This window comes from Ranitomeya imitator, chromosome 1, assembly GCF_032444005.1.
Source record: "Ranitomeya imitator isolate aRanImi1 chromosome 1, aRanImi1.pri, whole genome shotgun sequence".
Lineage (NCBI taxonomy): Eukaryota > Metazoa > Chordata > Amphibia > Anura > Dendrobatidae > Ranitomeya > Ranitomeya imitator.
In genome coordinates, this window is record NC_091282.1 from 813,819,025 (window position 1) to 813,891,113 (window position 72,089).

The window sequence follows — 72,089 nt, forward strand, 5'->3', positions numbered from 1 at the left end:
TGTTCTAGGACCCCTACTCTTCTCCATCTACACTTTCGGCTTGGGACAGCTCATAGAATCCCACGGTATGCAGTACCATCTCTACGCTGATGACACGCAGATCTACCTATCCGGACCTGACCTCACCTACTTACTTACCAAAATCCCGCACTGTCTGTCTGCTATTTCAGCCTTCTTTTCTGCTCGCTTTCTACAACTGAACATGGACAAAACAGAATTCATCATCTTTCCCCCATCTCACTCTACCCTTCCACCAGACCTATCCATCAATGTCAATGGCTGCTCACTTTCCCCAGTCCCACACGCCCGGTGCCTCGGGGTGATCCTCGACTCTGCCCTCTCTTTCAAACCACATATCCAAGCCCTTGCCTCCTCCTGCCGTCTCAAACTCAAAAATATTTCCCGGATCCGTGCTTTCCTTGACCGCGACACCGCAAAAACGCTAGTGCATGCCCTTATCATCTCCCGCCTCGACTACTGCAACCTCCTACTCTCTGGACTCCCCTGTAGCACTCTGGCACCACTCCAATCCATCCTACACTCTGCTGCCCGACTAATCTACCTGTCTCCCCGCTATTCCCCAGCCTCTCCCCTATGTCAAGCCCTTCACTGGCTTCCTATCGCCCAGAGACTCCAGTTCAAAACCCTCACAATGACATACAAAGCCATCCACAACCTTTCTCCTCCATACATCTGTGACATGGTCTCCCGGTACCTACCTACACGCAACCTCCGATCCTCTCAAGACCTCCTTCTCTACTCCCCTCTCATCTCTTCTTCCCACAACCGCATCCAAGACTTCTCTTGCTTGCCCCATACTCTGGAACTCTCTACCCCAACACATCAGACTCTCGCCTACCATAGAAACCTTCAAAAAGAACCTGAAGACCCACCTCTTCCGACAAGCCTACAGCCTGCAGTGATCCTGAAGTTACTAAACCGCCGCGCAACCTGCCCTACCCTCTCCTAGTGTTTCATCACCCATCCCCTGCAGACTGTGAGCCCTCGCGGGCAGGGTCCTCCCTCCTTATGTACCCGTGTGCCTGTTATCTGCTCATGTTTAATGTATTTGTCTATATTTGCCTCGTATTCACATGTAAAGCGCCATGGAATAAATGGCGCTATAAAAATGAATAATAATAATAATAATAAAGAATAGGTAATCTTTTATTAATTATTTTTTTGATCGAATTAAATTGAGGGGAAAATTGTAGACATAGATGTAAATTATTGGCATGTTTTTTTATTTTTATTTTTATTGTCATTTGCGCAATTACCAGTTTTAATAGGGGCCAGTAAATCCTCTCTTTGTTTTTTGCCCACTATGTTAATAGCCCTATCTAATGTCCAATTCGGATAATTTCTGGCTTAAAATTTATTTTTCAATTCATGAAATTCTTTTAATTTATCCTCTTCTTTGCTGCAGTTTCGTTTCAACCTAGTGAACTCCCCTACTGGTATGGATTTTATAGTGTGGGCTGGGTGATTGCTATCAACGTGTAGGATTGTATTTCCGCTAATTGGTTTTATATGAGTTCGACTAATAATTTCTTCACCAGCAATGCCACTTAGTTCTAGATCTAAAAAAGAAAAAGTTCTTTGGTCCTGAACATGTGTAAATATTATGCCAAAATTATTAGAGTTAATGTATTCCACAAATCCTGGTATGGCAGACAGATCACCCCCCAAATAATGAGGGTATCGTCTATGTATCTGCTATACCAGGAGACGTGGTCAACAAATAAAATAAACTAAATATTGTATCACTACTGCTAATTGTTTAGTGTTATCATTTTAACTTGTATGTCAGAACTATATATATGCTTGCAGGACCTTCTGTATGAAATCATGTGATGTTAAGGGGGCGGAACCCTAATCTACGAACACTATATGTGTAGCTCTCATTTGTATTGTGATATAGGCATGAGTAAGACCGATATAGGTTGAAACGCATTGCCATAATTACTACAAACACTTGTCTGGTCCACCGACTGTAAGGATTATGTTTTAACCATTTTGGATAAATAACCCCTTCCCGACCTTTGACGCCACGTAGGCATCATGAAAGTCGGTGCCATTCCGACCCATGACGCCTATGCGGCGTCATGGAAAGATCGCGTCCCTGCAGATCGGGTGAAAGGGTTAACTCCCATTTCACCCGATCTGCAGGGACAGGGGGAGTGGTAGTTTAGCCCAGGGGGGGTGGCTTCACCCCCTCGTGGCTACGATCGCTCTGATTGGCTGTTGAAAGTGAAACTGCCAATCAGAGCGATTTGTAATATTTCACCCATTATAACGGGTGAAATATTACAATCCAGCCATGGCCGATGCTGAAATATCATCGGCCATGGCTGGAAATACTAGTGTGCCCCCACCCCACCCCTCCGATCGCCCCCCCACCCCCCCGATCTGGCCGGTACACTGCTCCGGCTCCCCTCCGTCCAGTGCTCCGCTCCCCCCCGTGCTCGTGTCCGCTCCCCCCGTGCTCCAATCACCCCCCCGTGCTCCAATCACCCCCCCTGCACTCCGATCCACCCCCCCCGTGCTCCGTTCCACCCCCCCGTGCTCCGTTCCAGCCCCCCCGTGCTCCGTTCCACGCTCCCCGCGCTCCGTTCCACCCCTCCCGCGCTCCGATTCCCCCCCCCGTGCTCCGATCCCCCCCCCCCCGTGGTCCCCCCCCACCCTATCATACTTACCGATCCAGCCGTGGTCCCGTCCGTCTTCTCCCGGGCGCCGCCATCTTCCAAAATGGCGGGCGCATGCGCAGTGCGCCCGCCGAATCTGCCGGCCGGCAGATTCGTTCCAAAGTGCATTTTGATCACTGAGATATAATCTATCTCAGTGATCAAAATAAAAAAAATAATAAATGACCCCCCCCCTTTGTCACCCCCATAGGTAGGGACAATAAAAAAATAAAGAATTTTTTTTTTTTCCACTAATGTTAGAATAGGGTTAGGGGTAGGGTTAGGGTTAGGGGTAGGGTTAGGGTTAGGGTTAGGGGTAGGGTTAGGGGTAGGGGTAGGGTTAGGGTTAGGGGTAGGGTTAGGGGTAGGGTTAGGGGTAGGGTTAGGGGTAGGGTTAGGGGTAGGGTTAGGGCTAGGGTTAGGAATGTGCACACGTATTCTGGTCCTCTGCGGATTTTTCCGCTGCGGATTTGATAAATCCGCAGTGCTAAACCGCTGCGGATTTATGGCGGATTTACCGCGTTTTTTTCTGCGCATTTCACTGCGGTTTTACAATTGCGATTTTCTATTGGAGCAGATGTAAAACCGCTGCGGAATCCGCACAAAGAAGTGACATGCTGCGGAATGTGAACCGCTGCGTTTCCGTGCAGTTTTTCCGCAGCATGTGTACAGCGATTTTTGTTTCCCATAGGTTTACATTGAACTGTACACTCATGGGAAACTGCTGCGGATCCGCAGCGTGTGCACATACCTTTAGAATTAGGCTATGTGCACACGGTGCGGATTTGGCTGCGGATCCGCAGCAGTGTTCCATCAGGTTTACAGTACCATGTAAACATATGAAAAACCAAATCCGCTGTGCCCATGGTGCGGAAAATACCGCGCGGGAACGCTGCGTTGTATTTTCCGCAGCATGTCAATTCTTTGTGCGGATTCCGCAGCGTTTTACACCTGTTCCTCAATAGGAATCCGCAGGTGAAATCCGCACAAAAAACACTGGAAATCCGCGGAAAATCCGCAGGTAAAACACAGTGCCTTTTACCCGCAGATTTTTCAAAAATGGTGCGGAAATATCTCACACGAATCCGCAACGTGGGCACATAGCCTTAGGGTTGTGGTTAGGGTTAGGGGTGTGTTGGGGTTAGTGTTGTGGTTAGGGGTGTGTTGGGGTTAGTGTTGTGGTTAGGGGTGTGTTGGGGTTAGGGTTGTGATTAGGATTATGGCTACAGTTGGGATTAGGGTTAGGGGTGTGTTGGGGTTAGTGTTGGAGGTAGAATTGAGGGGTTACCACTGTTTAGGCACATCAGGGGTCTCCAAACGCAACATGGCGCCACCATTGATTCCAGCCAATCTCGTATTCAAAAAGTCAAATGGTGCTCCCTCACTTCCGAGCCCTGACGTGTGCCCAAACAGTGGTTTACCCCCACATATGGGGTACCAGCATACTCAGGACAAACTGCGCAACAATTACTGGGGTCCAATTTCTCCTGTTACCCTTGTGAATCTAAAAAAATGCTTGCTAAAACATAATTTTTGAGGAAAGAAAAATGATTTTTTATTTTCACGGCTCTGCGTTGTAAACGTCTGTGAAGCACTTGGGGGTTCAAAGTGCTCACCACATATCTAGATAAGTTCCTTGGGGGGTCTAGTTTCTAAAATGGGGTCACTTGTGGGGGGTCTCTACTGTTTAGGCACACCAGGGGCTCTGCAAACGCAACGTGACACCCGCAGACCATTCCATCAAAGTCTGCATTTCAAAAGTCACTACTTCCCTTCTGAGCCCCGACGTGTGCCCAAACAGTGGTTTACCCCCACATATGGGGTATCAGCGTACTCAGGAGAAACTGGACAACAACTTTTGGGGTCCAATTTCTCCTGTAACCCTTGGGAAAATAAAAAATTCTGGGCTAAATAATTATTTTTGAGGAAAGAAAACGTATTTATTATTTTCACGGCTCTGCATTATAAACTTCTATGAAGCACTTGGGGGTTCAAAGTGCTCACCACACATCTAGATAAGTTCCTTTCAGGGTCTAGTTTCCAAAATGGGGTCACTTGTGGGGGGTTTCTACTGTTTAGGCACATCAGGGGCTCTGCAAACGCAACGTGACGCCCGCAGAGCATTCCATCAAAGTCTGCATTTCAAAACGTCACTACTTCAATTCCAAGCCCCGGCATGTGCCCAAACAGTAGTTTACCCCCACATATGGGGTATCACCGTACTCAGGAGAAACTGGACAACAACTTTTGGGGTCAAATTTCTCCTGTTACCCTTGGGAAAATTAAAAAATTCTGGGCTAAATAATTATTTTTGAGGAAAGAAAACGTATTTATTATTTTCACGGCTCTGCATTATAAACTTCTATGAAGCACTTGGGGGTTCAAAGTGCTCACCACACATCTAGATAAGTTCCTTTGGGGGTCTAGTTTCCAAAATGGGGTCACTTGTGGGGGGTTTCTACTGTTAAGCCACATCAGGGGCTCTGCAAACGCAACGTGACGCCCACAGAGCATTCCATCAAAGTCTGCATTTCAAAACGTCACTACTTCACTTCCGAGCCCCGGCATGTGCCCAAACAGTGATTTACCCCCACATATGGGGTATCAGCGTACTCAGGAGAAACTGGACAACAACTTTTGGGGTCAAATTTCTCCTGTTACCCTTGGGAAAATAAAAAATTGCAGGCTAAAAGATCATTTTTGAGAAAATAATTTTTTTTTTTATTTTCATGGCTCTGCGTTATAAACTTCTGTGAAGCACTTGGGGGTTCAAAGTCCTCACCACACATCTAGATTAGTTCCTTTGGGGGTCTAGTTTCCAAAATGGTGTCATTTCTGGGGGATCTCCAATGTTTAAGCACACAGGGGCTCTCCAAACGTGACATGGTGTCCGCTAATGATTGGAGCTAATTTTCCATTTAAAAAGCCAAATGGCGTGCCATCCCTTCCGAGCCCTGCCGTGCGCCCAAACAGTGGTTTACCCCCACATATGGGGTATCAGCGTACTCAGGACAAACTGGACAACAATATTTGGGGTCCAATTTCTCCCATTATCCTTGGCAAAATAGGAAATTCCAGGCTAAAAAATCATTTTTGAGGAAAGAAAAATTATTTTTTATTTTCATGGCTCTGCGTTATAAACTTCTGTGAAGCACCTGGGGGTTTAAAGTGCTCAATATGCATCTAGATAAGTTCCTTGGGGGGTCTAGTTTCCAAAATGGGGTCACTTGTGGGGGAGCTCCAATGTTTAGGCACACAGGGGGCTCTCCAAACGCGACATGGTGTCCGCTAACAATTGGAGCTAATTTTCCATTCAAAAAGTCAAATGGCGCGCCTTCCCTTCCGAGCCCTGCCGTGTGCCCAAACAGTGGTTTACCCCCACATATGAGGTATCGGCGTACTCGGGAGAAATTGCCCAACAAATTTTATGATCCATTTTATCCTACTGCCCATGTGAAAATGAAAAAATTGAGGCGAAAATAATTTTTTTGTGAAAAAAAAGTACTTTTTCATTTTTACAGATCAATTTGTGAAGCACCTGAGGGTTTAAAGTGCTCACTAGGCATCTAAATAAGTTCCTTGGGGGGTCTAGTTTCCAAAATGGGGTCACTTGTGGGGGAGCGCCAATGTTTAGGCACACAGGAGCTATCCAAACGCGACATGGTGTCCGCTAACGATGGAAATAATTTTTCATTCAAAAAGTCAAATGGCGCTCCTTCCCTTCCGAGCCTTACCATGTGCCCAAACAGTGGTTTACCCCCACATGTGAGGTATTGGTGTACTCAGGAGAAATTGCCCAACACATTTTAGGATCCATTTTATCCTGTTGCCCATGTGAAAATGAAAAAATTGAGGCTAAAAGAATTTTTTTGTGAAAAAAAAGTACTTTTTCATTTTTACGGATCAATTTGTGAAGCACCTGGGGGTTCAAAGTGCTCACTATGCATCTAGATAAGTTCCTTGGGGCGTCTAGTTTCCAAAATGGGGTCATTTATGGGGGAGCTCCAATTTTTAGGCACACGGGGGCTCTCCAAACGTGACATGGTGTCCGCTAAAGAGTGGAGCCAATTTTTGATTCAAAAAGTCAAATGGCGCTCCTTCCCTTCCAAGCCCTGCCGTGCGCCCAAACAGTGGTTTACCCCCACATATGAGGTATCAGCGTACTCAGGACAAATTGGACAACAACTTTCGTGGTTCAGTTTCTCCTTTTACCATTGGGAAAATAAAAAAATTGTTGCTAAAAGATAATTTTTGTGACTAAAAAGTTAAATGTTCATTTTTTCCTTCCATGTTGCTTCTGCTGCTGTGAAGCACCTGAAGGGTTAATAAACTTCTTGAATGTGGTTTTGAGTACCTTGAGGGGTGCAGTTTTTAGAATGGTGTCACTTTTGGGTATTTTCAGCCATATAGACCCCTCAAACTGACTTCAAATGTGAGGTGGTCCCTAAAAAAAATGGTTTTGTAAATTTCGTTGTAAAAATGACAAATCGCTGGTCAAATTTTAACCCTTATAACTTCCTAACAAAAAAAAATTTTGTTTCCAAAATTGTGCTGATGTAAAGTAAACATGTGGGAAATGTTATTTATTAACTATTTTGTGTCACATATCTCTCTGGTTTAACAGAATAAAAATTCAAAATGTGAAAATTGCGAAATTTTCAAAATTTTCGCCAAATTTCCGTGTTTATCACAAATAAATGCAGAATTTATTGACCTAAATTTACCACTAACATGAAGCCCAATATGTCACGAAAAAACAATCTCAGAACCGCTAGGATCCGTTGAAGCGTTCCTGAGTTATTACCTCATAAAGGGACACTGGTCAGAATTGCAAAAAACGGCAAGGTCTTTAAGGTCAAAATAGGCTGGGTCTTGAAGGGGTTAAAGACTTTACTTTTTTATCAGAGCTGGAGTACCTATTTTCTATTGGATTTGCTTACATTTTCACTCTTTGTTTCATTGCAACTATTTGGTCAATTCAAAAAAGTTCATTTTTTCGCATTAATGTACACTCTGCACCCCATCTTGACTGAAAAAACAGAAATGTAGAAATGTTTGCTAATTTAATATAACAAAGAAAAACTGAAATATCACTTACTTGCTTAGACACTCATATTTAAGTCACATGCTGTCAATTTCCTTGTGATCCTCCTTGAGATGGTTCTACTCCTTCTTTGGAGTCCAGCTATGTTTAATTAAACTGATAGGACTTGATTTGGAAGGGCACACACCTGTCTATATAAGACCTCACAGCTCACAGTGCATATCAGACCAAATGAGAATCATGAGGTCAAAGGAACTGGCTAAGGAGTTCAGAGACAGAATTGTGGCAAGGCACAGATCTGGCCAAAGTTGCAACAGAATTTCTGCAGTACTCAAGGTTTCTGAAAGCACAGGAGCCTCCATAATCCTTAAATGGAAGAAGTTTGTGACCACCAGAAGTCTTCCTAGACCTGGCCATCCAGCCAAACTGAGCAATCATGGGAGAAGAGCCTTGGTGAGAAAGGTAAAGAAGAACCCCAAGATCACTGTGGCTGAGCTCCAGAGATGCAGTAGGGAGATGGGAGAAAGTTCCACAAACTAAACTATCACTGCAGCCCTCCACCTGTCGGACCTTTATGGCAGAGTGGCCCAACGGAAGCCTCTCCTAAGTTCAAGACATATGAAAGCCCACATAGAGTTTGCTTAAAAATACATGAAGGACTCCCAGACTATGAGAAATAAGATTCTCTGGTCTGATGAGACAAAGATAGATCTTTTTTGGTGATAATTCTAAGTGTTATGTGTGGAGATAACCAGGAACTGCACATCGACTGCCCAATACAAACAGTGAAACATGGTTGTGGCAGCATTATGTTATGGAAGTGTTTTTCAGCTGCAGGGACAGGACGCCTTGTTGCCATTGAAGGAAACATGAATGTGGCCAAGTACAGAGATATACTGGATGAAAACCTCTTCCAGAGTTCTCTGGACCTCAGACTTGGCCGAAGGTTCACCTTCCAACAAGACAATGACCCTAAGCACACAGGTAAAATAACAAAGGTGTGGCTTCAGAACAACTCTGTGACCATTCTTGACTAGTGCAGCCAGAGCCCTGACCTAAACCCAATTGAGCATCTCTGGAGAGACCTGAAAACGATGGAACTGGAGAGGACCTGACAGAACTGGAGAGGATCTGCAAGGAAGAATAGCAGAGGATCCCCAAATTCAGGTGTGAAAAACTTGTTGCATCATTCCCAAGAAGACTCATGGCTGTAGTAGCTCAAAAGGATGTTTCTACTCAATACTGAGCAAAGGGTTTGAATACTTATGATTAGTGATGAGCGAGCATGCTCACCACTACTCAGTACTCACCCGAGCATCTTACTGCTCGAGATGCTCGCAGCTCGCCGAGTATTTCCGGGGTTGCTCGGCGAAAGCTCGGGTCCCCACCCTACATGTTTGTCACTCTTTAGAGAGCCAATGAACATGCAGGGATTGCCTGCCACACACTGTAATGCCGCCACCATGTTGGTTGTGGCATTACAGTGATTGGCTGGCTGCACAGCGTCATCAGGTCTATATAAGACCTGGTGCCTCCATGCTCACCAAAGTCTATTCTGGAATCAGGCAGTGTAGGGAGAGTTACTGCTGAGCTAGGAAGATATTTGCTTGGTTGTTACATAGTTTGGGTATACCATATATTCTACACATATCCATCTCAACCAACAGTCCTTCTAAGGACTAATAAAGCTGCATAGATATCAGTGCTAAGCAGGCAGGCAGTGTATGTGGCAGACTGCAGTGCATAAAGCAAGAGGGTCCATTACAGTTCTGTCTGCTGCTGCTAATACAGATATTTGTAGACATAGCCCCAGGTATCAGGGGCCAGTAGAGTTGAGCGACCTTGACCTTTTTAGAGTCGAGCCGGGTTTCGCGAAACCCGACTATCTCAAAAGTCGGGTCGAGTGAAATCGGCCGATTATGACGTAAAGTCGGGATCGACCGAAACACGAAACCCAATGCAAGTCAATGGGGCAGCACAGTCGGCAGTGAGTGGGGGCCAGGAAAACACCTAGAGTGCCCATTTTAATGTCAAAACCATCCATTGTTCTTAATGAAGCTTGTCAAGCGTAATTTACCTTATAATAATTGGAAGGCATTTGAAATTGGGGGTCATTTGGCTAAAGTTGTGGTGGGTAGGGCTGGTTCAAGTAATTAGTGGGCCCAGGAAATCTGGACCACGTCACGGCAGTGGAGCAGGGAGAGGTAAGTATTTCAACTTTGCAAGTGCTGTGAACCTGAGCAAGCAGGGGGGGCCCACTCGTTGGCATTGGCACTGGCACAGGGCCCCTCAAAGTACAGCGGTGTGTTTGCACGGCGGGGGCGCCTCCCACCGACAGCAACACTTTTGCGTACTATGAGAGGCCCTGTGCCAGTGACGTCGCCAACTAGTATTCCTCCCCCCACCTGATGAAGGAACCTGCACTTTCATCTGCACCTTCCTCTTTGTCCCCGTGTAAGGTGGTATGGTATGCGGGAAGAGCAACCTGACTTTCAGCATGGTCACAATGTTGTTGTGTAGCGTGCACGGGGAATGTTGCGTTATGGGTCAATGTACCAGCAGACTCATCTATCACTGGCTGGGCAATGGGCAGGATGAGGAGGAAACACAGATATAGGCCCAAAGAATAAAGTTGGCTAAATGCAGTTCAAAATTGGTAACACAGGAATAACCAGGGGGCATTGCAGTGGAGGACAACTGGAATAAGAGGCTGACACAGAGAGTAGGCCCAAATCAGTAAGTAGTCGAAATGCAGTTCAAAATTGGCAACAGTAGTAAACAGGCGGCACAGCTTTGTTCAGTGGAGGAGAACAGCAAGGAGTGGCAGACACCGATAGTAGGCCCCAACCCAACTAGTAGGCCAAATGCAGTCTATCATTAACAACTACTTAACGAGCGCCTGAAAACGGAATTTCAGGACAGGAAACCAGGAGAAGAGCAAGGAGCGGCAGACACCGATAGTAGGCCCCAAACCAACTAGTACGCCAAATGCAGTTGTTCCGTTTAACCACAATTTAATGAGAGCCTGAAGATAGAAGTTCAGGAAAGGCAACCTGGAGAACACCTTGGAGTGGAACACACCATCTCTCTACACCCCATACCCAATTTGTAGGTCTAATGCAGCGTAGTTTCCAACAACTACTAAACGAGAGCATGATGATCGAAGCATTGGCGAGGAAACCTGGGGAACACCTTGGAGTGGAACACACCATCTCTCTACACCCCATACCCAATTTGTAGGCCTAATGCAGCGTAGTTTCCAACAACTACTAAACGAGAGCATGATGATCGAAGCATTGGCGAGGAAACCTGGGGAACACCTTGGAGTGGAACACACCATCTCTCTACAGTGGAACACACCATCTCTCTACACCCCATACCCAATTTGTAGGCCTACTGCAGCGTAGTTTTCAACAACTACTAAACGAGAGCCGGAAGATCGAAGCTCAGGAAAGGCAACCTGGAGAACACCTTGGAGTGGAACACACCATCTCTCTACACCCCATACCCAATTTGTAGGCCCAATGCAGCGTAGTTTCCAACAACTACTAAACGAGAGCCGGAAGATCGAAGCAATGGAGAGGAAACCTGGGGAACACCTTGGAGTGTAACACACCATCTCTCTACACCCCATACCCAATTTGTAGGCCTAATGCAGCGTAGTTTCCAACAACTACTAAACGAAAGCCGGAAGATCGAAGCAATGGAGAGGAAACCTGGGGAACACCTTGGAGTGTAACACACAATCTCTCTACACCCCATACCCAATTTGTAGGCCTAATGCAGCGTAGTTTCCAACAACTACTAAACGAGAGCCGGAAGATCGAAGCAATGGAGAGGAAACCTGGGGAACACCTTGGAGTGTAACACACCATCTCTCTACACCCCATACCCAATTTGTAGGCCTAATGCAGCGTAGTTTCCAACAACTACTAAACGAGAGCATGAAGATCGAAGCAATGGAGAGGAAACCTGGGGAACACCTTGGAGTGGAACACACCATCTCTCTACACCCCATACCCAATTTGTAGGCCTAATGCAGCGTAGTTTCCAACAACTACTAAACGAGAGCATGATGATCGAAGCATTGGCGAGGAAACCTGGGGAACACCTTGGAGTGGAACACACCATCTCTCTACAGTGGAACACAACATCTCTCTACACCCCATACCCAATTTGTAGGCCTAATGCAGCGTAGTTTCCAACAACTACTAAACGAGAGCCGGAAGATCGAAGCTCAGGAAAGGCAACCTGGGGAACACCTTGGAGTGGAACACACCATCTCTCTACACCCCATACCCAATTTGTAGGCCTAATGCAGCGTAGTTTCCAACAACTACTAAACGAGAGCCGGAAGATCGAAGCAATGGAGAGGAAACCTGGGGAACACCTTGGAGTGTAACACACCATCTCTCTACACCCCATACCCAATTTGTAGGCCTAATGCAGCGTAGTTTCCAACAACTACTAAACGAAAGCCGGAAGATCGAAGCAATGGAGAGGAAACCTGGGAAACACCTTGGAGTGTAACACACAATCTCTCTACACCCCATACCCAATTTGTAGGCCTAATGCAGCGTAGTTTCCAACAACTACTAAACGAGAGCCGGAAGATCGAAGCAATGGAGAGGAAACCTGGGGAACACCTTGGAGTGTAACACACCATCTCTCTACACCCCATACCCAATTTGTAGGCCTAATGCAGCGTAGTTTCCAACAACTACTAAACGAGAGCATGAAGATCGAAGCAATGGAGAGGAAACCTGGGGAACACCTTGGAGTGGAACACACCATCTCTCTACACCCCATACCCAATTTGTAGGCCTAATGCAGCGTAGTTTCCAACAACTACTAAACGAGAGCATGATGATCGAAGCATTGGCGAGGAAACCTGGGGAACACCTTGGAGTGGAACACACCATCTCTCTACAGTGGAACACACCATCTCTCTACACCCCATACCCAATTTGTAGGCCTAATGCAGCGTAGTTTCCAACAACTACTAAACGAGAGCCGGAAGATCGAAGCTCAGGAAAGGCAACCTGGGGAACACCTTGGAGTGGAACACACCATCTCTCTACACCCCATACCCAATTTGTAGGCCTAATGCAGCGTAGTTTCCAACAACTACTAAACGAGAGCCGGAAGATCGAAGCAATGGAGAGGAAACCTGGGGAACACCTTGGAGTGTAACACACCATCTCTCTACACCCCATACCCAATTTGTAGGCCTAATGCAGCGTAGTTTCCAACAACTACTAAACGAGAGCAGGAAGATCGAAGCAATGGAGAGGAAACCTGGGGAACACCTTGGAGTGTAACACACCATCTCTCTACACCCCATACCCAATTTGTAGGCCTAATGCAGCGTAGTTTCCAACAACTACTAAACGAGAGCATGAAGATCGAAGCAATGGAGAGGAAACCTGGGGAACACCTTGGAGTGGAACACACCATCTCTCTACACCCCATACCCAATTTGTAGGCCTAATGCAGCGTAGTTTCCAACAACTACTAAACGAGAGCATGATGATCGAAGCATTGGCGAGGAAACCTGGGGAACACCTTGGAGTGGAACACACCATCTCTCTACAGTGGAACACACCATCTCTCTACCCCCATACCCAATTTGTAGGCCTAATGCAGCGTAGTTTCCAACAACTACTAAACGAGAGCCGGAAGATCGAAGCTCAGGAAAGGCAACCTGGGGAACACCTTGGAGTGGAACACACCATCTCTCTACACCCCATACCCAATTTGTAGGCCCAATGCAGCGTAGTTTCCAACAACTACTAAACGAGAGCCGGAAGATCGAAGCTCAGGAAAGGCAACCTGGGGAACACCTTGGAGTGTAACAAACCCTCTCTCTACACCACGGAAGGGCTGATTCTTAGGAAGGAAGGCTGTCGGAAAGAAGCAGGGCGCGTCCGAGGGTGATTATATTCTTATTAGGTATATACTCACCCTCGGACGCCCCCTGCTTCTTTATTTGTAATGAATGTTTATTTGCAATGTGGTTTTGACTTACTCTATTTTTTTGGTAAATAATGATTTTATTATTTTCATTGTTTTGCATCTTCTTGGCAATAATATAAAGAAGACGCGACAGGACAACACTCGGTGGATGCCATATCTGTGTTTAAAATTGAAAAAACCTTTCAGTTAACTACTTGCATGAGAAAGTTATTGTAGCTGGTGGCCATTTTTAGTACTGTACCAGATTTTTGTTGTATGTGTTTGTTTTTAATGTTAAAATGTCTGCATTTGATATCTCTCCAGTATTTTCTTTTTTATAAGCAAAATACTTATTTTTATATTTTCTGATGTTGGTTCCAGGGGTACACGGGCAGCAGTGGTGTGGTCAGTGGAGGCCTAGTGGAAGGAGTGACCGCAGACAGGCATCGAAGGCCTAAAATAATAACACATGGCTGTAGGCAATTTTAAATTGGTTCCAGGGGTACACGGGCAGCAGTGTTGTGGTCAGTAGAGGCCTAGTGGAAGGAGTCACCGCAGACAGGCATCGAAGGCCTAAAATAATAACACATGGCTGTAGGCAATTTTAAATTGGTTCCAGGGGTACACGGGCAGCAGTGGTGTGGTCAGTGGAGGCCTAGTGGAAGGAGTCACCGCAGACAGGCATCGAAGGCCTAAAATAATAACACATGGCTGTAGGCAATTTTAAATTGGTTCCAGGGGTACACGGGCAGCAGTGGTGTGGTCAGTGGAGGCCTAGTGGAAGGAGTGACCGCAGACAGGCATCGAAGGCCTAAAATAATAACACATGGCTGTAGGCAATTTTAAATTGGTTCCAGGGGTACACGGGCAGCAGTGGTGTGGTCAGTGGAGGCCTAGTGGAAGGAGTGACCGCAGACAGGCATCGAAGGCCTAAAATAATAACACATGGCTGTAGGCAATTTTAAATTGGTTCCAGGGGTACACGGGCAGCAGTGGTGTGGTCAGTGGAGGCCTAGTGGAAGGAGTGACCGCAGACAGGCATCGAAGGCCTAAAATAATAACACATGGCTGTAGGCCATTTTAAATTGGTTCCAGGGGTACACAGGCAGCAGTGGTGTGGTCAGTGGAGGCCTAGTGGAAGGAGTGACCGCAGACAGGCATCGAAGGCCTAAAATAATAACACATGGCTGTAGGCAATTTTAAATTGGTTCCAGGGGTACACGGGCAGCAGTGGTGTGGTCAGTGGAGGCCTAGTGGAAGGAGTGGCCGCAGACAGGCATCGAAGGCCTAAAATAATAACACATGGCTGTAGGCAATTTTAAATTGGTTCCAGGGGTACACGGGCAGCAGTGGTGTGGTCAGTGGAGGCCTAGTGGAAGGAGTGACCGCAGGCAGGCATCGAAGGCCTAAAATAATAACACATGGCTGTAGGCAATTTTAAATTGGTTCCAGGGGTACACGGGCAGCAGTGGTGTGGTCAGTGGAGGCCTAGTGGAAGGAGTGACCGCAGACAGGCATCGAAGGCCTAAAATAATAACACATGGCTGTAGGCAATTTTAAATTGGTTCCAGGGGTACACAGGCAGCAGTGGTGTGGTCAGTGGAGGCCTAGTGGAAGGAGTGACCGCAGACAGGCATCGAAGGCCTAAAATAATAACACATGGCTGTAGGCAATTTTAAATTGGTTCCAGGGGTACACGGGCAGCAGTGGTGTGGTCAGTGGAGGCCTAGTGGAAGGAGTGACCGCAGACAGGCATCGAAGGCCTAAAATAATAACACATGGCTGTAGGCAATTTTAAATTGGTTCCAGGGGTACACGGGCAGCAGTGGTGTGGTCAGTGGAGGCCTAGTGGAAGGAGTGACCGCAGACAGGCATCGAAGGTCTAAAATAATAACACATGGCTGTAGGCAATTTTAAATTGGTTCCAGGGGTACACGGGCAGCAGTGGTGTGGTCAGTGGAGGCCTAGTGGAAGGAGTCACCGCAGACAGGCATCGAAGGACTAAAATAATAACACATGGCTGTAGGCAATTTTAAATTGGTTACAGGGGTACACGGGCAGCAGTGGTGTGGTCAGTGGAGGCCTAGTGGAAGGAGTGACCACAGACAGGCATCGAAGGCCTAACATAACAAAAATGTCAATACAATGGTATTGTCAGTGGCAGGCATTGAAGGATGTCAGCGCATAGACTAAACATTGGTGGAGCTGTGAGATAATTTTGCAAGTGGTAGAGCACTGTTTGAGCTGGGGTGGGGGGAAACTGTCTTGTGGCCGGCGGTACAGGCCCAGGGCCCCTCATATTACAATGGTGTGTCTGACGTTGGGTGCGCACCACCACCGCCAGAGACACTTTATTGTACTAGGAGGGACCCAGTGGCAGTGCCGTCGACCAAAAGCGGGCTCACCCACCTCTTCAGACAAACTGCACTCTCACGGGTGCTGTCGCCAAGTGTCGATACCACGGCCCCGTGTGGGGAGTTTGGCCATTTAGTGAGGTGTAAACATGTCGTATGCTGGACAATCAGGTGCAGAAAATTACGAGATTGGAAAAGGCATTCAGAATAGTCCACAGGCAAGACCTTTTCATAGGAAAGCTAGATGTCAGCCGGGCAAGGTGGGGCAAAAGATTTCGAAATCCAGTTGTGGTTCATTTTAATGAAGGTTAAATCATCTACATTTTGGGTAGCCAGACGAGTCCTTTTTTCTGTTAGTATTGAACCTGCAGCACTGAATACTCTTTCTGATAGGACACTAGCTGCCGGGCAAGCAAGCTCCTGCAATGCATATTCTGCCAATTCTGGCCAGGTGTCTAATTTTGATGCCCAGTAATCAAATGGGAATGACGGTTGAGGGAGAACATCGATAAGGGATGAAAAATAGTTTGTAACCATACTGGACAAATGTTGTCTCCTGTCACTTTGAATTGATGCTGCAGTACCTGTCCTGTCTGCGGTCATAGCAAAATCACTCCACAACCTGGTCAGAAAACCCCTCTGGCCAACGCCACTTCTGATTTCTGCCCCTCTAACTCCTCTGGTCTGCTGGCCCCTGCAGCTCGTGTGAGAACGATCACGGGCGCTGTGTGCAGGGAATGCCAGAAGCAAACGGTCAACAAGAGTTGATTGTTTGGTTGCTAATATTAGTTCCAAGTTCTCATGTGGCATTATATTTTGCAATTTGCCTTTATAGCGAGGATCAAGGAGGCAGGCCAACCAGTAATCGTCATCATTCATCATTTTAGTTATGCGTGTGTCCCTTTTGAGGATACGTAAGGCATAATCCGCCATGTGGGCCAAAGTTCCAGTTCTCAAATCTGCGGTTGTGCTTGGTTGAGGGGCAGTTTCAGGCAAATCCACGTCACTTGTGTCCCTCAAAAAACCAGATCCCGGCCTTGCCGCGCCACCAATTTCCAGTGGCCCCGGAAAAGCTTCCTCATTAAAAATATAATCATCCCCATCATCCTCCTCGTCCTCCTCCTCCTCTTCGCCCGCTACCTCGTCCTGTACACTGCCCTGGCCAGACAATGGCTGACTGTCATCAAGGCTTTCCTCTTCCTCAGCTGCAGACGCCTGATCCTTTATGTGCGTCAAACTTTGCATCAGCAGACGCATTAGGGGGATGCTCATGCTTATTATGGCGTTGTCTGCACTAACCAGCCGTGTGCATTCCTCAAAACACTGAAGGACTTGACACATGTCTTGAATCTTCGACCACTGCACACCTGACAACTCCATGTCTGCCATCCTACTGCCTGCCCGTGTATGTGTATCCTCCCACAAAAACATAACAGCCCGCCTCTGTTCACACAGTCTCTGAAGCATGTGCAGTGTTGAGTTCCACCTTGTTGCAACGTCTATGATTAGGCGATGCTGGGGAAGGTTCAAAGAACGCTGATAGGTCTGCATACGGCTGGAGTGTACGGGCGAACGGCGGATATGTGAGCAAAGTCCACGCACTTTGAGGAGCAGGTCGGATAACCCCGGATAACTTTTCAGGAAGCACTGCACCACCAGGTTTAAGGTGTGAGCCAGGCAAGGAATGTGTTTCAGTTGGGAAAGGGAGATGGCAGCCATGAAATTCCTTCCGTTATCACTCACTACCTTGCCTGCCTCAAGATCTACAGTGCCCAGCCACGACTGCGTTTCTTTCTGCAAGAACTCGGACAGAACTTCCACGGTGTGTCTGTTGTCGCCCAAACACTTCATAGCCAATACAGCCTGCTGACGTTTGCCAGTAGCTGCCCCATAATGGGAGACCTGGTGTGCAACAGTGGCAGCTGCGGATGGAGTGGTTGTGCGACTGCGGTCTGTGGACGAGCTCTCGCTTCTGCAGGAGGACGAAGAGGAGGAGGAGGGGGTGCGAACGGCTACAGCCAATTGTTTCCTAGACCGTGGGCTAGGCAGAACTGTCCCAAACTTGCTGTCCCCTGTGGACCCTGCATCCACCACATTTACCCAGTGTGCCGTGATGGACACGTAACGTCCCTGGCCATGCCTACTGGTCCATGCATCTGTTGTCAGGTGCACCTTTGTGCTCACAGATTGCCTGAGTGCATGGACGATGCACTCTTTAACATGCTGGTGGAGGGCTGGGATGGCTTTTCTGGAAAAAAAGTGTCGACTGGGTAGCTCGTAGCGTGGTACAGCATAGTCCATCAGGGCTTTGAAAGCTTCGCTTTCAACTAACCGGTAGGGCATCATCTCTAACGAGATTAGTCTAGCTATGTGTGCGTTCAAACCCTGTGTACGCGGATGCGAGGCTAAGTACTTCCTTTTTCTAACCATAGTCTCATGTAGGGTGAGCTGGACTGGAGAGCTGGAGATCGTGGAACTAGCGGGGGTGCCGGTGGACATGGCAGACTGAGAGACGGTGGGAGATGGCATTGTTGCCACCGGTGCCCTAGATGCAGTGTTTCCTACTACGAAACTGGTGATTCCCTGACCCTGACTGCTTTGGCCTGGCAAAGAAACCTGCACAGATACTGCAGGTGGTGCGGAAAATGGTGGCCCTACACTGCTGGAAGGGATGTTGCGTTGCTGACTAGCTTCATTGGCCGAGGGTGCTACAACCTTAAGGGACGTTTGGTAGTTAGTCCAGGCTTGCAAATGCATGGTGGTTAAATGTCTATGCATGCAACTTGTATTGAGACTTTTCAGATTCTGTCCTCTGCTTAAGGTAGTTGAACATTTTTGACAGATGACTTTGCGCTGATCAATTGGATGTTGTTTAAAAAGATGCCAGACTGCACTCTTTCTAGCATCGGATACCTTTTCAGGCATTGCAGACTGAGCTTTAACCGGATGGCCACGCTGTCCTCCAACAGGTTTTGGCTTTGCCACGCGTTTTGGGCAAGATACGGGCCCGGCAGATGGAACCTGTTGCGATGTTGATGCCTGCTGCGGCCCCTCCTCCTCCGCTTCAGAACTGCTGCCGCCTGCACCCTGTTCCCCCAATGGCTGCCAATCGGGGTCAAGAACTGGGTCATCTATTACCTCTTCTTGTAGCTCGTGTGCAACTTCGTCTGTGTCACCGTGTCGGTCGGTGGTATAGCGTTCGTGATGGGGCAACATAGTCTCATCAGGGTCTGATTCTTGATCAGCACCCTGCGAGGGCAATGTTGTGGTCTGAGTCAAAGGACCAGCATAGTAGTCTGGCTGTGGCTGTGCATCAGTGCACTCCATGTCAGATTCAACTTGTAATGGGCATGGACTGTTAACTGCTTCACTTTCTAAGCCAGGGACGGTATGTGTAAAGAGCTCCATGGAGTAACCCGTTGTGTCGCCTGCTGCATTCTTCTCTGTTGTTGTTTTTGCTGAAGAGGACAAGGAAGCGACTTGTCCCTGACCGTGAACATCCACTAACGACGCGCTGCTTTGACATTTACCAGTTTCACGAGAGGAGGCAAAAGAGCTAGAGGCTGAGTCAGCAAGATAAGCCAAAACTTGCTCTTGCTGCTCCGGCTTTAAAAGCGGTTTTCCTACTCCCAGAAAAGGGAGCGTTCGAGGCCTTGTGTAGCCAGACGACGAACCTGGCTCCACAGCTCCAGACTTAGGTGCAATATTTTTTTTCCCACGACCAGCTGATGCTCCACCACTACCACTACCCTCATTACCAGCTGACAATGAACGCCCCCGGCCACGACCTCTTCCACCATACTTCCTCATTGTTTTAAAAACGTAAACAAACTAACGGTATTTGTTGCTGTCACACAAATTACACGGTGAGCTATAACTTCAGTATGATTTAGCTACCCCTTTACAGGTGAGTGAGACCACAACGAAAATCAGGCACAATGTTACACACTCTGTTGTTGGTGGCAACAAATGAGAGAGATGCCACACACGCAGGACTGTCACTGAAGCACAAATGTAAATATTAATCTCCCACTGATTTGATTTTTTTTTTTTTTTAAGGGAGACTTTAGGAAAAAAAAAAAATAAAATAAAATGATTTTTTCAGGAAGAATTTAGAAACCAAATAAAATAAAATGATTTTTTCAGGGAGAATTTAGAAAACAAATAAAACAAAAAAAGGCTTTCTATGGCCCACTGAGTGAGAGATGACGCACACAGGAGTCAGGAGTGGCACACAAGCCCAGAGGCCAATATTTATCTCCCACTGATTGATGTAGTGATTTTTTCAGGTAGATTTTGGAACCCAAATCAAGCTAAAAAAATAATATGCTTTCTATGGCCCACAATTGGAGAGAGAGAGAGAGATGGCACACCCAGGAGTCAAGACTGGCACACAAGCAGAAAGGGCAATATTAATCTCCCACTGATTTGTTTTTTTTTTGTTTGTTTTTTTCAGGGAGACTTTAGGAAAAAAAAAAATAGAATAAAATGATTTTTTCAGGAAGAATTTAGAAACCAAAGAAAATAAAATGATTTTTTCAGGGAGAATTTAGAAAACAAATAAAACAAAAAAAGGCTTTCTATGGCCCACTGAGTGAGAGATGACGCACACAGGAGTCAGGAGTGGCACACAAGCCCAGAGGCCAATATTTATCTCCCACTGATTGATGTAGTGATTTTTTCAGGTAGATTTTGGAACCCAAATCAAGCTAAAAAAATAATAGGCTTTCTATGGCCCACAATTGGAGAGAGAGAGAGATGGCACACCCAGGAGTCAAGACTGGCACACAAGCAGAAAGGGCAATATTAATCTCCCACTGATTTGTTTTTTTTTTTTGTTTTTTTTTCAGGGAGACTTTAGGAAAAAAAAAATAGAATAAAATGATTTTTTCAGGGAGAATTTAGAAAACAAATAAAACAAAAAAAGGCTTTCTATGGCCCACTGAGTGAGAGATGACGCACACAGGAGTCAGGAGTGGCACACAAGCCCAGAGGCCAATATTTATCTCCCACTGATTGATGTAGTGATTTTTTCAGGTAGATTTTGGAACCCAAATCAAGCTAAAAAAAATAATAGGCTTTCTATGGCCCACAATTGGAGAGAGAGAGAGAGATGGCACACCCAGGAGTCAAGACTGGCACACAAGCAGAAAGGGCAATATTAATCTCCCACTGATTTGTTTTTTTTATTTTTTTTTCAGGGAGACTTTAGGGAAAAAAAAATAGAATAAAATGATTTTTTCAGGAAGAATTTAGAAACCAAATAAAATAAAATGATTTTTTCAGGGAGAATTTAGAAAACAAATAAAACAAAAAAAGGCTTTCTATGGCCCACTGAGTGAGAGATGACGCACACAGGAGTCAGGAGTGGCACACAAGCCCAGAGGCCAATATTTATCTCCCACTGATTGATGTAGTGATTTTTTCAGGTAGATTTTGGAACCCAAATCAAGCTAAAAAAATAATAGGCTTTCTATGGCCCACAATTGGAGAGAGAGAGAGAGATGGCACACCCAGGAGTCAAGACTGGCACACAAGCAGAAAGGGCAATATTAATCTCCCACTGATTTGTTTTTTTTTTGTTTGTTTTCAGGGAGACTTTAGGAAAAAAAAATAGAATAAAATGATTTTTTCAGGAAGAATTTAGAAACCAAATAAAATAAAATGATTTTTTCAGGGAGAATTTAGAAAACAAATAAAAAAAAAAAGGCTTTCTATGGCCCACTGAGTGAGAGATGACGCACACAGGAGTCAGGAGTGGCACACAAGCCCAGAGGCCAATATTTATCTCCCACTGATTGATGTAGTGATTTTTTCAGGTAGATTTTGGAACCCAAATCAAGCTAAAAAAATAATAGGCTTTCTATGGCCCACAATTGGAGAGAGAGAGAGAGATGGCACACCCAGGAGTCAAGACTGGCACACAAGCAGAAAGGGCAATATTAATCTCCCACTGATTTGTTTTTTTTTTGTTTTTTTTCAGGGAGACTTTAGGAAAAAAAAAATAGAATAAAATGATTTTTTCAGGAAGAATTTAGAAACCAAAGAAAATAAAATGATTTTTTCAGGGAGAATTTAGAAAACAAATAAAACAAAAAAAGGCTTTCTATGGCCCACTGAGTGAGAGATGACGCACACAGGAGTCAGGAGTGGCACACAAGCCCAGAGGCCAATATTTATCTCCCACTTTTTTTTTTTTGCTCCAGGGAAAATTTATAAACCCAATAAAAAAAATAATAAATAGGCTTTCTATGGCCCACTATCTGAGAGACAGAGAGAGATGGCACGCTTAGGACTGGCACACAAGCCCAAAGGCCAATATTAATCTCCCTTTTTTTTTAAGGGAGAATTTATAAAACCAAAAAAAAATAAATAAATAGGCTTTCTATGGCCCACTATTTGTGAGAGAGATGGCACGCTCAGGACTGGCACACAAGCCCAGAGGCCAATATTAATCTCCCACTTTTTTTTTTTCCAGGGAAAATTTATAAACCCAATAAAAAAAAATAAAAAAAAATAGGCTTTCTATGGCCCACTATCTGAGAGAGAGAGATGGCACGCTTAGGACTGGCACACAAGCCCAAAGGCCAATATTAATCTCCCACTGATTGATTTATTGATTTTTTCAGGTAGAATTTAGAACCCAAATAAAGCAACAAAAAAAAAAAAAAGGGCTTTCTATGGCCCACTGAGTGAGTGATGATGCACACAGGAGTCAGGAGTGGCACACAAGCCCTGAGGCCAATATTTTTCTCCCACTGATTGACGTAGTGATTTTTTCAGGTAGATTTTAGAACCAAAATCAAGCAAAAAAATAAATAGGCTTTCTATGGCCCACTGAGTGAGTGATGATGCACACAGGAGTCAAGAGTGGCACACAAGCCCTGAGGCCAATATTTTTCTCCCACTGATTGATGTAGTGATTTTTTCAGGTAGATTTTATAACCCAAATCAAGCAAAAAAATAAATAGGCTTTCTATGGCCCACTGAGTGAGAGATGACACAGACAGGGATGGCACTCTAGCAGAAATGTCAATCTTAATCTCCCACAAAAAAAAAAAAAAAACAGGGAGTGTCCTTCAATTACTATCTCCCTGCAGTAATCTCAGCCAGGTATGGCAGGCAGCAATAAGGAGTGGACTGATGCACAAATTAAATAAAAAGTGTGTACAAACCAAAAAGATAGCTGTGCAGAAAGGAAGGAACAAGAGGATTTGTGCTTTGAAAAAAGCAGTTGGTTTGCACAGCGGCGTACACACAGCAATGCAGCTATCAGGGAGCCTTCTAGGGCAGCCCAATGAGCTACAGCGCTGAGGGGGAAAAAAAAAAAAATGTAGCTTCCACTGTCCCTGCACACCGAAGGTGGTGTTGGGCAGTGGAAATCGCTACAGCACAAGCGGTTTGGTGGTTAATGGACCCTGCCTAACGCTATCCCTGCTTCTGACGAAGCGGCAGCAACCTCTCCCTAAGCTCAGATCAGCAGCAGTAACATGGCGGTAGGCGGGAACTTCCCTTTATAGCCCCTGTGACGCCGCAGACAGCAAGCCAATCACTGCAATGCCCTTCTCTAAGATGGTGGGGACCAGGACCTATGTCATCACGCTGCCCACACTCTGCGTTTACCTTCATTGGCTGAGAAATGGCGCTTTTCGCGTCATTGAAACGCGACTTTGGCGCGAAAGTCGCGTACCGCATGGCCGACCCCGCACAGGGGTCGGATCGGGTTTCATGAAACCCGACTTTGCCAAAAGTCGGCGACTTTTGAAAATGAACGACCCATTTCGCTCAACCCTAGGGGCCAGGAATAATTTTTTTTGGATCTTAATCCTGATTTTTTGCTTAAAAAAATTACAGAGAGCACCATTTTTCTGCTTCATTTGCTTGTAGGCACTGCAGAATACAGGCAGATCCTTTACATATTACAGTGCTAAAAATCCAGCTATTTCAAACTGTGGTTTGTCCGTCACACGGATCACATAAACGTGCGTTCAAAAATTCCTTTAAATTTTGTTACAGTGTATTAGCTAAGTGATTGACAGCAGTTTGTTATTCAAAATAGTTACCTACAGGCCAGCTATTTCAAACTGAGGTTTGTCCGTCACACGGATCACATAAATGTGAGCACAAAATTCTGCCATTTCTGGCTTTTTTAAAAATTTTGGTGCAGTGTGTTAGGGAAGTGATTGAAACCAGTTTGCTGTTCAAGATAGTTACCTACAGGCCAGCTATTTGAAACTGTGGTTTGTCCATCACACAGAGCACATAAACATGTGCTCAAAATTCTGATATTTCTGGCCTCCCTTTAAATTTTGTTGCAGTGCGTTAGCAAAGTGATTTACACCAGTTTGCTGTTCAAAATAGTTACCTACAGGCAAGCTTTTTCAAACTGGTTTGTCCATCACACGGATCACATAAACATGCACTCAAAATTCTTCCATTTCTGGCTTCCATTTAAATTTTGTTGCAGTGTGTTAGCGAAGTGTTTGACACCAGTTTGCTGTTCAGAATAGTTACCTACAGGCCAGCTGATTCATACTGTGGTTTGTCAATCACACGGATCATATAAAAGTGAACTCAAAATTCTGCCATTTCTGGCCTCCCTTTAAATTCTGTTGCGGTGTGGTAATGAAGTGATTGGCACCAGTTTGCTGTTCAAAATAGTTATGTACAGGCCAGGTATTTCAAACTGTGTTTTGTCCGTCACACGGATCACAGAAACATGTGCTCAAAATTCTGGCACTTCTGGTCTCCCTTTAAATTTTTTTGCAGTGTATTAGGAAAGTGAATGGCAACAGTTTGCTGTTCAAAATAGTTACCTATTCTGCCATTTGTAGTGATCGTGGAAAATATTGTCCTAATTTAAAATGGGCAAGGCGCATGGCAAGGGACGGGGAACTGGATGTGATGGTGCATGCATAGGCCGAGGCCATGGGCAAGCTGAAATTATGCCACAACAAACACCCAATCTCCTCGCCTGACCTTCCTGTCCCAAAAATAGGGGACCACAGCACCCCACTATTGAAACCAGAGCAGTGTCAAAAGGTTGTTGGTTGGATAGCAAATAATGCTTCCAGTCACTTTGCCACCACCACCACCCTGTCTTCCACACGGTCAAGTCACATGAGTCGTGAGTCTGGACCACATGTTCCTCACCCTGATCATCCTTCCTCCCACCATGCCGAGTGCCCAGAGACAACTAATACCACACATGGACACTCCGAAGAGCTGTTACATTTACTGATTCAGGCCACTTGCCCAGTCCACTTGAATCACTGCAAGAGGAGATCGCATGTAGCGATGCCCAAATATTTGAGCAGCCACGGTCACACAAAGGTGATGGTGGGAAAGTGTCACAAGAGGTGGACAATGATGAGACACAATTATTAGGTTCTGTAGAAGGACGTAGATCTGGGGATTTATTATGATGGAATATAGGCTGAACTGGATGGACAAATGTCTTTTTTCGGCCTTACTAACTATGTTACTATGTTACTATGTAATTGCCAGAAAGTCAGGAGGAGGAACAGGGTGCAGAAGTGGAAGACGATGTGGTGCATGACATAGTAACTGACCCAAGCTGGCAGGAGGAAATGCAGAGTGAGGACAGCAGCACACAAGGGGAAGGAGATGAAGCACCCCAACCAGCAGGAAGAAGGAGTGTGGTGGCTGCAAACAGAAGGCAGGAAACCGTTCCCCGTAGCACCAACACGATGGAGGTTGCCAGCCCAACTGTTTATGTCTTCCCGAGTCTGGTTGTTTTTTAAAGACTCTTCTGATAACCCCCAAAAGGCCATTTGCACTACCTGCCAGGCCAGCATCAGCAGGGGTAGCAAAACCACCAGCGTGATCACCCCCAGCATGATCAGGCACATGGCAGAAAAGCACCCGACCTTGTGGGCCAAACCCCAGGGTCCAGGAACAGTGTCTGCAGGTGACACCACTGCTTCTTTGGCTGTTGTGTGTGCAAGTGAATCTCCTGTCCATGGTGCATGCAAAGATGCCTTTCCTGCCCTTTACTTGTCGTTGCACACACTCAACTAGCACCATCAGCAAGCACTTCCACGTCCTTGTCTCAGTGCTGCGTTCAGGTGTCCATACCCCAGTTCTTGGAATGCAAGCGCAAATATGCAGCCAACGCTCCACAGGCCATACTACTAAATTCCCACATTTCATGGCTTCTTGAGCTTGAAATGTTGCCTTTTAGGCTCGTGGAAATGGAAGCTTTCCACAACCTGATGGCGGTACTTAGTACTCGGTCCCCAGCTGCCACTCTTTCTCCTGGTGTGCCATACCGCATTACACAAGCACGTGTCCCACAACATTATTCATGCACTCAACAATGCAGTTACTGGGAAAGTCCACTTAACCACGGACACATGAACAAGTGTTTGTGGGCAGGAACAGTACATCTCACTGATGGCACATTGGGTGAACATAGTCGAAGCTGGGACCCAGTCGGACCTTGGAATGGAACACGTCCTCCCGACACCGAGGATTGTGGGCCCTAGGTCAATCAGAGTTGCCCCCACAGTCTACAGCTTCTGCACCTCCTCCTCTTCAGCTTCCATCTCCGAAATGACCACATCAGTCACGAGCTGGAAGCATTGCAGCACTGTCTCAGCCAAGCGGCAACAGTCTGTGCTGAAACTAATATGCTTAGGTGACAAACCTCACTATGCTGAAGAGTTGTGGACAGCTCTGAAAGAGCAGGCAGATCTGTAGCTGACACCGCTGAACCTACAGCCAGGCATGGTCGTGTGTGACAATGTCCAGAACCTGTTGGTGGCTCTAAGGCAAGGCGAGATCACACACATTGCTTGCCTGGCCCATGTGCTTAATTTCATGGTTCAGTGTTTTCTCAAAACCTGCCCGGAGCTACCGGATCTGCTTGTCAAAGTTCGCTTGCAGCCTCTGGCTCACCGACTGGTGTATGATGTCCCCACACGTTGGAATTCTACATTGCAGATGTTGGAAAGGATTTGTGAGCAGAAGAGGGCAGTTGTTGACTACCAGCATCAACAAGGCCATTGGTTGAGACACCACACATAAGACCTCAGGAGTGGACGTGGATGTCAGACATATGTACCATCCTCCAAAACTTTGAGGACTCCACCAAGATGGTGAACGGCGATGATGCCATAATTAGCATCACCATCCTGCTTCTCTGTGTTCTGAAGTGCTCTCTAGTCACAATCAAAGAGGATGCATTGCATGCGGATCACGAAGAGATGGAGCAAGGAACCATACAGCCCAGCCTCATCTCATCCCAACGTGGATTGGATGACAATGAGGAAGAGGAGGAGGAAGTGAAACAGGAGCTGGTTTCATATGCTATAGATGGTACTGCCTGCACAACTGTCATACCCTCTGTTCAGAGTGGATTCCCTGAGGACAGGCAGGAGGCGTCTTGCCTGTTAGCAGCCTGGCACGCATGGCTGAGTTTATGTTACGCTGTCTTTCCCGTGACCCTCGCGTTCTCCAAATTTTGCGTGACAGTCATTACTGGTTGGTGACACTTCTAGACCCACGCTACAAGGAAAACTTTCTATCTATTTCTACCTGCAGTGATCGCCTATCGACCAAACCGCTGTACGACCAGCTTTATCCTCACCTATTGTATCCTCACCCATCCCTTGTAGATTGTGAGCCCTCGCGGGCAGGGTCCTCTCTCGTCCTGTACCAGTTGTGACTTGTATTGTTTAAGATTATTGTACTTGTTTTTATTATGTATACCCCTCACATGTAAAGCGCCATGGAATAAATGGCGCTATAATAATAAATAATAATAATAATAATCTCTTATTCCCGAGGTGGACAAGTCTACTAAAATGGGGCAGTACCAGAAAGACATTGTTGCGGAATTATTAAAAAAATTCCAATCTGAAAACGTTGGCATCAGAGGTCATAGTTCGTTGGACAACCAAGGAGTACTGGCGAGAGAGACACAACTCCAATCCAGCAGAGGCAGGGGAACACTGGCAAAGATATGGGAGAGTTTACTCAGACCCTCCCATCGCACAGGTCCTGAGGCACAGGGTTTTCACACAAGGAGTGCAAAGTTTTGGAAGATGACCTTGCTGACCGTACCAATGTCTTCCGTGATTCCTCTGTGTCCTATAATTATTGGTTATCCAAGCTGGACATGTGGCATGAACTGGCTCTCTATGCCTTGGAGGTCCTGGCCTGCCCTGACGCTAGTGTTTTGTCAGAGCCGGTTTATAGAGCCGCTGGTGGAATTATAACTTTTAAGCACATCTGCCTGTCAACTGACTCTTATAAAAATGAACAAGGGCTGGATTGGGCCAGACTTCTCAACACCAGCGAATGATAGCAGCGTAACATAAACTCAAATCCAGTGTCTTTTTTTGGGAGGTCTATTCCCATGCACCTCTTCACACCCACACATGGGTATACGCTTCCTGATTTTGGCTATTTGTTGTTGTCCTCCTCCTTCTCCGCATCTTCATCCTCCACCACCATATCACCAGGGTGACCATGGTCTGTGATTCAACACCCACATAATTTTTTTAAAGGGTGTTTATGATGCCAGTAAAAATGTTTGACTGCCCATACACTGAGTGCATGGGCATTACAAGTATAGGAGACCATCTCCTTTCTAATGAGAACATTTTTTTATGAGGTCCTCCTCCACATCTCTTCGAAGGGGCATTGGAGTGCCTCCAAATTTTTAGCAGCCCTTGCATTCACTGCATAGGCAAACAGTATGGGATACCTACTTCCTAATAATGGGAACATTGTTTTTAGGAGGCCCTCCTGTACATCTTTTCAAAGGGGCATTGGAGTGCCTCCAAATTTTTGGCAGCCCTTGCATTCACTGCTTAGGCAAACACTATTGGAGACTCACTTCCTATTATTGGAAACATTTTTTTCATGAGGCCCTCCTCCACGTCTCTTCCAAGGGGCATTGGGGGTGCTTCCAAATTTTTGGCAGCCCTTGCATTCACTGCATAGGCAAACAGTATGGGAGACCCACTTCCTAACAATGGGAACATTTTTTTCATGAGGCCCTCCTCTATGTCTCTTCAAAGGGGCATTGGAGTGCTTCCAAATTTTTGTCAGCCCTTGCATTCACTGCATAGGCAGGCAAACAGTATGGGACACCCACTTCCTAAAAATGGAAACATTGTTTTCATGAGGCCCTCCTGTACATTTCTTCCAAGGAGCATTGGAGTGCCTCCAAATTTTTGGCCGCCCTTGCATTCACTGCACAGGCAAACACTATGGGAGACCCACTTGCTAATAATGGGAACATTGTTTTCGTGAGGCCCTCCTCTACGTCTCTTCAAAGGGGCATTGGAGTGCTTCCAAATTTTTGTCAGCCCTTGCATTCACTGCATAGGCAAACAGTATGGGATACCCACTTCCTAGTAATTGGAACAGGATGCCTCCTATACGTCTCTTCAAAGGGGTATTGAGGTGCATCCAAATTTTGGTCATCCCTGACACTCACTGCATACGCAATAACAGTATAGGAGACCCATTGTTTAATAATGAGAACAACAAAGCATAGCCGGCTGATGGCTCCCTAAGAATAGTAAGGGCAAACTGCTGGCCATCTGTAAATAGTAAAGGCAGCCTGATGGCCCTATAAAAATAGGCTATGTGACTTTCAGAGTTCTTCCTTCATAAATGAAGCAGGATGTGTCTGATGATGTGTCACACCACATGGCCAGATAAGGTTGAAAAATTGTAAAATGACATTTCTCAGAGAATGCATTTGTCTTGGTTGAAAGCAATGCTAATGTTCAAAAATGCATCAAAAACGCTACGTGTGAACATAGCCCAAAGTGTGGAGGAGCATTTCTGTTTTTGGTTATTTATTTTGCCTTATATACAAGTCATTACCCTGCAATTGATGTTCCTTTACATATTTCCCAGGAAAATCCTTTTTGGTTTTGTTTTTGTATGTTTTATTGTGAGATTGTAAAAGTGGCGTAAGACTCTGACAACATTGTTCACAGCAGTGACCTGGGAGTCAGAAATGCTTCCCGGGATCTTTCCCCATGCTGTCCCCATGTCATTTGAGCACTGTTCCCATCGATTTCCGCAATTTCTAGTCCTTCTACAGAACGTCGGGGTGGCCACTGCAAAAATGCTCGTTTCTCATAGAGTTACGTTGGTCTCGTTGCTCGGGTCGAGCACACGAGCATTCCAATTTGCTCAACCCGAGCAACGAGCACCCGAGCATTTTATTGCTCGCCCATCACTACTTATGACCATGTGATATTTCAGTTTTTCTTTTTTAATAAGTATGCAAAAATTACTACAGTTCTGTTTCTTTCAGTCAAGATGGGGTGCAGAGTGTACATTATTGAGAAAAAAAGTGAACTTTTTTGAATTTACCAAATGACTTCAATAAAACAAAGAGTGAAAAATGTAAAGGGGTCTGAATACTTTCTGTACCCACTGTAGCTTTCGGGTGTAAAAGTATTTTAGAAAATGTATAACAGAAAAATCCTATCAGAACATAGTATCACCTAATCTTCTTATCACCTCATATAGAAACTCATCAACTTAATGCTTACAGGTTGCCACTACTGCAGAAGTTCACTCCACAGGGAGCAGATACAAATAATTTTACCATGCACCAGTACTAATAAAATGTTTTAGACATTCAGAAGTTGCAGTAATATGTAATTATGTGTGTTTACTGCAAAGCTGGTAAAGGGAAAACATGGAAACAACTCTGCCCTCCCATACTGGCAGGATAGTGGCATAGCTTTGTGAAAACAAATAAAATGAAATATTGATCACTTACTTTCCAGATTCCAAGCCAGTACACAGTCAGATCAATACACGGTTCCCAATCTTTGCTATCCAGGCAAACACCCATACAGAAATGGAATAATTAAAACTAAGAAAATGAGAATGTTTCCATGCTTTGACAAAATGTCATAAAGGGGAACAAAATGCTTAGAAGAGGCAGAGTCAGGGCCCTATTATTTAATTGATTTATCTGAAACGTTTTATGTTTACTTGGTAGACGGTGCAGGTTCTCTAGTTCCTGTTCTACTACATCTCTTCATTTAAAAGCAAAGACTGCGTGTAATAATAATTTTATATATTCATCATGAAGCCATAATATTTATAAAAAAAATTTGTCTCTAAAGATGCAGAATATTTAGTAGGCTTCTATACTGCAGGTAAATGACCATCATTTAGATTTTTTAACCCCTCAACGACCGCCGATACACCTTTTAACGGCAACAGTTAAGGGTACTTGTTCCTCAGCGCTGCTTTTTAACGGTGCTGAGGAATAAGTGTATAGCACCCCCCAGCATCGGAAAATCTCTGGGGAACATGATTCGGCTCCGTTTTTACCAACCCAAGTGTTACGATCACCGCTGTTCACAGAATAATGGTGCCTGCAAAAAAAAAAAGTCAGATTTCCCATTTAATTTCTCTGTCCTCTGATGTGATCTAGCACATCAGAGGAGAGAGAAATGAGGTCCCGCTGAGACCTGCTGGCTGACACCCGGCAACAATAGGAAATGTATCCTATTTATTCATTTTGATCACTGTGATAGACCCTATCACAGAAATCAAAATAAAAAAATAGTAAATCAACCCCCTTTAATCACCCCCTTAGTTAGATAAAAACACTAAAGTAAAAAAATGTATTTCTTTTCATTTTTCCATTAGGGTTAGGGTTGGGGTAGGGTTAGGATTGGGGCTAGAGCAAGGGTTAGGGTTGGGCTAGGCTAGGGCTAGGGTTGAGTTTAGGGTTAGGTTTGGGCTAGGGATAGGGTTGTGCTAGGGTTAGGGTTGGGCTAGTGTTAGGATTGGAGCTAGGGTTAGGGTTGGTATTAGGGTTAGGGGTATGTTGGGGTTAGGGTTGGAGTTAGAATGGGGGGTCCACTGTTTAGGTACATCAGGGGGGTTCCAAACACGACATGGCACCCACGATTGATTCCAGTCAATTTTACGTTCAAAAAGTCAAATGGCGCTCCCTCCCTTCTGAGCCCTGCCATGCACCCAAGCTGTGGATTTCCCCCACATACGGAGTATCGGCATACTCAGGATCAATTGTACAACAAATTTTGTGGTCCATTTTCTCCTGATACCCTTGTGAAAATAAAAAAAATTAGTTCTAAAGTAAAAAATTTTGAAATAAGTAAAATGTGCATTTTTTCCTTCCACATTGCTTTAGTTCTTGTAAAGCACCTGAAGGGTTAATAAAGTTCTTGAATGTTGTTTTGCGCACCTTGAGGGGTACATTTTTCAGAATGGTGTCATTTTGGGGTATTTTATGTTATATAGACCCCCAAACTCACTTCAAATGTGAGGTGGTCCCTAAAAAAATGGTTTTGTAAATTTTGTTGGAAAAATTAGAAATCACTGGTCAACTTTAACCCTTATAGCGTCCTAACAAAAAAATTATGTTTCCAAAATTGTGCTGATGTAAAGTTGATGTGTGGGAAATGTTAATTATTAACTATTTTGTTTGACACCACTCTCTGATTTAAGGCACAAAAATTTAAATTTTTAACATTGCAAAATGTTCAAAAGTTTGACGAAATTTCCGTTTTTTTCATAAATAAACTCAAGTTATATTGAAGATATTTTACCACTACCATGAATTACAATATGTCACACAAAAAAGAATCCCAGAATCATTGGGATAGGTTGACCATTCCAGAGCTATAACCTCATAAAGTTACAGTGGTCAGAATTGTAAAAATTGGCTTGGTCATTAAGTATCATTAAGTATCAAATTGGCTCTGTCACTAAGGGGTTAAAAAGATCCCTCAGACTGCTGACTTGACAGATGTCCAGAAGGCAGTCATTGACACACTCCACAAGGAGGGTAAGCCACAAAAGGTCACTACTAAAGAAGCTGGCTGTTCACAGAGTGCTGTACCAAGTATATTAATGGAAAGTTGAGTGGAAGGAAAAAGTGTGGTAGAAAAAGGTGCACAAGCAACCGGGATAACCATAGCCTTGAAAGTATTGTTACGAAAAAGCCATTCAAAAATTTGAGAATTCACAAGCAGTGAACTGCTGCTGGAGTCATTGCTTCAAGAGCCACCACAGGCAGATGTATCCAGGACATGGGCTACAAGTGTCGCATTCTTTGTGTCAAGCCACTAATGACCAATAGACAACGCCAGAAGTTTCTTAACTGGTCCAAGGAGAAAAAGAACTGGACTGTTGCTCAGTGATCCAAGTTATTGTTTTCAGATGAAAGTAAATTTTGCATTTCATTTGGAAATCATTGTCCCAGAGTCTGGAGGAAGAGTGGAGAAGCACACAATCAAAGCTGCTTGAGGTCTAGTGTTAAGTTTCCACAATCAGTGATGGTTTGAGGAGCCATGTCATCTGCTGGTGTAGGTCCACAGTGTTTTATCAAGATTCAAGACTAAAGTCAGTGCAGCCGCCTACCAGAACATTTTAGAGCACTTCATGCTTCTCTCTGTCAACAAGCTTTTTGGAGATGTAAATTTCTCCAGCAAGACTTGGCATCTGTCCACACTGCCAAAAGTACTAATACCTAGTTTAAAATAAACAGCATCATTGTGCTTGATTGGCCAGCAAACTCATCTGTACGGTGTTCATTTTAGGACATGGTCACAAATCAAAGTCAAACATCAGAAATACTTTGTCTGATACCTCATTCTGATACTTGACTCTTATACCTGACTTTCACACATGGCCACAAATCAAAGTCAAACATCAGAAATAACATCAGAAATGCTCTGTCTGATACCTCATTCTGATACTTGATTCTGATACCTGACTTTCACATATCAAAGTCACAAATCAAAGTCAAACATCAGAAATACTCTGTCTGATACCTCATTCTGATACTTGACTCTGATACTTGACTCTGATACTTGACTTTGATACCTGACTCTGATACTTGACTCTGATACTTGACTTTGATACCTGATTCTGATACTTGACTCTGATACTTGACTCTGATACTTGACTTTGATACCTGACTCTGATACCTGACTCTGATACTTGACTTTGATACCTGACTCTGATACCTGACTCTGATACTTGACTTTGATACCTGACTCTGATACCTGACTCTGATACTTGACTTTGATACCTGACTCTGATACCTGAATCTGATACTTGATTCTGATACATGAAATTAGTAAAATTAGCTAAAATTAGTACCTGGGATCACTTGAGTTTGTGGTGCAATGGTAATGCCGACGGCTGTAGCCTCTAGACGCAGGATCCGGTTTTTTTCCGCCGATCCTTTTTTTCCCGCCAGATCGGTTTTATTTTTCTGCCGGATCCGTTTTTGTCGGTCGGATCCGTTTTTTTTCCGCCAGATCCGTTTTTTTCTGCAGGATCCGTTTTTTTTCCTCAGGATCAGTTTTTTTTTCCGGATCCGTTTATGTCCGCCGGATCCGTTTTTGTCTGCCGGCTCCGTTTTCTTTCTGCCTGATCCTTTTTTTTACGCCGGATCCATTTTTTTTACACCGGATCCGTTTTTTTTACACCGGATCCGGTTTTTTTTTGCCAGATCCTTTTTTTTTCTGCCAGATCTGTTTTTTTTTTTTTTGCCGGATCCGTTTTTTTTTACGCCAGATCCGTTTTTTTCTGCCGAATCCGTTTTTTTTTCGCCGGATCCATTTTTTTTTTACGCCAGATCCGTTTTTTTTTGCCGGATCCGTTTTTTTACGCCGGATCGGTTTTTCTTCCGCCGGATCCGTTTTTTTCACCGGATCCGTTTTTTTTTTACACCGAATCCATTTTTTTTTTCACCGGATCCGTTTTTTTTTCTGCTGGATCCGTTTTTTTTACGCCAAATCCGTTTTTTTTCGCCGGATCCGTTTTTTTACGCCAAATCCGTTTTTTTTCGCCGGATTCATTTTTTCTTCCGGATCCGTTTTTTTTTTACGCCTGATCCGTTTATTTTTACGCCGGATCCATTTTTTTTACGCCGGATCCGTTTTTTTTGCCGGATCCGTTTTTTTTGCCGGATCCGTTTCATTCTGCCGAATCTGTTTTTTTAAAATGCCATATCCATTTTTTTACGCCGGATCCGTTTTTTTTAACGCCAGACCCGTTTTTTTTTTTACACCAGATCCGTTTTTTTTTCGCCAGATCCGTTTTTTTTTTTTTTTTGCCGGATCCGTTTTTTTTTCGTCGGATCTGTTTTTTTACGCCAAATCCGTTTTTGTTCGCCGGATCCGTTTTTTTACGCCGAATCCGTTTTTTTCGCCGGATTCATTTTTTTTCTTCCGGATCCGTTTTTTTTTTACGCCTGATCTATTTATTTTTACGCCGGATCCGTTTTTTTACGCCGGATCCGTTTTTTTCCGCCGGATCCGTTTTTTTTCTGCCGCCGGAAAAAACGGATCCGGCGTAAAAAAAAACGTTTTTTACGCCGGGTCCGTTTTTTTTACGCCGGATCCGTTTTTCCGCCGGCAGAAGAAAAATGGATCGGCGTAAAAAAACGGATACGGCGCAAAAATAAACTGATCAGGCGTAAAAAAAAACGGATCTGGAAGAAAAAATGGATCAGGCGAAAAAAACGGATTCGGTGTAAAAAAAATGGATCAGGTGAAAAAAAACGGATCCGGCAAAAAAAAAAAAATCCGGTGTAAAAAAAAAACGGATCCGGCGTAAAAAAAAAAACGGATCCGGCATAAAAAATGGATATGGCGTAAAAAAACAGATCCGACAGAAAAAAACGGATCCGGCGAAAAAAAACGGATTCGGCGTAAAAAAAATTGATCAGGCGAAAAAAAAACGATCCGGCGAAAAAAAACGGATTCGGCGTAAAAAAACGGATCCGGTGAAGAAAACAGATCCGACGGAAGAAAAAAGGATCTGGCGGGAAAAAAAACGGATCAGGCAAAAAAAAAAACGGATCCGGCGTAAAAAAAACCAGATCCGACGTAAAAAAAAATCGGATCCGGCGTGAAAAAACGGAGCCGGCAGAAAAATAAAACCGAACCGGCGGAAAAAAAACGGATCCTGCGTCTAGACACTACAGCCGTTGGCCTTACCATTGCACCACAAGCTCGAGTGATCCCAGGTACTAATTTTAGCTAATTTTACTAATTTTACTAATTTCATGTATCAGACTCAAGTATCAGAGTCAAGTATCAGAGTCAGGTATCAGAGTCAGGTATCAGAGTCAGGTATCAGAGTCAGGTATCAGAGTCAGGTATCAGAGTCAGGTATCAGAGTCAAGTATCAGAGTCAGGTATCAGAGTCAGGTATCAGAGTCAGGTATCAGAGTCAGGTATCAGAGTCAAGTATCAGAGTCAGGTATCAAAGTCAGGTATCAGAGTCAGCTATCAGAGTCAGGTATCAGAGTCAGGTATCAGAGTCAGGTATCAGAGTCAGGTATCAGAGTCAAGTATCAGACTCAGGTATCAGACTCAGGTATCAGACTCAAGTATCAGAATGAGGTATCAGACAGAGTATTTCTGATGTTTGACTTTGATTTGTGACCATGTCCTAAAATGAACACCGTACATCTGACTTTAACCCAATAGGCATTGTCAAGATGTAGATGAGAGACACCAGACCTAACAATGCAGATGAGCTGAAGGCTGCAATCAAAGAAACCTGGGTGTCTATAACACCTTAGCAGTGCCTCAGTCTGATCACCTAATTGATGCAAAAGGAGCTCCAACCAAGTATTGAGTGCATTTACTGAACATACAGTACATTTCAGCAGTCTAACATTTTGGATTTTAAAATCATTTTTAAAGCTGGTGTTATAAAGTATTCTAATTTACTCAGATAATGACTTTTGGATTTTCATTGGCTGTAAATCATAATCATCAACATTAACATAAATAAACATTTGAAATAGATCACTCTGTTTGTAATGACTCTATATAAGATAAGAGCTTCACTTTTTTTATTGAAGAACTGAAATAAATTAACTTTTTGATGATATTCCAATTTTGTGAAAAACACTTGTATAAACCCCTTCCCGACATGCGCAGTACTGTACTGCTCTGCGGGAGGTGCGTTCCCGCAAACTGAAGTACTAGTAGAGCGGCACTATCGCGCGACCTCACTTTGAGCTCCACGATGATCGCATGCAGGTGTCAGCTGTATGTGACAGCTGACACCCCGCAGCAATGCCCACAATCGGTGCCAGCACCAATCGTGGGCATTTAACTCTTCTGCTGCCGCTGTCAGTTGTGTGTTATGAACAGGTGATTCAGAACCACAATGGACATAGTGGTTAAGAGCACACAAAGTGACCTGATAGTTACTAACATAGGACGAGCTCTGAGACGTGGGAACTCTGCTGACCGCAATCCCTAATCCTATCATACCACACTAGAGGTAGCCGTGGATTGCGCCTAACGCTCCCTATGCAACTCAGCACAGCCTGAGAAACTAGCTAGCCCTGAAGATAGAAAAATAAGCCTACCTTGCCTCAGAGAAATTCCCCAAAGGAAAAGGCAGCCCCCCACATATAATGACTGTGAGTTAAGATGAAAATACAAACACAGAGATGAAATAGACTTTAGCAAAGCGAGGCCCGACTTACTGAATAGACCGAGGATAGGAAAGATAGCTTTGCGGTCAGCACAAAAACCTACAAACAACCACGCAGAGGGGGCAAAAAGACCCTCCGCACCGACTAATGGTACGGAGGTGCTCCCTCTGCGTCTCAGAGCTTCCAGCAAGCAAGAGAAACCAATATAGCAAGCTGGACAGAAAATATAGCAAACAAAAGTAACACAAGCAAAACTTAGCTTATGCAGGGCAGACAGGCCACAAGAACGATCCAGGAGAAAGCAAGACCAATACTGGAACATTGACTGGAGGCCAGGAATAAAGAACTAGGTGGAGTTAAATAGAGCAGCACCTAACGACTTAACCTCGTCACCTGAGGAAGGAAACTCAGAAGCCGCAGCCCCACTCACATCCACCAGAGGAAGCTCATAGACAGAACCAGCCGAAGTACCACTCATGACCACAGGAGGGAGCTTGACCACAGAATTCACAACAGTTGTGACAGCGACATAGAGGGGCATGGTGCAGGGAAGGGGCTCCCTGTGCGCTTCCATCAGTACAACTATACTATATTCTGGTTTTTATAAAAAGAAATAGCTCTAGGTTGGGGCCATCATCATGTTTACCTTTGTTGCTATGGGCAGTTGGAGCGTGGTTTTTCATTTGTTTTTCTCCCCATTTCCTTCCTCTCTCTTTTTTTAGTTACATAGCCACAGGAGAGACTCTTTGGGTCAATGAAGTTTTAGAGCCAGCATCTACAAAAACACTAAAAATCAGGATTTCCATTCATGGACCTTGGACATATACTTCTTCAACACAAGTGGAACGGGGCATCTAAATATTAATTGTAACAATTTTATCTTTCTTTGGGATCCCTTGTGGGATTGTACTCTTTGATACAAATTGGTTCTCGTTTGGGAAACATAGTTCAAAATTTGTAAACACCATATGGAACTATGTTCCCTAGTGTTGAGAGTTATATCCATTTTTGCATAGTTGTTGTCCAATACTGCCCATATACTCACCAATAGGGTTTCTATTGGTGGTTATACAACACACAAGTGTATGTTGGTCTGGGACGGATTCCAAAGATTTTTCATGGAACCCCGCCCACTAGTGTCAGAATATTCATACTATTAAAGAAATTACAAACATTGCCCATATATTTACCAATTGGCTTGCCCCTTTTTTTGATACTCAAATATGGGTTTCCTCTTGAGGACTATATTTTAGAATCTGCATAGGCATATATGGACCTTAGCGAACACTGGTGTTGAGACATGCTAATTCTCGCGACGCCTTTACATCTACCCAATGGGCATTCTTTCTCCATAATAGATAACGCGCAAGCGCATATTTTTCGTTCATTTTTTTCATTTTTTATTTTTTATTTATTTCACAATTTTTTTCATTTTTTAAAAAAAAAGCAGCATTTACAAATCTATAAGCGTAAAAAATGAGCATTTGTTGCTGGATTATAATCTCTATCTAATACTGCTGCTATAGGCATCTAAATGGGCTGTATTTTTTATATATAGCACATAATCGTACTTTTGCCTGTGGGATATGTTTCAAACAATTGTAAATATTAATGCGCAAACACTCTGTCTAATATTAACGCTATAGGCATTTAAATGGGCTGTTTTTCTGATATATAGCGCATAAGCGTACTTTTGCCTGCGGGATATGTTCTAAACAGCTGTAAATATCAATGCGCAAACACCTGTAATTTCAAGTGGGAACACCAGTATTTCTCGTTTCATCTATATACTGCCGTATTCTGGATAAAATTTCCCATAACAGACAATGCGCAAGCGCAGTTCTCCGTATTGTGTACTGCAAACAGCAACACTTACAAATGGGTGAAGAGTCAATAGTTGCTGCGCAAGCGCACATAGGAATTAAGGATTATGTGACACATGCGCAGGCGCAGTACAGCCTGCGACCGTAGGCTTTCATTTCCGGGTCGCCTAAACATGCCAGTGACGCCGGCCACAACCGCTTCCTTCAGCTGCGTAATGGCTGATCGGATCTAATTAAGGTATCTATAAAATGCCAGTAGCACTCTCTTTTGACATTACCACCTTGAGAAAGACACCCTAGTGTGTCGGAACGCATGGGTCTTGCAATCCAACTTATTCCCGGACTACACCGCTGCATTTAGGACCAAGGGGTGACGTTAGTGGACTTTAGGACTGATCAGGGTGAAGTATGGGACGCATATCATTGTATATTTCCAGCTCTACATCATGTCAATGATATAACATGCTTCATTTTAGGCATATGCATCTCTGTAGATCTCTGCATAGAGTGCACAACTAGTTATACTGTTTGTATCGCTGTGAATTTTGCTCACCCTGCTTAATAATAATAATAATCTTTATTTTTTATATAGCGCTAACATATTCCGCAGCGCTTTACAATTTACACACATTATCTTCGCTGTCCCTGTTGGGGCTCACAATCTAAATTCCCTATCTGTATGTCTTTGGAATGTGGGAGGAAACCAGAGTGCCCGGAGGAAACCCACGCAAACACGGAGAGAACATACAAACTCTTTGCAGATGTTGTCCTGAGTGGGATTAGAACACAGGACTCCAGCGCTGCAGGGCTGCTGTGCTAACCACTGCGCCACCGTGCTGCCCCTGCTTCTACTATATGGGCCCTATATACTGAATGTATTGCATTGTGATTAGTTTGCAGCATACTATTTTTGATACTATTACTATCTGTAGCTGGGAACCTTATATATTTATGTATCAGTTTGGATACTATTTATATGTTTTTGATATTGGAGTTGACATGCATGTTCCAATGTGGAACGTTTTTAAATGCTTTTAACTTGTGTGTAATGTCCTTTTTGGTGTGTGAAATAAACTTTTTGTGATTTTGCTTAAATATTGAGTGGTGATCCTATATTCATTTGCATGTACTTTTTCTCTCTACAATTTGTGGTCCATCAGTACAACGTGATGTGATCGCATTGTCCTGATGGTCTCCAAGATGGCCGCGGGGTACTTCCGGCCTGCATGGAAGGTGGCTTGTGAGCTCCTGCTGAGAGCAGGTGCTGGCATGCCTCCTTCCCTGCCTGTCAGATCGCTGATCTGATACTCTGCAGTGCAGAGTTTCAGATCAGAGATCTGATATCATACAGTGATGTCCCATCCTGGGACAATGTAAAAAGTAAAAAAAAAATTCACAAAGTGTAAAAATAATTTTTTAAAAATCCCTAAATAAAGAAAAATGTATAAAGAAATATTTTTCCAATAAATACATTTATTTATGTAAATAAAAAAACAATAAAAGTACACATATTTGGTATTGCCGTGTCTGTAACAACCCAGTCTATAAAACTGTCCTACCAGCTGTCTTCATTAAACACTGTAAAAAAAAAAACGAGGCAGAAAACAATGCTTTATCATCATACTGCCAAACAAAAAATGCAATAAAATGCCATCAAGACAGATGTAAATAGGAATGGTACCGCTGAAAACGTCATCTTGTCCCACAAAAAACACCTCCCTCAGCAGAAATATGAAAAAGTTATAGTTCTCAGAATAAAGCAATTAAAAAAAAAATTATTTTTTTCTATAAAAATTTTTTGTGTAAAAACGCCAAAACATTAAAAAAGATATAAATAAAGTATCACAGTAATCCTACTAACCCAAAGAATAAAGCGGCCTTACCAATTTTACCACACGCGGAACGGTATAAAAAAACTAAACAAAAATCAATTCCTGAATTGCTGGTTTTTGTTCATTCTGTCTCCCAAAAATCAGAATAGAAAGCGATCAAAAAATGTCATGTGCCTGAAAATTGTACCAATAAAAAAAAAATAATAATAGCTCTCAAAATATGGTGGTGCAAAAATGCAAAAGTTTTCGCAATAAAAAGCGTCCTTTAGTGTGTAATAGCAGCCAAACATAAAAACCCGATATAAATCTGATATTGCTGTAATCACGCCGACCCGAAGAATAAAGTCACCTAATCACTTATACCGAAAGAGGAATGGAGTAAAAAATAAATGAAACCAATTGTTCACATACTGTGAATTTTTTCATTCTGCCTCCCAAAGATCGCAGTTAGGCCGGCGTCACACTAGAGAGAAATACAGACGAGCGAGAGGCGCAAAAACAACTCACTGCACACGGACCAATATTTCTCTATGGGGCAGCTCCCATCAGCCGTATATTTCTCTGCCGTATTTTACGGGCTGAGAAAATCGCAGCATGCTGCGCTTGTCAGAGTATTGCGCAAAAAATCCACCAATGAAAGTCTATGGGGGCGACAAAAATACGGTTTACACACGGACCATGCATGTGACTTGCAAGAAATACGCACCCGTGTTCTATAGAAAAGACAGTAATTTAGTGCGGTGTACAGTAAAATCACACTGACAGGTTAGAATAGAATAGCTAAAATAAATGTCTACACATAGAATAGATATATATATATACAGTGGGGCAAAAAAGAATTTAGTCAGTCAGCAATAGTGCAAGTTCCACCACTTAAAAAGATGAGAGGCGTCTGTAATTTACATCATAGGTAGACCTCAACTATGGGAGACAAACTGAGAAAAAAAATCCAGAAAATCACATTGTCTGTTTTTTTAACATTTTATTTGCATATTATGGTGGAAAATAAGTATTTGGTCAGAAACAAAATTTCATCTCAATACTTTGTAATATATCCTTTGTTGGCAATGACAGAGGTCAAACGTTTTCTGTAAGTCTTCACAAGGTTGCCACACACTGTTGTTGGTATGTTGGCCCATTCCTCCATGCAGATCTCCTCTAGAGCAGTGATGTTTTTGGCTTTTCGCTTGGCAACACGGACTTTCAACTCCCTCCAAAGGTTTTCTATAGGGTTGAGATCTGGAGGCTGGCTAGGCCACTCCAGGACCTTGAAATGCTTCTTACGAAGCCACCCCTTCGTTGCCCTGGCGGTGTGCTTTGGATCATTGTCATGTTGAAAGACCCAGCCACTTTTCATCTTCAATGCCCTTGCTGATGGAAGGAGGTTTGCACTCAAAATCTCACGATACATGGCCCCATTCATTCTTTCATGTACCCGGATCAGTCGTCCTGGCCCCTTTGCAGAGAAACAGCCCCAAAGCATGATGTTTCCACCACCATGCTTTACAGTAGGTATGGTGTTTGATGGATGCAACTCAGTATTCTTTTTCCTCCAAACACGACAAGTTGTGTTTCTACCAAACAGTTCCAGTTTGGTTACATCAGACCATAGGACATTCTCCCAAAACTCCTCTGGATCATCCAAATGCTCTCTAGCAAACTTCAGACGGGCCCGGACATGTACTGGCTTAAGCAGTGGGACACGTCTAGCACTGCAGGATCTGAGTCCATGGTGGCGTAGTGTGTTACTTATGGTAGGCCTTGTTACATTGGTCCCAGCTCTCTGCAGTTCATTCACTAGGTCCCCCGCGTGGTTTTGGGATTTTTGCTCATCGTTCTTGTGATCATTCTGACCCCACGGGGTGGGATTTTGCGTGGAGCCCCAGATCGAGGGAGATTATCAGTGGTCTTGTATGTCTTCCATTTTCTAATTATTGCTCCCACTGTTGATTTCTTCACTCCAAGCTGGTTGGCTATTGCAGATTCAGTCTTCCCAGCCTGGTGCAGGGCTACAATTTTGTTTCTGGTGTCCTTTGACAGCTCTTTGGTCTTCACCATAGTGGAGTTTGGAGTCAGACTGTTTGAGGGTGTGCACAGGTGTCTTTTTATACTGATAACAAGTTTAAACAGGTGCCATTACTACAGGTAATGAGTGGAGGAAAGAGGAGACTCTTAAAGAAGAAGTTACAGGTCTGTGAGAGCCAGAAATCTTGATTGTTTGTTTCTGACCAAATACTTATTTTCCACCATAATATGCAAAAAAAATGATAAAAAAACAGACAATGTGATTTTCTGGATTTTTTTTTCTCAGTTTGTCTCCCATAGTTGAGGTCTACCTATGATGTAAATTACAGACGCCTCTCATCTTTTTAAGTGGTGGAACTTGCACTATTGCTGACTGACTAAATACTTTTTTGCCCCACTGTATATGTCCTTGACACACATATATATATATATATATATATATATATATATATATATATATATTTAATGCAGAGCTAGATAGCTTAAAAGTCGGTAATTCAATTGCCGGCTTTTGCTATCTCCTCAAACCCGACAGGATATGAGACATGGTTTACATACAGTAAACCATTTCATATCCCTTATATTTTTACATATTCCTCACTAATAATGTTAGAAGTGTCTGTTTTGTAAAATTTGGGAGCTCTAGGTGATAAAATAAAGGGTTAAATCACGGAAAAAAACTGGCGTGGGCTCCCGCGCAATTTTTTCCGCCAGAGTGGGAAAGCCAGTGACTGAGGGCAGATATTAATAGCCTGGAGAGGGTCCACAGTTATTGGTCCCCCCTGGCTAAAAACATCTGCCCCCGGCCACCCCAGAAAAGGCACATCTGTAAGATGCGCCTATTCTGCCACTTGGCCACTCTCTTCCCACTCCTGAGTAGCAGTGGGATATAGGCTAATAAAGGGTTAATGTCACCTTGCTAATGTAAGGTGACATTAAGCCAGGTTAATAATGGAGAGATGTCAATAAGACACCTATTCATTATTAATCTAATAGTAATAAAGGGTTAAATAAACACACATATTATGAATAAAGTATTTTAATGAAATAAATACACATGGGTTTTACTATCTTTATTGTACTCTCAATCCATCCAACGACCCTCGATCTTTCTCAAAATGGAAAAATAAAAAAACACCAATATCCCGTACCTGTCCGCCATACAGTCATGTCCCACGATGTAAATCCATGTGAAGGGGTTAAATAATTTTACAACCAGGAGCCTGCCAATGCAGCTGCCCCTGGCTGTAAAAACTGGGGAATGAATGGAATGCATCTTCGTTGACTTGCGGTGCTGCGCCCTCAGGTGGCATAAACTCATTTGAACTCTAGCGCGAGAATTTTTCTGAATATTTTCTCACGCTAGAGTTCATATGAGTTTATGCCACCAGAGGCCTGTATAATATTGACTACATGTTCCAAACAATTTGTTTTTGATATATACCCTAATGTATTACGTTAGTAGCAGAATAATGTTTGGGGTCTGTCAATGAGGCTCAAAGCAATTTCAAACTGAGGTCTCCCCTTCTGAATCACATTAGTAACGTGAAAAAAAAAAATATTTTTAGTGTGGATGAGACCTGTATAATCTAGAAGATTGTCCATGGCATTGAAACTCCTTCTTTACTCCATTTGCTGCTGGTAAGGTGCAGGTTTGCCACAGAAATATGGCTGACGTGTCGTTACATGAACTGATCAGGAAGAGGCCCATGATGGCAGCGGTAATGGGATCGGACAACAGGATCAATAACAGGGTGGCTACGGGAGGTATGAGATCCAGGATCCAGCCTACAACGATTACTCATTTACCCAACACCAATTACCAAAGAGTAGTGTTGAGCGATACCTTCCGATATCGGAAAGTATCGGTATCGGTTGGGATCGGCCGATATTCAAAAAATATCGGATATCGCCGATACCGATACCCGATCCCAATGCAAGTCAATGGGACCAAAATATCGGAATTAAAATAAACCCTTTCTTTCCTTGTAGGTTCATTCTACATCAAGGAAAACAACTAAGAATAATGTAGGATGTATTGTGGGAGGTGGCGGAGACATTAAAGGCAATGAGGTTTAGCCCAATCAAATAGAATAGCATGTTTTTTTTTTTTTTTAAAGACGTTCGGAGTGAAAAAGATATTGAGTATGTAAATTTTTTTTTATTTTGTCAGATATTGATGTTTCACTATTCCACGCCCTTCCCCTTCTTTTTTTTCTTTTTTTTTTTTACTTTTCCCACACTTTCATCTTCATCATCATCAGCATCTTTGACATCAACTTCTTCTTCACCTTATTCATCTTCTTCTTCATCTTCTACCTATTTTTTTTTTATTACATTCTTCATATTCATTTTATTCAACTATTATTATTCTTCCTATTCTACATATTCTTTTTATTCCACTGTTATTATTCTTCCTATTCTACTTCTTCATCATATTCTCATTTGTGACAGGCATTCCCGTAGTTGTTATCTATAAAAGTTGGAAGATTACACCTTCCGTTCTGCCAGTCACAAAAGTTACATTTGTCCGCGTTCAGTTTGGCCTGCAGCATCAGGCTTTATCCAGGGGCACCACGAGGAGGAACGAACTCACCCCCATACACTGCTTAGTCTTCTTCTGCATATAATTTAGATAATATCTTTTGCTCTGATATTAAGTCTTATGCTTAATGTTCTTCTGCTCTTTGTTCTGCAGCCTCTTGTTCTTCTGCTTCTCGGTCTTCCATGTCGTCGTCTCCAGGGTCGTCGTCTCCAGTGTCGTCATCTCCGCCGTCGTCGTCTCAGCCGTCGTCGTCTCCGCCGTCGTCGTCTCCGCCGTCGTCATCAGGGTGGTCTTCCGGGTCGTCGTCGTCGTCGTCATCGGGGTGGTCTTCCGGGTCGTCGTCATCGGGGTGGTCTTCCGGGTTGTCGACTTTAGGGTCTTAAACTTGGAAATGTAGCAGAAGGTACAAGAAGGCTGAGAAAATGCCAAGAACCAGCTGATGGAACTGGAACTCGGATGGCTACCCGAAGGTTCAAGAGCCTATGGAACTACCGAGGACCAGCTGACGTTACTGGAACCCGGTTACTAAGCAGGAGGTACCCGTGCTAAAAAGCACTACCAAGGACCGCCTGGCGTTGGCGGAACTCGGATACCCAGAAGGAGGCACCTAAGCCAAAGGCTCTGCCCGGAACCAGCTGACGTTACTGGAACCAGGATGGGGAGCAGAAGGTACAAGAGCAAAAGACACTGCCGAGAACCAGCTGACGGTACTGGAACCCGGATGGGTAGCCGAAGGTCCAAGAGCCAATGGAACTACCGAGGACCAGCTGACGTTACTGGAACCCGGTTACTAAGCAGGAGGTACCCGTGCCTGAAAGCACTACCAAGGACCACCTGACGTTGGTGGAACTTGGATACCCAGAAGGAGGCACCTAAGCCAAAGGCTCTGCCCGGAACCAGCTGACGGTACTGGAACCAGGATGGGGAGCAGAAGGTACAAGAGCAAAAGACACTGCCGATAACCAGCTGACGGTGCAGGAACCAGGTGGTGGACCCGAAGGCCCACAGGAGAGGAGAGAACAGCTAGGCCGCGAGGCAGCCGCAGTTACCGAACCCCAACAGTCCTACAGGGGGAGCTGGGCCTACTGGCACTACAGAACCAGCCTTGACTACCAGTTCACGCAGCCCACATAGGAAGCTCCTAAACTGGAGGCACCCTGGAGTTGGCTAACCCGACTGCAACACGACGGGGCAAACATAGGCGTCTCAGCGAGTTTGACACACCCCGGAAACAGCTGACGGTGCTGAAACCAGGTTTGGCACGAGGGAGTACCTGTGACAAAAACACTGCCGAGAACCAGCTGGCGGTGCTGGAACCCAGATGCGTTGCCCCAGTGTGCAAGAGCCAATGGCACGACCGAGGACCAGCTGACGGTGCTGGAACCCGGTTACTAAGCTGTAGGTGCCCGCGCTTAAAAGCACTACCAAGGACTGCCTGACGTTGGCGGAACTCGGATACCCAGGAGGAGGCACCTAAGCCAAAGGCTCGGCCCGGAACCAGCTGATGGTGCTGGAACCAGGTGGTGGACCCCAAGGCCCACAGGAGAGGAGAGAACAGCTAGGCCGCGAGGCAGTCGCAGTTACCGAACCCCAACAGTCGTACAGGGGGAGCTGGGCCTACTGGCACTACAGAACCAGCCTTGACTACCAGTTCACGCAGCCCACATAGGAAGCTCCTAAACTGGAGGCACCCTGGAGTTGGCTAACCCGACCGCACCACGACGGGGCAAGCATAGGCGTCTCAGTGAGCTTGACACAACCCGGAAACAGCTGACGGTGCTGAAACCAGGCTTGGCATGAGGGAGTACCTGTGACAAGAACACTGCCGAGAACCAGCTGGCGTTGCTGGAACCCAGATGCGTTGCCCCAGTGTGCAAGAGCCAATGGCACGACCGAGGACCAGCTGGCGGTGCTGGAACCCGGTTACTAAGCTGTAGGTGCCTGCGCTTAAAAGCACTACCAAGGACCGCCTGACGTTGGCGGAACTCGGATACCCAGGAGGAGGCACCTAAGCCAAAGGCTCGGCCCGGAACCAGCTGACGGTGCTGGAACCAGGTGGTGGACCCCAAGGCCCACAGGAGAGGAGAGAACAGCTAGGCCGCGAGGCAGCCGCAGTTACCGAACCCCAACAGTCCCACAGGGGGAGCTGGGCCTACTGGCACTACAGAACCAGCCTTGACTACCAGTTCACGCAGCCCACATAGGAAGCTCCTAAACTGGAGGCACCCTGGAGTTGGCTAACCCGACTGCAACACGACGGGGCAAACATAGGCGTCTCAGCGAGTTTGACACACCCCGGAAACAGCTGACGGTGCTGAAACCAGGTTTGGCACGAGGGAGTACCTGTGACAAAAACACTGCCGAGAACCAGCTGGCGGTGCTGGAACCCAGATGCGTTGCCCCAGTGTGCAAGAGCCAATGGCACGACCGAGGACCAGCTGACGGTGCTGGAACCCGGTTACTAAGCTGTAGGTGCCCGCGCTTAAAAGCACTACCAAGGACTGCCTGACGTTGGCGGAACTCGGATACCCAGGAGGAGGCACCTAAGCCAAAGGCTCGGCCCGGAACCAGCTGACGGTGCTGGAACCAGGTGGTGGACCCCAAGGCCCACAGGAGAGGAGAGAACAGCTAGGCCGCGAGGCAGTCGCAGTTACCGAACCCCAACAGTCCTACAGGGGGAGCTGGGCCTACTGGCACTACAGAACCAGCCTTGACTACCAGTTCACGCAGCCCACATAGGAAGCTCCTAAACTGGAAGCACCCTGGAGTTGGCTAACCCGACCGCACCACGACGGGGCAAGCATAGGCGTCTCAGTGAGCTTGACACAACCCGGAAACAGCTGACGGTGCTGAAACCAGGCTTGGCATGAGGGAGTACCTGTGACAAGAACACTGCCGAGAACCAGCTGGCGTTGCTGGAACCCAGATGCGTTGCCCCAGTGTGCAAGAGCCAATGGCACGACCGAGGACCAGCTGGCGGTGCTGGAACCCGGTTACTAAGCTGTAGGTGCCTGCGCTTAAAAGCACTACCAAGGACCGCCTGACGTTGGCGGAACTCGGATACCCAGGAGGAGGCACCTAAGCCAAAGGCTCGGCCCGGAACCAGCTGACGGTGCTGGAACCAGGTGGTGGACCCCAAGGCCCACAGGAGAGGAGAGAACAGCTAGGCCGCGAGGCAGCCGCAGTTACCGAACCCCAACAGTCCCACAGGGGGAGCTGGGCCTACTGGCACTACAGAACCAGCCTTGACTACCAGTTCACGCAGCCCACATAGGAAGCTCCTAAACTGGAGGCACCCTGGAGTTGGCTAACCCGACCGCACCACGACGGGGCAAGCATAGGCGTCTCAGTGAGCTTGACACAACCCGGAAACAGCTGACGGTGCTGAAACCAGGCTTGGCACGAGGGAGTACCTGTGACAAGAACACTGCCGAGAACCAGCTGGCGGTGCTGGAACCCAGATGCGTTGCCCCAGTGTGCAAGAGCCAATGGCACGACCGAGGACCAGCTGGCGGTGCTGGAACCCGGTTACTAAGCTGTAGGTGCCCGCGCTTAAAAGCACTACCAAGGACCTCCTGACGTTGGCGGAACTCGGATACCCAGGAGGAGGCACCTAAGCCAAAGGCTCGGCCTGGAACCAGCTGACGGTGCTGGAACCAGGTGGTGGACCCCAAGGCCCACAGGAGAGGAGAGAACAGCTAGGCCGCGAGGCAGCCGCAGTTACCGAACCCCAACAGTCCTACAGGGGGAGCTGGGCCTACTGGCACTACAGAACCAGCCTTGACTACCAGTTCACGCAGCCCACATAGGAAGCTCCTAAACTGGAGGCACCCTGGAGTTGGCTAACCCGACCGCACCACGACGGGGCAAGCATAGGCGTCTCAGTGAGCTTGACACAACCCGGAAACAGCTGACGGTGCTGAAACCAGGCTTGGCACGAGGGAGTACCTGTGACAAGAACACTGCCGAGAACCAGCTGGCGGTGCTGGAACCCAGATGCGTTGCCCCAGTGTGCAAGAGCCAATGGCACGACCGAGGACTAGCTGGCGGTGTTGGAACCCGGTTACTAAGCTGTAGGTGCCCGCGCTTAAAAGCACTACCAAGGAACGCCTGACGTTGGCGGAACTCGGATACCCAGGAGGAGGCACCTAAGCCAAAGGCTCGGCCCGGAACACTGCCGAGAACCAGCTGGCGGTGCTGAAACCCAGATGCGTTGCCTATTAAAGATTGTCTTCCTAGAGCCCCAACTAGTGGTGTTGGAGCTAAGGGTAAGCAGGGGGAGCAGAGTGTAGGCCGAAGCCTGCACTGGAGGCAGCTTTGTGTCTGCGTTGCGTTTGCAGGACACTTTGCCGGCTACACAGTGGGGGAACAGCTGGCGTTGCTGAACCCCACTAACACAATGGCGTGTGTTTTTCTCTGTGCAGCTAGCACTTGCGGTCAAAAACTAGCGATGTTAGAGCCCGTGTTGAAGCAGGAGGAGGAGGAGAGGAGCAGAGTGTAGGCCGAAGCCTATTTGAACCAATTTCAAAGGAAACCTTTAACCCCCCCTCAGGTGTTACAAAGTACAAGAGACACACCTTGTGCAGTATTAATGCTGCACAAGTGAAAGGTTGCTCTATTAATTTGTCTACTTGCACACGCTGAATGAAAGACGTACACAATTTAGCCCATTCTACAGTCAAACTGTAGTGGATGCGTGACTTGGCTTTTTAAGGAGACGCAGCACAGGTGTCCCAAATAACGCCTTGGTGCTTGGCGCAGCTTCCTGAGCGTTGTTATTTGCTGTACAGGAGTCTGCGCTCTTGTGTTATCCCTTGGCAATGCCCTGTTAGAGCTGCCCGTCTTATGACCTCATTTCATGTTGGCCGGTGCGGTTAACGATGGCCATAAATCCCAGACCCACAGTGCCTTTTCATAAAGTCACACTGCGGTGCTGTGATTCATGGCCTTGAGCAGTAAATATTTTGGCCGCTCACACACGTCCTTACACCTGCTTCAGACTGGGCGGCCTCTGCTGATCCCTTCTCGCATGCCGCGGCCATGAGGCTGCACAGTCTGAAGAAGGCGGAAGGAGAAGAGTTAAGACAGGTGAAGATATGCACTGCTCGTGCCCATCAATCACACCCTCGCAGTCAAAATAAGACAACGAGGAGCATTGTTTCAGGCAGGGCGGACGCACAGGCGCAACAAGCCAACCAATGATGTCAGAAGACGGGAAGCGCTACCAAGGGGGGTGCTGCGTATCATTAGAAAGGAAAGTCACACCTCAGGGACAGTGGAATGGTCTCAATGAGACACATTTTGTACGTTTTGAGTTCCACGTGGGCAAGGACAAAAAGTCAGCCACCTTGTACAAATGCAGCAGTACTGCTGTACAAGGTGGCTGTTTTACATAGAAACACCTGGGGGTGGGGGGCAGGCTCCCTTCAATTTCAGTTCATGTGCCTGCGTGGCATTTGCAGGACACGTTGCCAGCTACACAGCAGGGGCGGTTAACGATGGCCATAAATTCCAGACCCACAGTGGCTTTTCCTAAAGTCACACTGCGGTGCTGGGATTCGTGGCCTTGTGCAGTAAATATGTTCGCCGCTCACACATGTCCTTACACCTGCTTCAGACTGGGCGGCCTCAGCTGATCCCTTATCGCATGCCGCGGCCATGAGGCCGCACAGTCAGAAGAAGGCGGAAGGAGGGGAGTGAAGACAGGGGAACATATGCACTGCTCGTGCCCATCAATCACACCCTCGCAGTCAAAATATATGAGACAACGGGGGGCGTTGTGTCGGGCAGGTGGGACGCACAGGCACAGCCAGCCAACCAATGATGTCAGGAGACGGGCAGCGCTAACAATGGGGGTGCTGCGTGTCATTAAAAAGGAAAGTCACACCTCAGGGACATTGTAATGGTCTGTAATGAGACACATTTTGTACTTGTTGAGTTCCACGTGTGCAAGGAGAAAAAGTCAGCCACCTTGTACAAATGCAGCAGTACTGCTGTACAAGGTGGCTGTTATACATAGAAACACCTGTGGGGGTGGGGGGCAGGCTCCCTTCAATTTCAGTTCATGTGCCTGCGTGGCGTTTGCAGGACACGTTGCCAGCTACACAGCAGGGGAACAGCTGGCGGTGCTGAACCCCACTAACACATTGGCTGGTGTTTTTCTCTGTGCAGCTAGCATGTCCGGGCAGAAACTGGCGTTGTTTGAGCCCAGGGTCAGCAGGAGGAGGAGAGGAGCAAAGTGTAGGCCGAAGCCTGCACTGGTGGCAGCTTTTGGTCAGTTGTGCCAGCGTGGCTTGTGCTGGACACGATGCCGACTACACAGCAGGGGAACAGCTGGCGGTGCTGAACCCCACTAACACATTGGCTGGTGTTTTTCTCTGTGCAGCTAGCATGTCCGGGCAGAAACTGGCGTTGTTTGAGCCCAGGGTCAGCAGGAGGAGGAGAGGAGCAAAGTGTAGGCCGAAGCCTGCACTGGTGGCAGCTTTTGTTCTGTTGTGCCAGCGTGGCTTGTGCTGGACACGTTGCCGACTACACAGCAGGGGAACAGCTGGCGTTGCTGAACCCCACTAACACATTGACTGGTGTTTTTCTCTGTGCAGCTAGCAGTTCCGGGCAAAAACTAGCGGTGTTTGAGCCCAGGGTCAGCAGGAGGAGGAGAGGAGCAGAGTGTAGGCCGAAGCCTAGTTGAACCAATTTCAAAGGTTACCTTTAACCCCCCCCTCAGGTGTTGCAAGGTACAAGAGCCACACCTTGAACAGCATTAATGATGCACAAGTCAAAGGTTGCTCTATTTAATTTTGCTCCTTGCACACGCTGAATTAAACACGTACACTATTTAGCCCATTATACTGTCAAACAGTAGTGGAGGCGTGACTACTAGTCTTTTTAAGGAGACGCAGCACAGGTGTACAAATTTACACCTAGGTGCTGGGCGCAGATTCCTTACCGTTGTTATTTGCAGTACAGGAAACTGCGCTCTTGTGTTATCCCTTGGCAATACCCTGTTAGTGCAGGCCGTCTCATGACCTCATTTCATGTTGGCCGGTGCGGTTAACGATGGCCATAAATCCCAGACCCACAGTGGCATTTCCTAAAGTCACACTGTGGTGCTGGGATTCGTGGCCTTGTGCAGTAAATATGTTCGCCGCTCACACATGTCCTTACACCTGCTTCAGACTGGGCGGCCTCAGCTGATCCCTTATCGCATGCCGCGGCCATGAGGCCGCACAGTCAGAAGAAGGCGGAAGGAGGGGAGTGAAGACAGGGGAACATATGCACTGCTCGTGCCCATCAATCACACCCTCGCAGTCAAAATATATGAGACAACGGGGGGCGTTGTGTCGGGCAGGGGGGACGCACAGGCACAGCCTGCCAACCAATGATGTCAGGAGACGGGCAGCGCTAACAATGGGGGTGCTGCATGTCATTAAAAAGGAAAGTCACACCTCAGGGACATTGTAATGGTCTGTAATGAGACACATTTTGTACTTGTTGAGTTCCACGTGTGCAAGGAGAAAAAGTCAGCCACCTTGTACAAATGCAGCAGTACTGCTGTACAAGGTGGCTGTTATACATAGAAACACCTGGGGGGGTGGGGGGCAGGCTCCCTTCAATTTCAGTTCATGTGCCTGCGTGGCGTTTGCAGGACACGTTGCCAGCTACACAGCAGGGGAACAGCTGGCGGTGCTGAACCCCACTAACACATTGGCTGGTGTTTTTCTCTGTGCAGCTAGCATGTCCGGGCAGAAACTGGCGGTGTTTGAGCCCGGGGTCAGCAGGAGGAGGAGAGGAGCAGAGTGTAGGCCGAAGCCTGCACTGGTGTCAGCTTTTGGTCGGTTGTGCCAGCGTGGCTTGTGCTGGACACGATGCCAACTACACAGCAGGGGAACAGCTGGCGGTGCTGAACCCCACGAACACATTGACTGGTGTTTTTCTCTGTGCAGCTAGCAGTTCCGGGCAGAAACTAGCGGTGTTTGAGCCCAGGGTCAGCAGGAGGAGTAGAGGAGCAGAGTGTAGGCCGAAGCCTAGTTGAACCAATTTCAAAGGTTACCTTTAACCCCCCCCTCAGGTGTTGCAAGGTACAAGAGCCACACCTTGAACAGCATTAATGATGCACAAGTCAAAGGTTGCTCTATTTAATTTTGCTCCTTGCACACGCTGAATAAAACACGTACACTATTTAGCCCATTATACTGTCAAACAGTAGTGGAGGCGTGACTTGTCTTTTTAAGGAGATGCAGCACAGGTGTACAAATTTACACCTAGCTGCTGTGCGCAGATTCCTGAGCGTTGTTATTTGCTGTACAGGAGTCTGCGCTATTGTGATCCCTTGGCCATGCGCTGTGAGCGCTTCCTGTCTTCTGACCTCATTTAATGTCGGCCGTTACGGTTAGCGATGGACATGAATCCCAGACCCACAGTGTGTTTTCAAAAAATCACACTGCGTGGCTGGGATTCGTGGCCTTGTTCAGTAAATATGTTTGACGCTCACACATGTCCTTACACCTGCTTCAGACTGGGCGGCCTCATCTGATCCCTTATCGCCTGCCGCGGCCATGAGGACACCCAGTCTGAAGAAGGCGGAAGGAGATGAGTGAACACAGGCAAACATATGCACTGCACATGCCCATCAATCACACCCTCGCTGTCCAAAAAAATAAGACACCGAGGGGCGTTGTTTCGAGCAGGGCAGACGCACAGGCGCAGCCAGCTAACCAATGATGTCAAAAGACGGGCAGCGCTAACAAGGGTGGTGCTGCGTATCATTAGAAAGGAAAGTCACACCTCAGGGACAGTGGAATGGTCTCAATGAGACACATTTTGTACGTGTTGAGTTCCACGTGGGCAAGGAGAAAAAGTCAGCCACCTTGTACAAATGCAGCAGTACTGCTGTACTAGGTGGCTGTTATACATAGAAACACCTGGGGGGGTGGGGCCAGGTTCCCTTTAATTTCAGTTCATGTGCCTGCGTGGCGTTTGCAGGTCATGTTGCCGGCTACACAGCAGGGGAACAGCTGGCGTTGCTGAACCCCACTAACACATTGGCTGGTGTTTTTCTCTGTGCAGCTAGCACTTCCGGGCAAAAACTAGCGGTGTTTGAGCCCAGGGTCAGCAGGAGGAGGAGAGGAGCAGAGTGTAGGCCGAAGCCTGCACTGGTGGCAGCTTTTGTTCTGTTGTGCCAGCGTGGCTTGTGCTGGACACGTTGCCGACTACACAGCAGGGGAACAGCTGGCGGTGCTGAACCCCACTGACACATCACCTAGTGTTTTTTCTGTGTAGACAACACTTCCAGGTGGCAACTGACAGTGTTGAAACCCAGGGAATCAAAGAGGAGCAGAGTGTAGGCCGAAGCCTGCAGTGGAGCAAGTTGAAAGGGAACCTTTAACCCCCCCCCCCCCAGGCATTTGTTGCTGAAAGAGCCATCTTGTACAGCAGTAATACTGCACATGGAAAATGGTGGCTCCGAAAATTATGCTCCTTGCAAACGCTGAAGTACACACTCATATAATGTGTCCCCTCACACCGTCAAACCATCCCGGAAGTGGGACTTTCCTTTGTAATGTGACACAGCACAGCCGTCATTTCAACCCCCTTGGTGCCGGGCGCCACCTCCTCAACGTTGTTTGGTTCTGTCACGGAGCCCGCGCTGTAATGTTATCCCTTGGCCATGCACAGTTAGCGGTGCCCGTCTTCTGACATCATGTAGGTGTCAGGCTGGCAGTGCCTGTGCGTCCAAGCTGCCCGAGATCCAACCTTGCAGTGTCATCTAATGTAGTCCCACTGCGGGCCAGGGATCCATGGGCATGCGCAGTGCATATCATCGCCTCTCACTCACCTCCTTCCTGCTTCTTCAGACTGTGCGGCGTCACGGCCGTGGCATGCTATTAGGGATCAGCTGACGCCGCCTAGTCTGAAGAAGCGTGAAGAAGGGGAGTGAGAGGCTAGTATATGCACTGCGCATGGCCATGGATACCAGGCCCACTGTGGGATCACATTAGACGACACTGCGAGGTGTGATTTCGGGCAGCGTGGACGCACAGGCGCAGCCAGGACGACAACAAATGATGTCAGAGGACGGGCAGCGCAAACTGTGCATGGCCAAGGGATAACATAACAGCGCAGGGTCCATGACGGAATCAAACAACGCTAAGGAGGCAGCGCACGGTGCCAAGGGGGTAGCAATGACGGCTGTGCTGCGTCACATTACAAAGGAAAGTCCCACCTCCGGGACGGTTGGACGGTGTGAGGGGACACATTACATGAGTGTGTAGTTCAGTGTTTGCAAGGAGCATAATTTCAAGAGTGACCTTTCCCTTGTGCAGTATTAGTGCTGCACATGGTGGCTCTTTTAGTAACAAACGCCTAGGGGGGGGGGGGGGACAGGTCCCCTTACATTTTAGTTGTGCCAGCGTGGCGGTCGCATGACACGTTGCCGGATACACAGCTGGGGATCAGCTGACGTTACTGAACCCCAATAACAGAGGAGCGACTGTTGACTGTGCACACAGCACTTCCAGGCACCAACTGGCGGTGTTAGAGCCCAGGGACAGCAGGAGGAGCAGATTGGAGGTATTGCCGCACACACAGCTGGGGATCAGCTGACGTTACTGAACCCCAATAACAGAGGAGCGACTGTTGACTGTGCACACAGCACTTCCAGGCACCAACTGGCGGTGTTAGAGCCCAGGGACAGCAGGAGGAGCAGATTGGAGGTATTGCCGCACACACAGCTGGGGATCAGCTGACGTTACTGAACCCCAATAACAGAGGAGCGACTGTTGACTGTGCACACAGCACTTCCAGGCACCAACTGGCGGTGTTAGAGCCCAGGGACAGCAGGAGGAGCAGATTGGAGGTATTGCCGCACACACAGCTGGGGATCAGCTGACGTTACTGAACCCCAATAACAGAGGAGCGACTGTTGACTGTGCACACAGCACTTCCAGGCACCAACTGGCGGTGTTATAGCCCAGGGACAGCAGGAGGAGCAGATTGGAGGTATTGCCGCACACACAGCTGGGGATCAGCTGACGTTACTGAACCCCAATAACAGAGGAGCGACTGTTGACTGTGCACACAGCACTTCCAGGCACCAACTGGCGGTGTTAGAGCCCAGGGACAGCAGGAGGAGCAGAGGAACAGAGTGTAGGCCGAAGCCTGATTGGAGCAAGTTGAAAGGGAACCTTTAACCCCCCCCCAAGACGTTTGTAGCTGAAAGAGCCATCTTGTGCAGCACTAAGGATGCAAAAGGAAAAGGTTGCTCTTTTAATTATGCTCCTTGCAAACACCGAAGTAAACACTAAAAATGTGTCCCTTTATACCGTTAAACCGTTCCGGAGGTGCGAATTTCCTTCGTAATGGGACACAGCACAGCTGTCATTCCTATCCCCTTGATGCCGTGCGCTGCCTCCTCAGCGTTGTTTTAAGCTGTCACGGAGCCTGCGCTGTTCTGTTAGCCCTTGGCCATGCCCAATTAGCGCTGCCTGTCTTCTGACATAATTTGGTGTCAGGCTGTCAGTGCCTGTGCGTCCACGCTGCTCCAGATCCCACCTCGCAGTCTCGTCTAACGTAATCCCACTGCGGGCCTTGGAACCATGGGCATGCACAGTGCATAACCTCGACTCTCACTCCCCTCCTTACCTCTTCTTCAGACTTTGCGGTGTCACGGCCGTGGCATGCTAGGGATCAGCTGACGGCGCACAGTCTAAAGAAGGCGGAGGGAAATGAGCGAGAGCCCGAGGGGAAGATATGCACTGCGCATGCCCATGGATCCCAGGCCCGCAGTGTGACTCAATCAGAAGACACTGCGAGGCGGGATCTCGGGCAGCGCGGCCGCACAGGCGCAGCCAGCCTGACATCAAATTATGTCAGAAGACAGGCAGCGCAAATAGGGCATGCCTAAGGGATAACAGAACAGCGCAGGCTCCGTGACAGCTTAAAACAACGCTGAGGAGGCAGCGCATGGCACCAAGGGGGTAGGAATGACGGCTGTGCTGCGTCACATTACGAAGGAAAGTCCCAGCTCAGGGACGGTATAACGGTATCAGTGAACACATTTTATAAGTGTTAAGTTCTGCGTGTGCAAAGAGCTAAAAAAAAGAGCTACCTTTTCCTTGTGCAACATTACTGCTGCACAAGATGGCTCTTTCAGTAACAAACGACGGGGGGGGGGGACAGGTTCCCTTACATTTAGGTTGTTGTGCCAGCGTGGCGGTCGCAGGACACATTGCCGGCTACACAGCTGGGGATCAGCTGACGTTACTGAAACCCAATAACACTGGGTCGTATGTTTTTACTGTGCAGCCTGCACTTCTGAGCTGCAACTGGCGGTGTTGGAGCCCAGGAATAGCAGTTCAGGTGGTAGAAAGATGAACACAGCAGGAGACCTGGATGACACCCAATTACTTAATCAGGCAGAGGAGTGGCAAATTCCTGCGAGATCCAGGCCTGGTTCATTTTCAGGAAAGTAAGCCGGTCAACGTTATCGGAGGATAGTCGCATGCGACGGTCTGTTAGTACACCACCTGCGGCACTAAAGACACTTTCCGATAAGACACTAGCCGCAGGGCAAGCCAGCACCTCCAATGCATACTGGCTTAGCTCTGGCCATGTATCCAGCTTAGAGACCCAAAACTTGAACGGGGAAGAGCCGTCTGGGAGTACAGTAAGAGGGCAAGCCATGTAGTCTGTCACCATCTGACGGAACCGTTGCCTCCTGCTGACTGGAGCCGCCGGTGATGGTGTAGACATTTGGGGCCGGCACACAAAAGTGTGCCAGAGTTGTGCCATACTGGGCTTGCCTTGGGCAGAGGCACTGCTTCTGCTCCCTCTTTGGGCAGAGCCTCCCCCACTGCCTCGACGCACTGAGCTGCTTTGTAAAGCACTAGCAGCACTCCTCTCAGTTGGACAGGAGAAGATGATGGAATTCACCAGTGTGTCGTGGTACTCCCGCAATTTACGCTCCCGGGTCAACGCAGGGATGAGGTTTTGGACGTTGTCCCGGTAGCGAGGATCGAGGAGGGTGAACACCCAATAATCAGGCATGTTGAGAATGTGGTCGATGCGGCGGTCGTTTCTCAGGCACTGCAGCATGAAATCCACCATGTGCTGCAGAGTGCCAACTGGCCCAGAAACGCTGTCCCCTGCTTGAGACATGATCTCTGCCCGCTCGTCATCACCCCACCCTCGCTGTACACACTGACCACTGGACAATTGTGTCGCTCCCTCCTCTGGACGGAGCTCTTCCTCCTCCATTGACTCCTCCTCATCCTCCTCACAAATTGGCCCCTGCGTACCCCTTTGTGAGGAACCACGTGGCGCTGACTCTCCAGAAGCTGATGGAAAAGGTGACTCCTCATCCTCCACCTCTTCCACCACATCATCCCTTAACCCTTGCAAAGTTTGCTGAAGCAGGCAGATAAGGGGGACAGTCATGCTGACTAGTGCATCATCTGCACTTGCCATCCGCGTGGAATAATCAAAAGGACGCAAAACCTGGCAGACGTCCTTCATAGTGGCCCACTCTGTGGTTGTGAAGTCTGATCGGCGCTGACTGCGACTTCTTTGCGCCTGATGCAGCTGGTACTCCATAACTGCTTGCTGCTGCTCACACAACCGCTCCAACATATGTAACGTGGAATTCCACCGGGTAGGTAGGTCACATATGATGCGGTGTTCCGGAAGGCGGAATCGGCGCTGCAGAGCAGCAATACGGGATCTGGCCAAGCTGGAACGCCGCAAGTGAGCACACTCTAGGCGGACCTTGTGCAGCAGGGCATCAAGATCCGGATAGTCCCTCAGAAAACTCTGCACAACCAAATTGAGCACATGTGCCAGACATGGGATGTGAGTGAGGTTGCCAAGGGCCAAAGCTGCCACCAGATTTCGGCCATTGTCACACACTACCATGCCTGGCTGGAGATTCGCTGGCAGTAACCACACATCGCTCTCCTGCTTGATGGCATTCCAGAGCTCCTGCGCTGTGTGGCTTCGATGCCCCAATGAAACTAGTTTCAAGACGGCCTGCTGACGTTTGGCCACGGCTGTGCTCATGTCGGTCATAGGTAAACGTTCACGGGTCCATGTGGAGGTGGACTGTGACGGATCCTGCAGAGAGGAATCAGAGGAACTGGTGTAAGAGGAGGAGTCGATGCGTACAGACTGGATTCCTGCAATCCTTGGAGTGGGCAGGACACATCCTGCGCCACTCGCACGATCTGTACCTGGCTCAACAACATTAACCCAATGGGCAGTGAGGGAAACATATCGCCCCTGTCCATGCTGACTGGTCCACGCATCGGTGGTGAGGTGGACCTTGCTACTGACGGCGTTCAGTAGCGCATGTTTTATGTTTGCCTCAACATGCCTGTGCAGGGCAGGGACAGCCTGCCTGCTGAAGTAAAAGCGGCTGGGCACCTTGTACTGTGGGACTGCCAATGCCATCAAGTCACGGAAGCTGTCAGTCTCCACCAGCCTGAACGAGAGCATTTCCAGGGACAACAGTTTGGCAATGCCTGCATTCAGAGCCTGTGCTCGGGGGTGGTTGGCCGAGAATGCCCGCCTTTTCTCCCATGCCTGTACTACCGATGGCTGTAGAGTAGACTGGGAGTGTGAGGATGACTGGGAAGGTCGTGCTGTGGGTGGAATTACACTAGGTCTCTGGACAACAGTGGAGGAAGAGGCAACACGAGATGAAGAGGTGGTAGCTGCCGCTGTTGGTTGGCCTACGTCTTCACTGTGTTTCTGTAACTCCACCGCGTGCCTGTTCCGCACATGTTTCCACATATTTGTGGTATTGAGGTTGCTGACACTTTTACCTCTTTTTACTTTCTGATGACACAGCTTGCATTTGACAAAACAAATGTCATCTGCAACTGTGTCAAAAAAGGACCAGGCACTGCAAGTCTTGGGAGCGCCCTTTTTGGCTTTGGAAAGAGACAGGCTCCTAACGGGTGCCAAAGTGGAGGCTACAGGCTCCGCAGTCTTCCCCCTCCCTCTCCCTCTTTGGCCCGTAAGGGGAAGCTCTTCCTCAGAGCTGCTCCCACCACCTTCCTGTTCCTCACGCCACGATGGGTCAAGGACCTCATCATCTCCACTACCCTCTGCCACCAACTGCTCCTCCTGGGTAGTCTCGGCAGCACAGTAGGCATCAGAAAGCGGCACCTGAGTTTCATCATCAGATGCGTACTGCGCTGTGGTCACCGGAGGCACTGGCCCACCTGCCTCTTCAGAGTCAGAGAGATAAAGCTTTTGGGCATCACTGCACACTGCCTCTTCTTCCATTTCTCCAATGCTGCTTGGCTGGCCCCCTGTTTCCAAGCCAAGAGATTCAGAGAATAGAAGTAGAGACGGCTCCTGTCCTGGGCTCTCTGACTGCCTGGCCAATTTGGCAGGTGGTGAAGAGACAGATGGCTGCTCTCCAGTGCTCTGTGCCTGAGAGAATGTGGCACTAACTGAAGTCGATGCCGAGGCGTTAGCTGCCATCCACCCGACAACGGCTTCAATTTGGTCTTCACGTAGCAGCGGTGCACGGCGCTCTCCGACAAAGCTGCGCATGAAGGACTGTTCCCTGCTGAAACTGAGTGACGACGAGTCACCGGCGCCCGCAGCAGGCACAGAATCACCACGTCCTCTCCCTGCTCCTCTCCCTGCTCCGCGCCCACGCCCACGTGCCTTACTCCCTGCCCTCTTCATCTTGGTTGACAGATAAAGATAAGCAGAAAAGTACTAAGGCCTTAGTGTGCTTATTCCTGAAATGCTCCTCCTAACAGGTGTAAGAAACACTAATGTTGTAAATTGTGGACTAAACTTTATTATTTTTCAAATGTGGCCTACACAAGTGTTAAGTTGTGTTTGGTGAACTTAACTTTTTTTTTGGTGCAGATCGGGCTACAGAGCTAGTTTAAATCACACGGAGACCGTGCAGACAGCCGTAAACGGCGCTGCAAGGCCAAAAAACCCTCCTCTAGGTTATCCTATATAGTGTTTTTCCACTATTTAGCTGGATACGAGTGGAAAGACACTAATAGGAATTTTTTTTTTCAAATTTTAAACAGGCTGCACTATTTGAAAAAAAGTAAAATTTTTCTCAAGGTATGAGCCAGTAACGAACCCTGAGCTGAATCCAACCGGCTATGGCTGCACACAGACTACAGGGCGAGCTGGGCTCACACGGAGACCGTGCAGACAGCCGTAAACGGCGCTGCAAGGCCAAAAAAACCTCCTCTAGGTTATCCTATATAGTGTTTTTCCACTATTTAGCTGGATACGAGTGGAAAGACACTAATAGGAATTTTTTTTTTCAAATTTTAAACTGGCTGCACTATTTGAAAAAAAGGAAATTGTTTTTCAAGGTATGAGGCAGTAACGCACCCTGAGCTGAATCCAACCGGCTATGGCTGCACACAGACTACAGGGCGAGCTGCGCTCACACAGAGACCGTGCAGACAGCCGTAAACGGCGCTGCAAGGCCCAAAAACCCTCCTCTAGGTTATCCTATATAGTGTTTTTCCACTATTTAGCTGGATACGAGTGGAAAGACACTAATAGGAATTTTTGTTTTTCAAATTTTAAACAGGCTGCACTATTTGAAAAAAAGTAAAATTTTTCTCTAGGTATGAGCCAGTAACGAACCCTGAGCTGAATCCAACCGGCTATGGCTGCACACAGACTACAGGGCGAGCTGGGCTCACACGGAGACCGTGCAGACAGCCGTAAACGGCGCTGCAAGGCCAAAAAACCCTCCTCTAGGTTATCCTATATAGTGTTTTTCCACTATTTAGCTGGATACGAGTGGAAAGACACTAATAGGAATTTTTTTTTATCAAATTTTAAACAGGCTGCACTATTTGAAAAAAAGTAAAATTTTTCTCAAGGTATGAGCCAGTAACGAACCCTGAGCTGAATCCAACCGGCTATGGCTGCACACAGACTACAGGGCGAGCTGGGCTCACACAGAGACCGTGCAGACAGCCGTAAACGGCGCTGCAAGGCCCAAAAACCCCCCTCTAGGTTATCCTATGTAGTGTTTTTCCACAATAGAGCTGGAGACTGGTGGAAAAACACTAATAGGAAATTTGAGAAAAAATGTGCAGCAGGCACGCGGGAAGTATCGGAATTCGGTATCGGAATTCCGATACCGCAAGTATCGGCCGATACCCGATACTTGCGGTATCGGAATGCTCAACACTACCAAAGAGCATTTGATGCTCATCAGAAGATAGGTGTAACAGATGCGCGTCTCAAGCTAGGCATAACAGATGGCAGTGAGGAATTGGATGCCAAAGATGCGCATAATCTAGAAGATAGGCTAAAAACACTTTCAAACTCAGATCTCGGCTGCTGTATCACGTTTGTCAAAAAAATAAAATAAATTCATTTTAATGTGCAACAGCTCTGCACAGAGAACAATTTCAATGCCACCAAATTAAAAAGTTGGATATAGCAGGCTGTATCAGGTTTATCAACAGAAAAAAAAATATTGTAATGTGCGCGAGGTCTGCAGACAGCTTCATATCTCCGCCATAAAATTACAATGTGTGATACAGCGGGCTGTATGACATTCAGCAACAGAAAAAAATTATAATTTTTTTTAATGCGTGTTAGGTCTGCATACAGGTTCATATCACCACTAGTGATGAGCGAGCATGCTCGGTAATGCTCGGTACTCGCCCTCAACATGCAGGTATTGTCTGCCCCCACTGTAATGCTGCAGCCATTTTGGTTGTGACATTACAGTGATTGGCTGGCCGTACAGCATTATCAGGTCTATATCAGACCTGGCGCCGCCCTGCTCATCACACTCAGCTCCGGAATCACCAGTGTAGGGAGAGGTGCTGCTGAGCTAGGGACACAATAGGTGGGTTATCATTTACTGTGGGTATACCATTGTAAAATCCACAAATCCAACTAAACCAACAGTCCTTCTAATCTATTTTGCTGTAAAAAATTAAAATACATGCCACATATTTTACAGTGTGGTATCTCCGTCACATGCTTCATCTATCTGTGGGCTAAAAATTGTGGCATTTGAGGCCTATATTTAACTGTTTTTGCTGTGTGTTACCCTAGTTCTTGACACTATTTTGCTGTAAAATATAAAAACACAGGCCACATAATTTACTGTGTGGTTTCTCTGTCACACGCCTCATCTATCTATTGGCTACAAATTGTGGTATTTGAGTCCTACACTTAACTGCTTTTGCTGTGTGTTACCCTATTTCTTGACACTATTTTGCTGTAAAAAATAAAAATACAGGCCATTAGTGTTGAGCATTCCGATACTGCAAATATCGGGTATCAGCCGATATTCGCTGTATCGGATTTCCGATATTGAGTTCTGATATTTTTAAGATATCGGATACCGGAATCGGAAGTTCCTATAGTGCAATGATGCACTATAATGGAGTCTGGGTGGTGTGTGGGCGGAGACTGCATCTTTGAGTGTGGGCGGGGTCTGTGCGCGACCATGGGGGGTCTGTGTGGGCCTGCCAGGGATCTGTGCGGCCTGCCGGGGGTCTGTATGGGCCTCTCAGGGGTCTGTGCGGCCTGCCAGGGGTCTGTGCAGCCTGCCAAGGGTCTGTACAGGCCTCTCAGGGGTCTGTGCGGCCTGCCGAGGGTCTGTGCAGCCTGCCAGGGGTCTGTACGGGCCTCTTGGGGGGTCGTACAGACCCCCCCACGGTCCTGCACAGACCCCACCCGCACACACAGACACGCACAGTCTCCGCCCACGCACCGCCCACACTCTTCCCCCCTCCAGAACAGGATGTACAAGGACAAAAAGGGCTTATTTTAATTCCGATATTTGTGTCCCATTGACTTGCATTGGTATCGGGTATCGATATCGGCGATATCTGATATTTTTTGGATATCGGCCGATCCAATCCGATACCGATATTTCCGAATATCAGATGGTATCGCTCAACACTACAGGCCATATATTTTACAGTGTGGTATCTCTGTAACATACCTCATCTATCTGTGGGCTACAAATTGTGGCATTTGAGGCCTATATTGAACTGTTTTTGCTGTGTCTTAGTCTAGTTATTGACACCAGTTTGCAGAAAAAAAAATTGTTACCTACAGGCCAGATATTTTAATCAGTGGTTGTCCTGCACACGGATCACTTATAATTTAGCTCCAAATTCACACATTTGAAGTGAACGTGGAAAATATTGTAATACATTTAAAATGGGAAAGGTGCAAGGCAAGGGACAGGGAACTGTACGTGATGGTGATGGTGCATGCAGAGGGTGAGGTCGAGGCTGTGGGCAAGCTGAAATTGGGCCACAACAAACACCAACATCTTCTCACTCGACATCCCTGTCACAATTACTAGGGGACCACAGCACCACACCACTATTGAACCCAGAGCAGTGTCAAAAAGTTGTTGCTTGGATAGCGGATAATGCTTCCAGTCACTTTGCCATCACCACCACCCTGTCTTCCACACGGTCAAGTCTGAGTAGCCGTGAGTGTGGACCACATATTCCTCACCCTTATCCTCCTTCCTCCAACAATGCCGAGTGCCCAGAGACAACTGATACCACACTTGGACACTCCGAAGAGCTGCTCACTTTTCCATTTATAGATTTGGGCCTCTCGCCCGGTCTACTTGAAGTGGGTCAAGAGGAGATTGCATGTAGCGATGCCCAAATATTTGAGCAGCCACGGTCACACAAAGGCGATGGTGGGAAAGTGTAACAAGAGGTGGACGAAGATGAGACACAATTGCCAGAAAGTCAGGAGGAGGACCAGGGTGTGGAAGTGTAAGATGAGGTGGTGGATAATATAGTAACTGACCCAACCTGGCAGGAGACACGCAGAGCGAGGACAACAGCACACAGGGGGAGGTAAGCGTAACACCCCATCAGGCAAGAAGAAGCAGTGTGATGGCCACAGAGAGAAGGCAGGCAACCATTACCCATAACACCAACCCCACAGAAGTTGCCAGTACAACTGTTAGGTCTTCCCGAGTCAGGTTGTTTTTTAAGGATTCTGCCGATAGACCTAAATAGGCCATTTGCACCACCTGCCATGCCCGCATCAGCAGGGGTAGCAAAACTACCAGCCTGACCACCTCCAGCATTAACAGACACATGGCAGCAAAGCACCCGACTTTGTTGACCAAAACCCAGGGTCCAGGAACAGTGTCTGCAGGTGACACCACTGCTTCTTCCGCTGTTGTGCATGCAAGCCAATCCCCTGTCCATGGTGCATGCGAAGATGCCTCCTGCCCTGCACCTTTTGCTGCACTCAGCTAGCACCATCAGGCACATCCACATCCGTGTCCCAGAGCAGCGCTCAGTTGTCCATACCCCAGTCCTTGGAAAGCAAGCGCAAATACACTGCCAATGCCCCACAGGCCACACTACTAAATTCACACATTTGTTGTCTGCTTGCATTCAAAATGTTGCCTTTTAGGCTCGTGGAGATGGAATTTTTCTGCAACCTGAGGGCTGCAGCTGTCCCAAAGTACTCGGTCCCCAGCCGCCACTATTTCTTCCGGTGTGCCATCCCCGCATTACACATGCACGTGTCCTACAACATTAGCCCTGCCCTCAACAATGCGGTTACTGGGAAAATCCACCTAACCATGGACACGTGGAGTAGTGCTTCTGGGCAGGGACGGTACGTCTCGCTAATGGCACACTGGGTTAACATGGTGGAAGCCAGGACCCAGTCAGACCTTGGGATGGAACACGTCCTCCCGACACCGAGGAGTGCAGGCCCTAATCAATCACTGTGCAGGCCACAGTGTACAACTCCTGCACCTCCTCCTCCTCCTCTTCACCTTCCATCTCCGAAATGACCACATAAGTCACAAGCTGCAAGCAATACAGCACTGCCTCAGCCAAGCGGCAACAGGCTATGCTGAAGCTAATTATAACAACCCTGCTGGCATCACTGCATGGCCTCCCATCCCCCACCTGCCTTACACACCAACTTACTCACTATCCCGGGCCATGCTGTGAGTTCTGTCTTCTGCCGGCTCCATGCTCTGTACCTAATTTCTCCTGCCTGCTCTTTTGCATACTTCCTGGCTGTGTGCATAGGTGGTCGGCACCAGCACTTCCTGGTTCTCATAGAGTCAGTGTGCACCTTCCTAAGGTGTCCCCAGCCAATTGCCAAGAGGCCTCAGATACTTAAAGCATACCCACCCCTAGGGGAATGCCTGAGCAACTTACTTCCTCACTTAGTGTCTCGCTGCTAAGGTGCCAGGTCCTTTCTTTATCTCTTGTGTTAGCCACCCAGTGGGGCTTCATACCCTGGCCTGTACCTGTGTTCTGTTACTCTCGTGTCTGCCACCCAGTGGGGTTTTGCACCCTGGTCAGTGCCTGTAACCTGTGCCTCTCGTTTCCGCTGTCTGAATCCTCGTTTCTGTGCCTTGTCCCGTACCTGTCCCTGTCTGAACTAAGTCATATACCTTTCCGTTTGTATCTCTGTCTTGAGCTTTCCCTATCTCTCTGTGTGTTTCCTTGTGTTCACGCCTTCTGCTCTCTGCTCTGCACTCTGTGGCTTTGCTCTGCTTTCAGCTCCGTACTGTGCAGCCTTGCTCTGCTCTCTGCTCCATATCCTGCTGCTCTGCTCTTTGCTCCGCACTCTGCGGCTCTGTTCTTAGCTTCTCCTCCTGCGGCTCTGCTCTTTGCTCCCCTCCTTGCAGCTCTGCTCAGCTCTTTGCTCCGCATCCTGGGCTCTGCTCTGCCCTTTGCTTTGCACCCTGCATCTCTGCTCTTTGCTTCGCATCCTGTGGCTCTGCTCTTTGTCCCACGTCCTGTGGCTCTGCTCCACCTCCTATGGCTCTGCTCCACCTCCCGTGGCTCTGCACTACATCCTGCGGTACTGCTCTGCTCCGCTTCCTGCGGTTCTCAGTCTTTAGTCTAAACTGGTTCCTAACTGTTCCTGTCCTTCCAGTCTGTACTGGTGCCTACCTGTTCCTGACCCTCTAGTCAATACTGGTCCCTGTCTCTGCTCCCATCCTACCTGAACTAGTTCCAGTCCTGCTAGCTGTGCCCATCTGTCCGCCAGTGCCTCAGCCACGCCTGCCTGCCAGAATGCCAGCTGTGCCCGCCTGCCTACCAGAGTTTCAGCCGTGCCCGCCAGAGTACCAGTCGTGCCTAACCGTACTCGCTCGCACCTGCCTCTTGTGTTTTGTCCCTCAGTGGGATCAGCTGCTACAGCCAGACACCGCCCTGGAATGGTACCTGGCAGCTACCTGCCGCACAAGCCTGACCTCACCATCAGAGGCTCCAGTGAACACCAAGGTAGCAGCTTAGTCATGCCCCTTCCAGAGTAGTCTGGTTTGTGGCACAGTGGGGCCACAATCCCCCACTCACGCCATCCAGTCTGGGTGTGAGCGTGACACTAATATGCTTAGGTGACAAACCGCACAATGCTGAAGAGTTATGGACAGCTCTGAAAAAGCAGGCAGATCTGTGGCTGACACAGCTGAACCTACAGCCAGGCATAGTCATGTGTGACAATGGCCACAATCTGGTGGCAGCTCTGTGGTGAGGCGAGCTCACACGCGTACAATGCCACTTCTCTATGTTCTGAAACACTCTCTGCTCACTATCAAAGAGGATGCATTGCAGGCAGAGATTGATGAGATGGAGCAAGGAACCATACAGGGTGATTACACACAGCCCAGCCTTATCTCATCCCAACGTGGATTGGGTGACAATGAAGATGGAGGAGGAGGAAAAATAGGAGCTACTTTCATGGGCTATAGATTGTACTGTAAGCACCACTGTCATACTGTCTGTTCAGCGTGGATGACCTGAGGACAGGGAGGAGGAGGAGGATGAAAACAAGGTCAGTCGTCCTCTTGGTGAGGACACAGATGTCTTGCCTGTTAGTAGTCTGGCACATATGGCTGAGTTTATGTTACACTGCCTTTCCAGTGACCCTCGTATTCTCCAAATTTTGGGTGACAGTCATTACTGGTTGGTGACACTTCTAGACCAACGCTATAAGGAGAACTTTCTTTCTCTTATTCCAGAGGCAGACAGATGTACTAAATTGATGCAGTACCAGAGGGCCCTTGTTGTGGAATTATTAAAAAATTCCCATCTGAAAACACTGGATGCAGAGGTCACAGTTCATTGGACAACCAAGAAGTACAGGTGAGAGGGACACAACTACAATACAGCAGAAGCAGGAGAACACTGGCAAAGTTCTGGGAGAGATTTCTTAGACCCTCCCATAGCACCGGCACTGAGGGTATTCTTATAAGGAGTGCAAAGTTTTGGAAAATGCTAAGGGAGTACCTTGCTGACCGTACCAACGTACCATGATGTTGTCATGATTAAGGGAGCATAGTCTCCAGAAACGCATTGAGATTCTTACCCATATGGTTCGTGCTGAAGTCTGTATCCTCTATGCTTAAAGTTTGTGAATAAAGAAAACTCTTTTTTACGGATTCAGTGAAGCTGGACATTCTCTTCTTGTTTTGGACTTTATTCGCCTGGACACAGCGGGTCCGTGCTCCTGAAGTTTGGTTTATGCATCACGGGTGAGCTGGCTTGTATTTCTTCTTTGCAGGCCTGCATAGCCAAACAGTAAGGGAGACCAAGTTCCTAATAATGGGAACTGTAGGGGTTTGTTTAGCTGCTTCAACAATACAATTCTCCACTTTTGGGTCTTCATCCTCAACACTGCAATTTTCCAATGCAGGTTCCTCAGGCTTAAAGGGACTCTGTCACCTGAATTTGGAGGGAACAATTTTCAGCCATTGAAGTTCATTATCTGTCCTCCGTAGTACATGCCTGCACAAGGCAATATTGCCTTGCGCAGAGGTGTACTATGGAGGACAGAGAATGAGCTTCAATCCAATATTGCAGCCAGCATGCAGCCAGCGGGTAAGGAAAGGGTGAATCAAACACCCGAAAACCCCACCCCTATGGCTGAAAATTGTTCCCTCCAAATTCAGGTGACAGAGTCCCTTTAACACCGCAATTCACTGCATAGTCAAACTGTATGGGAGTACCAACTTTGGTTTCATGTGGCCATCCACTATGTTGGTTCAAAGGGTTATTGGGGTGCGTGTAACCTTGGGGCAGGGCAGGCCTTGCATTCAATGCATAGGCAAACAATATTGCTGTACAAAATAAAATGAAATGGGGACTTCGGTTTCATGGGGCCTTTCAGGACGTGTGATTTTTGGGTTATTAAGGTCATCCAAATTTGGAGCAGGCCTCACATTCACTTCATGGGCAAACATTATGGGGAGTAGAGAAATCATAATAATGGGAACTTTGGTGTCATGTGGACATCCAGTACATCAGTTCCACGGGTTTTTGGGTTGTGTGTAACTTTGGGACAGGGCAGGCCTTGCATTCAATGCATAGGCAAACAGTATGGCAGTACCAAATAAATAATAATGGGAACTTTGGTTTCATGGGGCCTTCCAGGATGTCTGTTTTTTGGGTTATTGGAGTGCATCCAAATTAGAAGCAGGCCTTGCATTCACTTCACTTGCAAACTGTAAAGTAAAAAAAATCATAATAATGGGAACTTTGGTTTCATGTGGCCATCCACCATGTCTGTTCAAACTGTATTTAGGGTGCGTTAAACTTTGGAGCAGGGCAGGCCTTGCATTCAATGCATAGGCAAACAGTATGGCAGTACCAAATAAATAATAATGGGAACTTTGGTTTCATGAGGCCATCCACTACGTCGGTTCAAAGGGTTATTGGGGTGTGTGTAACTTTGAGGCAGGGCAGGCCTTGCATTCATGCATAGGCACACAGTACCAAAGAAAAAAGAATGGGAACTTTGGTTTCATGGGGCCTTCCAGGGCGTCTGTTTTTTGGGCTATTGGGGTGCATCCAAATTTGGAACAGGCCTTGCATTCACTTCATGGGTAAACTGTATGAAAGTAAAAAAACATAATAATGGGAATTTTGGTTTCATGTGGCCATCCACTACGTCGGCTCAAAGGGTTATTGGGGTGCGTGCAACTTTGGAGCAGGGCAGGCCTTGCATTCAATGTATAGGCAAACAGTATGGCAGTACCAAATTTCTAATAATGGGAACTTTGCTTTCATGTGGCCATCCACTATGTTGGTTTAAAGGGTTTTTTGGAGTGCGTGTAACTTTGGGGCAGGGCAGGCCTTGCATTAAATGCATATTAAAACAGTATGGGAGTAGCACATTTCTAATAATGGGAACTTTGGTTTCAAAGGGACATCTGTGTTTTGGGTTATTGGGGTACAGACAGGTTCATATCACCACAGCACTAAATGACAAGGTGGGATACAGCAGGCTGTTTCACATTTAGCTAGTGAGAAAAATAAGATTTAGAATGTTGTACTCATGCGTGGAGCACAATAGAAGCAGTGCATTACACACTTGTAGGACATGTGCCCTAATGGCAAAAAAATTAGGTTAGAAGGTAAATTTAACAGCCATACTGGACACTAGCTAGCTACACTATCTGACTGATATACAACCGCCTAACTAACTAGCTAAAATCTTGTTGCTAACAGTGCCAGCGTCAGGAGCAGCCTCCCTACGCTGTTACAGTGTCAAATGGCGCTAAAACAAGATGTGTGCTATTTATATGGAGAGGGACATGTGACTCCAGCAGCCAATGACACAAGCTGTTGTGTCAGGACATCGTGGGTGTTTCCTGCGTCCTGATTGGCTAGCCGCAATGTGCACACATAAAGTTAGAAAAAAAAATAATGTTTACAAGAACGCTGCGCCTCTGAGCTCTGCAAACCCTCTTCCCTCATCAAACACGTGCCAAACACTCATGATACACCAACAATATCGTTGCTAAAGTGCTGAAAATACTTTTGTGGCAACGCAAATATTCCTGTACTTTTTACCAAATGTTACAAATTTTTTTGTTTTCATAAAATTTTGCTCGTATTTCTGATCATGAATCTGAATGTGCCATATTCGTGTCAAATTTATGTTTGGCAATCGTTTTCCAAACAAATTTGCTCATCACTAGTAATGAGTGCAGAGTAGGAGGCTTCTTAATGAAATACTAACAGGTATGTGAGAGCGACAATTCTTACTGGTTGGCAGGTGATCAAATACTTATTTTATGCAATAAAATACTATTTAATTATTTAAAGATGATACAATGTGATTTACTGTTTTTTATTTTTAGATTCTGTCTCTCACAGGTGAAGTGTACCTACGATAAAAATTACAGACCTCTCCATTCTTTGTAAGTGGGAAAACGTGCAAAATCGGCAGTGTATCAATTACTTATTCTCCCCACTGTGTGAGACTGTAGCTAAAGATTGAAAAAGGCAAAGATGCAACTAGGCCATCACAAGTTTACAGGGAGCACAATATTTCCTTGCGCACATAGTAATATAGGAGATGCAAGTGGATGTTGGACTGAGGTTGACACGG